This window comes from Peromyscus maniculatus, chromosome 5 (genome assembly GCF_049852395.1).
Source record: "Peromyscus maniculatus bairdii isolate BWxNUB_F1_BW_parent chromosome 5, HU_Pman_BW_mat_3.1, whole genome shotgun sequence".
Taxonomy (NCBI): Eukaryota; Metazoa; Chordata; class Mammalia; order Rodentia; family Cricetidae; genus Peromyscus; species Peromyscus maniculatus.
The window spans coordinates 25,214,633-25,286,721 of NC_134856.1; the positions used below are offsets into that span (position 1 = coordinate 25,214,633).

General features: G+C 43.0%; 1 protein-coding gene across 1 annotated transcript; it reads left to right on the plus strand.

Moving 5' to 3' along the window:
- Positions 1-6,287: 6,287 nt before the first annotated feature.
- On the plus strand, positions 6,288-38,234 carry Usp38 (ubiquitin specific peptidase 38). Its single transcript, XM_006971737.4, has 10 exons — positions 6,288-6,993; positions 8,389-8,524; positions 15,114-15,243; positions 17,534-17,635; positions 20,018-20,176; positions 22,419-22,612; positions 26,864-26,957; positions 29,632-29,738; positions 31,096-32,458; positions 35,377-38,234. Exons 1-10 carry the CDS (start codon positions 6,312-6,314, stop codon positions 35,536-35,538), a joined length of 3,129 nt encoding a protein of 1,042 aa, XP_006971799.1. The 5' UTR covers positions 6,288-6,311; the 3' UTR covers positions 35,539-38,234.
- The last annotated feature ends 33,855 nt before the right edge of the window (positions 38,235-72,089 follow it).

Genomic DNA, 72,089 nt, shown 5'->3' on the forward strand with positions numbered 1-72,089 from the left:
GAGAAAGAAGAAACACTCTCTATTTATTTTCTGCTTAGATCTGTAAAGTAGAACATGGCTATATGCAAAGAAAACAAATAGACAGGTCTCATTAATATTCATCATCTCTAGCTTCAAATAGGGCCCTAATACTGCCTAGGAATCATATGAACCACATCTAATTCCATTTTCATTTCTTTTAAAAATATTAATTCATTTATGGGGAGCGGGTAACACAGCACATGTGTTGGGGGGGGTCAAAAGACAACTTTTAGGAGTCAGTTCTCTTTCTACCATGTAGGTTCCAAGGACACTGGGTTTTTGAGACAAAGTCTCTTGTAGCTCAGGATGGACTCAAATGCACTCTGTAGCAGAGGATGACTCTGAACTCGAGGCCTCAAACCTCCCCGGTGTTGGGTTACAGTGTCTAACACCACATGTGGCTCACAACACAAATGTAAGGCCGGTTTGGGTCTCAGTCTGGCCTTTCCCTGAATTTTTTTTTTTTCTTCGAGACAGGGTTTCTCTATGTAGCTTTGCACCTTTCCTGGAACTCACTTGGTAGCCCAGGCTGGCCTTGAACTCACAGAGATCCGCCTGCCTCTGCCTCCCAAGTGCTGGGATTAAAGGCGTGTGCCACCACCGCCCGGCCTTTCCCTGAATTTTAAGATGTCTTCAATTTCTAGATCTTTCTAAGTGCGTTTCTTTCTCTACTATTCCACACAATGCACACACAAAAATCAAACAAAAAAACAGCTTTATTACAGTTATCCACAAAGAATACAAAACCTGTAGCATTACAGTTATGTCAATGATTGGCTTAATCTGTTTGCACTTATTTTCTGACTATAAGATACGGAAGAAGATCCTTAGGTTAATGTATTCGTCTTTTTGTGAGTAAGCATCACTCAGGGTGCTAAAAATTTCATATTTCTGAGCTCTACCCCAATTTAAAATTTAATTGACCTCTATTTCAGGTAATAGACTGATTTAAAATTGGCTGTTTTTCAGATAAGAGCAAGAATAGTCTGCAGTAGGGGAAACTGATTTCTGTTTTGTCCCTCATGGCTAACTCCCAAATCCATATGTTGACTTCCTCACTTCCCCTCTGTGTGATCATATTTGGAGATAGAAACCTTTAAAAGATAATTAAATGTGGCACTTATCTAATAAGACTGATGTTCTTTTGTGTTTCTTATTTTTGTTTTTATTAAGCCTTTTAATTTTGTTTAGCATATGAAATAGGTTCCATCATGACATTTTCACACACACACACACACACACACACACACACACACACACACACACATATATATATATATATATATATATATATATATAGAGAGAGAGAGAGAGAGAGAGAGAGAGAGAGAGAGAGAGAGAGAGAAAGAAAGAGTGCGAGCATATTTAACTCCCATGACCCTCCCTTGGCCCTATTCCTTTCCCCCTTCCTCCCCACAAACCATTGCACTTCTGCTTTCGTGTGTGTGTGTGTGTGTGTGTGTGTGTGTGTGTGTGTGTGTGTGTAAATAAAATCTCTTTGGACCCCTTCCTCTCCCCAGATAGTCCTTCTGTTCCTATGGACAAGAGAGAAAAGAGTGGGATGAGAAAGAGCTAGGAATTCTCCTTTCTCCTTGCACACAAAGAGAAGTGTTCATATGAAGACACAGCAAGATGACAGACAGAAAGAGGTCTGCTGGCAACCTGACTTTAAACTTCTAGCACCCAGAGCTGTGAAAGACTACATTTCAGTTGTTTAAGTCTTCCAGTGTGTGATACGTTGTCATGGCATCCCACGCAACCTAAGATAAGTCTGTCTACACTTCTTCACAATCAGCAATTCCTTATTACACAAGGGTACAGCCCAGACATGCTGGGATCTTTATTACACAGAACTCTTAACTCTTTTTTAGCTTAAGGATGAGTAGAAATAAGAACTTTTATTCTTGGTCACCATAACTTATCCATACATTGTTCTTCAGTTATATATAACTAGATAAGGGCGAAAATTCAGTTAGTTTATTATTTCTGCATAGTCATGTTTACATTTGCCTCTTGAAATATGATTTGGAAAGCTCCAGCACCACTGTTTCTAAATATTACACGCTGTGGTTGTTTGTTTGTTGGGGAGAATAATACAGGGTGCAGCAGAATCACCTAACCATAAGCTCTGACCTCTTACAAACTAAGGCTGGATATGAGAGTGGGAGGTCACTTGTCTTTTATTTTGAAGTTGATTACAGAGTTACAAATGCAGAGATCCTTAGAACCCTTCCTTTCATTCCCCCCAGTGTTATACATCTTACCTAAATATAGCACAATATAAAAATCAGGAAGTCGACACTGGCATGATGGATGTACGAATGCCATCTTATCCAGGTACAGAACCAGTCCATTAGTCAACTGTGTTCTACACTTTAGTCACGCCCATCCTCCCCTACCATCCCAAACCTTAACAACCACCCGTCTTTCATCTCTAAAAATATTTCCTGACAATACTATATAAAGGGACTTAGTGTATGACCTTGGAGACTCCCTCTTTAGCTTGGAATAATGCTCTTGACATCTGTCAAGTGGGTGTGCCTATCAATAGTCTGTTGCTTTTTCTTGTTAGTATTCTGTTTTGAATGAACCAGTTTATTTATCCAGTTTAACCATTCCATTGATTGCCATTATTGTTGACTATTACACATAAACTACTGTAAACATCTGTGTATGACTATTTTTATTTGAATATAAGTTCTCACTTCTCTGAAATAAATATAGTTCAACTACATGGTCATGTGATAATTACATGTTTAATTTTGAAAGATTTTTAAGTTACGCATTTATGTCTTATGGGAGTGCGTATGCACACTTCAGTGCAGGTGCACACTGAGGCCACAGGCACTGGTCTCTCCGGAGCTGGAATTACAAGCTTCTGTGAATGAACCAATGTGGGGACTTTGATCCAAATGCACTCTTAACTGCTGAGCCATCGCTCCAGCCAACATGTTTAATTTTAAGAAGTTGCCGAGTAAGATGGATGTGGGGAAGCATGCCTATAATTCTAGTACTTTAGAGTCTGAGGCAGAAAGACTACAAGTTGAAGCAAACCTGGGTTTACATAATGAGACCCTGTTTTAAAAAGAAAAAAACAAACTGCCAAATAATTTTCAGAGGAGCTAAACCATTTTGTATCAACACCAATAATATCTATTTTCTCTACATCCTTGCCAGAATTGTCACCAGTTTTAAAGTTCACTGTTCTAACAAGTATGTTTTGGTACTTCATGGTTTTACTTTGCATTGCTTTTGTGGCTAGTGATACTGAGTCTCTTTTCCTATACGTATTTGCCATCTGTATGCCTTTTTCAATTAAATGTTTCATGCACTTTGACCATTTTTAGCTGGATAACTTCTTTATATATTCTTTTTACAGTGTTTCACATAGCCTATATGGACTGACCTATATAAAAAAAGATAACACCAATCTCCTGATACTCCTGTATCTACCTCCCGAGTGTTGGTATTATAGGCATGTACCACCTTACCCAGTTTACCAAGTGCAAGGTCCAGGGCTTAATGCATGCTAGGCAAACAAGCACTGTGATCTCCAGACACCAGTGCTGTTCGTTTCCAGAACTGTTCATCTTTCTAAGTAAAAATGAATACCCTCTAAATACACACCCTATTTTTCTGTCTCTGTTAACTTGACTATTCTAGTTAGTGCACATACATGGGATCATACAGTATTTATTGTTTTGTGAGTAGGTCCTTCATTTAGGCTACTGTGTCCAGCGTTTGTTCATGTATCAAAATTTCATTCTTTTAAGGCTGAATAATGTTCCTTTGTATGCATGCATCACATCTTTCTTAACCACTCATTTCTTCATGAATAGTTTTCACCTGTAGAAAATTTTAAATAGTGACTCCAGGAATGCTGATATATTGTAGTCATTGTTTTTAATTCTTTGAGGTACGTGCCTAGAAGTGGAACTACTCTATGCTTAAATTCTTCATGACACAGTGCACAGTGGCAAAGACAGGTGAGCCCAACATTAGAGAGGTGGGAGGCAGGAGGAGTCAGTAAGTCAAGATACAAACACTCAACCAAGTCAGTCTTTCTGAGGGCAGCCTGGGACAGAAGCAACAACAAAAGCCACAATTACTTTCTTTGCTGTATTTGTTTTCAAATGTAGCAGGAAAGACAACCAGACATTTCTCTGTGGCTTTATCTTCTACCTACCTGAAAAAAAGGAGTTTGAAAGCCATCCTGGGTCTAGATCCAAACTCTTTTTTTCCCATCTCTTCCCACAAACTGAGTTCACCTTCACCCAGGTTCTAATGCCTCTCAATTGCTATTTTTAATATTATGAAAATGGATGTGTTAAATATATTGATGTGATCATGTTTGCAACTTAAGAAAAAAAGAAACATTCCAGCAAAATGGAAACAAGTCACCTTTTTCTTTTCCTATTGGACAATAAAAAAGTACATAATAATTGCCAACAATGTCTGGTTTCACAGCTATATTAAACAAGTTTGAAATAAGCTATAATTAGGCAACATTTTCCAAAGTAAAAGCCTGTGATTAAAGTTTTTGTTTGTTTCTGTACAAGGGGGTCAAATCCTGGACCTTGTTGGATACTTTTAGCACATGGTCACATGCCCAGGCCTAGAGTTTAAAATCGTTTTGAATCTTTGGGAGTTAACTCGAAAGGGCACATGTATGATGACCGCATCTGTCCTTCCTTGCCGTAAAAGATCTTTAGTGTAAACTTTATGGCATCATCAAGTTTTCGTTCCGAAACACTCTTATGCAGGCCCATACACGTACTTTCATTCTCAGCTTCACACTCCAGACTACTTGAGGCGCATCTTATACACTGTGCACAGGATACAAAAGCTGACGAACTGTATTTCTACCACAGCCTCGTTTCGAATCATCGCTCCATGTCTGAGCAATGGTTTCATGGGGAAAATCCAGTCACTTAGGCACTGGAGCATGTCTTGACCCAACAAGAAATCTTTTGAAAGATTTCTCAAAAAGTTTGTTTATTCTTATACTTTTCTCACTTCCTCACTTCTCGAGTTTCCAAAACTTTCTCAGACACAAGATTTTCAAATGAACACACTTCCTCGAATTTTCATAAGCACCGTGACCCAGACTGGGACAGGGTAAAAGGTTCCTCCATCTTGTCTCGGCGGGAGCCATCCTTGGTTTAAGCTTAAACCGCCACCACCACCCCCTTTTCTACCCACCGTGAAAAGTCCCGTACCCAGTCCTGTCCTAGAATCCCGGGGAAACGCCCCGGCTGACTGCAAGTTTGGGCTTCCGTCGAGCTGCTTGCTTACTTCCCCCTGCCAGCTGCAAACAAGACGTGGTGTAATGTACTGCGTTCTTTGCCTTTAAAAGCTCTCTATAAAGTGCGTTCGGCCGCTCCGTGACCAGTGCTTGTCTCCGGGCAGTCGCCAGCGGCCTAACAGACTCTCGATCCGGTCGTGCTCGGTGCTGTCCACGTCTCTAACCGGCAACACCGACAGGATCGAAGCAGGGCGACAAGAACCTGAGAGCAGCGAGGTTCCCTCGAGAGTGCCTGAGCGGCTGCTGCGGACGCCTGCCTGTGACGCGCCGCTCCTTCTCCAGTGACGCGGAAGCGACCGCCCGGCCCATTCAGTGCCGCGGCGCCTGCGCGTCAGGGAAAGGGGCGCGGCCTGCAGGGGAGGGGAGGAGCTAGATGGGGCGAGAGGCGGGGCTAGAGGGAAGTGGGTCAAATGTAGCGGAGGAGAAAAGACCGGAAGGAAGTGGGTGGGGCGAGGGCGGACCTATCTGGGATACCTCGGAGCCTCACTTCCTGTTTGCCGGTATTTCTGCTTCCGGGTCGGGGGTGTCGGCCGCCTGCAGCTCCTCTCGCTGGCTCTTCGCGGTGCTCTCAGTGACAGCGGCTCCGGACTCAAGCCGGGGCGGCTTTCTTCGGCCCACCCGCGGGAGCCTGGGCGCCCGCACCGTCCCGGGACGCGGAGGCGCTCCTCACCTTCCGGCTCAGCCTGGGGGCCTGCAGGGCCCCTGCGCCCGGATGCTGAGAGGGGCCGCGGGCCCGGCGAGGCTGCCGTGTGCGGGCCTCCGGCGCTGGAGGCGGACGGCGGGGACCCGCAGCCCTTAGGCGTCCCGGCTCGCATGGGCCCGCCCACCCGGTAGATGTGGCTGCGGAGGCGGCGGCGGCGGTGGCCGGACCTGCTGCTGCTGCTGCTGGGCTCCAAGTTCACCTGCGCCGCGGCGCTTTGCTGCCCCCCGGGGCCGCCGTCGCCCGCTCTTCCTCCCCTGGGCCTGGCCTCGCAGCGTGGCGACGATGGACAAGATCCTGGAGGGCCTGGTGAGTTCCTCGCACCCTCTGCCCCTCAAGCGGATGATTGTGCGGAAGGTGGTGGAATCCGCGGAGCACTGGCTCGACGAGGCACAGTGCGAGGCCATGTTTGACCTGACGACCCGCCTCATCCTGGAGGGCCCGGACCCTTTCCAGCGGCAAGTGGGCCACCAGGTGCTGGAGGCCTACGCGCGGTACCACCGGCCGGAGTTCGAGTCCTTCTTCAACAAGACCTTCGTGTTGGGCCTCCTTCAACAGGGCTACCACTCGCTGGACAGGAAGGACGTAGCCATCCTGGACTACATTCACAACGGCCTGAAGCTGATCATGAGCTGCCCGTCGGTGCTGGACCTCTTCAGCCTGCTGCAGGTGGAGGTGCTGCGAATGGTCTGTGAGAGGCCGGAGCCGCAGCTCTGTGCCCGACTGAGCGACCTTCTGACGGATTTCGTGCAGTGCGTCCCCAAAGGGAAACTGTCCATTACCTTCTGTCAACAGCTGGTTCGAACGATAGGTCATTTCCAGTGTGTGTCCACCCAGGAGAAGGAGCTGCGGGAGTATGTCTCCCAGGTGACAAAAGTGAGTAACTTACTGCAAAACATCTGGAAGGCTGAGCCCTCCACCCTGCTGCCTTCTCTGCAAGAAGTTTTTGCAAGCATCTCTTCCACAGGTAAGGGTCGTTATTTCAGGAAATTATGCCTTGGAAATCCAACAACGTGTTCCAAACACACTACACTTTCTGCCCGAAAACATTCTCTTTGGGGGGACTGGAAGGTAGGCAAGCATATTTTGAGTAAATTCTCCAGTAAGAGGCATTCGTGATGGAGAACAAATCTAAACACCCTTATCCAGAGTTTTATTCCACTTCACTGCCTTATTCAGAATCCTGTGTTGTAGCCAAAAGGTTGCAGATGCCTAAGTCCAAAGACCTTTGTCACTGAACAGGTCACTCAACTACGCAGCCTCTGCTCCAGTTTTGGAATGCTTACAGGCTGACAGCCATTATGAAAAGCTTCTAGTCATTACTGACTAATAGTCTCATGTGATGCTTACCATATTATTATTACTGTAGGTAACTTCACCTTGTTGAAGTTATTTTTGTTTTTCAGTGTTCTCATTTTTTTTTAAATCATGGGTGGTGCACAATCTATCAAAGTATTGTCATTTTCACCCCACAACAGTCTATGTGACAAGAGATCCAGGTAGCATGAAAACAGGAAGTATGACAAGGGCAGTATGACAGCTTAGGGAGATGCTTGTCTTGTCTTTATCAGGAACTGCATCCTTAGAAACTTGGGATGGTTTAAAGGACTAAGAAAACACTTTGACCTAAGGATTTTGTCTATGTGTCTGTCCTTGGAGGTGCTTTAAAATCTGTCAGTCAGACTGAACTAGTGAAGCTGTCCTCTTTTTATCTTAACCAGAAATGAAGATTGAGTTTTTAAAGCTCCTGTAATGTAAAGCATTTATTATATACCAAGTACATTATCTTCCCCTTCCTATAATTTTACTTGTAGTTTGTCATAGTTGTTAATTTCTTTTCCAAGTCTTTAAACTGTAGTATTGAAGCTGGCTGTCTTAATGCCTGACGGTCCATATAAACAAAGCTAGCCCCCTTCATCTTAATGTCTACTCAAGATTTTTTAAGTCTCTCTTAGAGTAATATATTGCCTACTATAATATTTCTTAATTATTTTAGAACCTCTGACATGGAAATTAGAATGATATCTGACTGGTTCTATATTTTTTCTGATTACTGCTTTTCAAAGCAGTATCTAAGCCCCCCAAAAAAGTAACATTAACAATGAAGTAGCTATTGACTAAACTTAACAATAGTTTTTATAATTCAGCACCGTTTTTATAGAATGAGTGATTATTGCTATTCACTCCTAACCTCTCTTTTCTATGATTTAATTTTTTCAATTTAGAGTCTACTCATGAGATATAGTATAACAACTTCTTCTAGCACCTTTACTACAAGTGTGTGTGTGTGGTTTTTTTCCCTTGAAGTACTACACTTTGAACCTCTTTGCTGTATTTGTCTATCTTTCTAACTAAAAACTAGATGCGTCCTTTGAGCCCTCAGTCGCCTTGGCAAGCCTTGTGCAGCACATTCCTCTGCAGATGATCACAGTCCTCATCAGGAGCCTGACCGCCGACCCGAACGTGAAAGATGCAAGTATGACCCACGCGCTCTGCAGGTTCGTGGATGTTTATACCAGACGATAAGTACAGGTCTGAGGAGAGACTCTTCTGGCTGAAATGGAAATCATGAAATAAATTTGTAGTTTCTCCAAATTAATTAGCATGACTTACCTCTTTATAGTCTCATCTGAACTTGTTTGCTTGGGTTGTTTTTCTAGATTCTTTATTCCTTAACTATTTCCTGGGTGGGGTGGTAGTTGTTAGCGTTATTTGGTTCTGTTCCTCTTAGCTAGGTAAGGATTTTATTTTCTCTTTCAACCGGACTCCATAGATGATACCTTTGCACTTGCCTCTTTGGATTTATTTTATTTTATGTGTGTGTTGCTTTTGTGTATGTATGTGTACCCACATGCATGCTTGGTGTCCGAAGAGGTCAGCTCCTACAACTGGAATTATGGATGGTTGTGAACCCACTAGGTTTGTGTTGGCAATTAAACCTGGATCCCCTGCAAGAGCAGCACGTGCTCTTAGCTGCTGAACCATTTCTCCAGCTCCTACCTTTGCCTCTTTGGAATTTGTTTTCTCCCTTATCCATAAATGGATGAATTTGGCCCGATACAGAATTCTGGTTTGATAGCTGTTTTCTTTTAACATTTTGAAATTAATAGCACACTGTTGTTGGGCATCTACTGTTGCTGGTGGAAGCTGTGGCTAGTCTGATTGTCAGGTGTTTCTGATAACATGTTTTTCTTCTTATCCTAAATGATCTGCAGTCTCGTGTCCCATGTCTAAATATAAATAGATTTGCCCTTTGCAACACCTTTATGCATTCATGCAAAGTGACTTGCTGAAGCTGGGCGGTGGTGACACACACCTTTAATCCCTGCACTCAGGAGGCAGAGGCAGGTGGATCTCTGTGAGTTTGAGGCCAGCCTACTACAGAGTGAGTTCCAGGAAAGGTGCAAAGCTACACAGAGAAATCCTGTCTCAAAAAGACAAACAAACAAACAAACAAACAAAACTCCCAAAAAAAAAAAACCAAAGTGACTTACTGAGCACTTAACAAAAGTGTCAGGCAGCGCTCAAAATACCCTGAGTAAATTGATAAAAATATATACTTTCATGAGCTTCCTTTATAGTCAGAGAGCCCAACAGTAATTAGCAATAATCCACGGATCCGGCACTTATCCTGATTTTAAAAATGTTAAAATGTGTAGTAATGGGTGCCGTCGTTAGACAGGCCTGGCTTTGTTGTCATACTGCTGAATAATTAAATTGATTTTGTTTTGGATTTAAATTTCATTTTAGAATATACAGTCAATAATTTAATATGTTAAATGATAATAAGTATTTATTGGGAAAGGTAGACAAGAAGAGGGGTAGGCTGTAAATAAGTGGTTTGCAGTTTTCAGTAAGATGGCTAAGGGAGGGTTCATTGAGGTGACTGTGTACTAAAGTAAAAGAGAAAGCCACGCCGTGGCTCTTAGAGGGACATACCAGCATAGACAGTATCTGACTTAGGTGGGCTCAGTCTATGATTTCTCAACTTGCTGATGGTGCCAAAACAAGCATTCAATAGAAGCCATGCTTCGGATTTTTAATTCTGCTTTCCTGGGCTAGAGTATGGAGTATGATACACTCTGGAAATGCTGGGCTGACACAGGGAGCCACAGCTCCGAGTCAGCTGCACAAGCAGGGTAGCACCCAGTAGTCTACATCGGACTGGGTTGCTAAATCAGGGTATTTGGTAGGTTGTTGTATGTAGTTAAGGCTTTACTCCTTACGATCTTTTCCACTTAGAAAAGGTTTCGAGCACTGTCCTAGTCAGAGAGGACCTGCCTTGTCCTAAAACCTGCTCGTTCTCCTCTGTGACGGTGCCCAGCCACGGTGCTTGTTCCAGCTGTCGAGTTCTGTGTTGTCATGACAGCAGTGGTTTCTGATTGAGCTAGAACTTTCTCCTGTTTCTTAGCTGCTTAATTTGTTTCTTGAGTTTTTCTAGCTTACATATTTAGCCTGGTTAAATGGGAGGTGAGAATTACAGTGGCTTCTGTCTCTGTCATGACAGTGACGTGAACTGAAGTATTTTATGTTGAGCACTCAGAAAGTGCCATGCTCACTAATGCTACTCTCTATAACACAGACTCACTCTAGCTTCTTTGTACTATTTAATTAATGGAACCAGTTAGTTCATCTGTGACTTGTGCTTCTGACTTCTCAGATCACAAATCTAGAAGCAAGTATAACTCCATTCTTTTTCTTACTCACTTTGATTAATATCACTAAGTCCTTTGAATTCTGTCTCTACCATTTGTGGAAATCAAACCTGTTTTGTTACAGTAGTCTTCTAGTTGGTCAGATGTAAATATAGTCCAAGAACATGGATAACATTCAAGTATGAAACAGGCCAGCAATCAGTGAAATGATGGTGATTGGGGTGCAGTGTAAGCAACTTCTGACAGAGAAAGATTGGCCTCAGCTCCAGGTGTCTGTTGATACAGAGAAACCCTAATCTGGTCTTGCCTCATCAGAATTTTCAAAAGAAGTCTGAAGTCAATTTGTCTGCATAAAATTTCCTATCTATAAAGCATTGGGTCAAGGAAGACTGAAGCTGGATGGGGTCCTCAAGATGCCTTGTAGAAGTGAAAGTTGGTTTAGTTTCCATAATTTATGATTAACTCTGTTTCGTTGCTTTTCACAATATTGCCTGTTTTTTAATGTTATGGTTTTAAAACTTTATTTCTTTGAGCTGTAGGAATAAATGCCCTTACTTGTAGACACTAGACTTCAAAGTATTAGATGGAAACAACGCAATCAGTGAAGGAAAGAAGGCTGAAATACAAAGGACTGCCACCATGAAGATTCAAGTATAAGCCAGAATTGCAGTGTCTGTTCCAGAGCATAGTGCAGACATGGCTAACACTGCTTGGTGATTGTTGACAGTTTCCTGATGACAGTTGACAGGTTTCCCGGCTTTTCCTTCCAATTTGGGGCAGACAGCAAATCTGACCACAGCGTTCTTGGTACCTAATGCCTTACTAGCTATAGAGTGCATGCTCAAATACCTGTCTCATGAATGACTTCTGTCTTAACCTATTTAGGCTGCTATTAAAAAAAAAAAAAAAAACCCTTAGACTGGTAATTTATAAACAACAAAAGTACATTTTTTACGGTCCTGATGGGTGAAAATTCTGAAATCAAGACCATGGACCCTTCCACATGTTCTTATGTGGTGGGAGGTGCAGGGGCACTCCCCTTGAGCATCTTTATCGGAGTACTCATCCAGTCTTAAGGGCCGTCTTTCATCATGGCTTTAGTGTCTCCCAAGGCCTCACTTCTCAACTTAGGCTTAGATTGAAAGATGCAGAGACTCAGACCATAGCAGGTGGAGACCATTTGAAGATGAGAAGCTAGAAGAGGACTCAAGGAGAAGGCTGATTGAATAAGTGATTAACAATAATCAAGAGCCATTGTCAGGTGGTCAATCCTCCTCCCTCCCTCCGGTCGGTCCTCTCCTAGACGGAGATGAAGTTCTGGCCCCTGTGCACTTGTCCTGCACTGGCAATGCCGCTGTCCACAGGACAGTGAGTCCACAGAGCCAAAGACGGGGCTCACACTACCTCATTTCATGTCATATTTCCACTTCTACAAAAATACAGAGCTGCTGCTGTTTTTAGCTTACTGGCATTAATTTTAATTTAACAGTATCTCAGATCTTTTATTTGGGGGGAAGAGGGGAACAGGTTGAGACTCTAGTCTAGCTCAGGCTGGCTTAGAATTCACCCTATGATCCAGGCTATCCTCCAATTTATGGCAGTTTTCCTGCCTTTGGCTCTTAAGTGCTGAGATTACAGATGAGCCACAGGCCCTGCTCATATCTTTCTATTTTAGATTGCTCTGGGTAGCTTTATATAGAACCTCCTCAGTACTCAGATTCCTCCACAGTATTCTGCATTGTTGGTACTACAGTGCATTTCTATTTCTTATTTATGTATTTATTTATTATATTTCTATTAATTTTATTTATCTTTACCTTATGGGTGGCCATTTACGTTGTTTGCAGTTCTACCATGTCATAAACATTGGGAGTGAGGGCTGCATACTGCTGACAAAGCCCAGGGCCTTGCCTTGCACATACCACTAAGGGATGTTCCCAGCATGAGGATACTCCTGTAGGTTTTATTGTTTTATGTTGCCTTTTTTTCCCTTTGAGACAGAGCCTTTTTTTTTTTTTAAGATTTATTTATTTGTTTATTATGTATACAGTGTTCTGTTTGCATGTATCCCTGCAGGCCAGAAGAGGGAGCCCGATCTCATTACAGATGGTTGTGAGTCACCATATGAGTGCTGGGAATTGAACTCGGGACCTCTGGAAGAATAGCCAGTGCTCTTAACCACTGAGCCATCTCTCCAGCCCCAAGACAGTCTTATTATGTTCCTTTTCTGACCTCTAACTTACAGAGATCTGCCTGCCTCTGCCTCCCAAGTGTTAGAATTAAAAGCGTGTGCCACCACACACATGTACCACCATATCTGATTTTTGAAGTGCTGGAGATCAAACCCAAGGTTTTGTGCATGATCAACCAATGAGCACTCTACCAGCTCAACCATGTACCTGCCCTCAGCTTGAATATACTCTACAGAAATGCATATGTCTCTTTCTTATTCTCTGTATAACAGCTACAGATTTTTCTGAAAAACAGCCCTGCAATAGTTGGATGATAAAAGAATAGCTAACAGCAACTAATTCAATGACTTGTAACCATTATTGTTGGAAGAAGCTAGAAAAAGAAGAAAATAAATAAAATTTATGTGAGGAATGAGGGGCACCCAGGTAACTGGCAGTTAGTATGCATTGTACTTGGGATCCACACTTCATACTTTTTAGAACATTTAAATCTGAAAAGCAAAAAAAAAACATCATTGTGCACTGCTATAAACCCAATACTTGGAAGCCTGAGACAAGAGGATTTCTACAAGTTTAAGGCCAGCTTGGGCAACAGAGTGAGACCCTGTCTTGTAAGCCAAAAGAAAAAGATTGATAATGATGGTATTCCAGTCTTAAGATAGATAGTTATATGATGTTAGTGTCAGTACTTTTGACTTGGTTAACATGGTCACAGTTTATATCCTCAGTATTTATATTTGACATTTTGTGCAATCAAGGTGTTTATTGCTGGACTAACAGGATGGCTCAGTGGGATGAATGTACTTGCTGCACAAGTCTAACAACCTCAGTTCATTCCTTAGAACCCACGCTTTGGCCTCCTTGTGTGTGTCAAGGCATGCATATACCCACACATGCGCACATATCCATACTCACACAACAATAATAAACTTTTTTAAAAGATGCTAATTGCTAGCCAGCTGGTGGTGACGGCGGCACACGCCTTTAGTCCTAGCACTCAGGAGACAGAGGCAGGTGGATCTCTGAATTCAAGGCCAGCCTGGTCTACAGAGCGAGTTCCAGGACAGGCTCCAGAGATACACAGAGGGAATGGAGAGATGGCTCAAAGGTTAAGAACACAGGCTGTTCTTCCAGAGTTCCTGAGTTCAATTTCCAGCACCCACATGGTGGCTCACAACCATCTGTAATGAGATTTGGCTCCCTCTTCTGGCCTGCAGGGATACATGCAAATAGAATACTGTATACATAATAAATAAATAAATAAATAAATAAATCTTTAAAAAAAAAAAAGGTACACAGAGAAACCCTGTCTCGAAAAACAAACAAACAAAAGATGCTAGTTGCTCTTTGGGTTTGTATTTAGTGGAGGATTACATTCATGATGAGTGTTTCCAGTGTTATTCATTTAATCTTCAGAATGACCCTATAAATAAGTAAATTTATAACCTATAAAGAAGTTAAGAAAGAGAAAATAAGGTATTTTGATTCTCCCAATTAATAAATTGTGAATTGAGATTTTAAACCATTTACACTTCAGAAACCTGAAGAGGTCTTTTTCTTTACTCTTTATTAGTATCTAATCCATCTAAGTAATTACTTCGTCGGGTTACATAAGCATATAGCCTGGCTGCTTTCCAAAGAGTTGTATTAGTCTTCAGTGTGCTATATATCTAGCTTTAGAAAGAGGTTCCATCAGAACCCATATTACTTTGTCTTTTTTCCACTGAACTGGCTCAATATTTAAGAAAGGAAATACACAATAATGGAAAATCAGGTCATTAGTCAGTGTTTTTTATGATTGGAAGTTTTCTTCTGTTGTCATTGTGTGTAGGATTTTGAAAGAGGTGGAGACACTTGCACCAGGATTCAGAATGTAACCTCTTTAATGGTATGTTTCACATTTCACTACTTAGCAAGAAGCAAAATCTTGGTTGATATTTATACATCTTAGTTCAGATGTCTGATTTTAAACTCCTCTTTTAACAGTTGAACAAGTTCTTGATATCCCATATAGCATCCCATTTGAAATTTTGTAGTTATGAGAAATGATCATTTATCATAAAGTCTTTTATGAGAATATATTGAATAAAGAAACTGTCAGCTTACAAGATTAGAAAGTGCTTGAAGACAGGCCACAGTTACACTTTGAGTCACAAAGTGAATGATTACCTATTGTAACTCTTGCTACTCCTGACTTTTGTTGTTAAATACTGATAATTGCGTCTTCTTTCACTTTTCAGAATGATTGACTGGCTGTCTTGGCCGTTGGCTCAGCATGTGGATACGTGGGTGATTGCTCTCCTGAAAGGACTAGCAGCTGTTCAGAAGTTTACTATTTTGATAGACGTTACTTTACTGAAAATAGAACTGGTGAGTAGAAGTGGATCAGCCCACTGGAGTGCATAGACTTCTGAATCTGTTCCCAGTTTGGGTGTTGCTTTAAGTAAGTTTTAGGAGGCAAAAGCCATTGCAGTGGAGGGATAGTCAGTTGAAATTAGTTTACTGTTTTCAGACATTTAATGTGAAAACACAGTCCACCTATTAGCTTTTTTGTTTGTTTTTCAGGTTTGTTTCTTTGTTGTTTATGGTTATGATGATACTTGTTTTTATCTTGTGCTTTTTGAGACTGTCTTACTTTGGAGGTCAGGATGACCTCCAGCTCACAGTCCTCCTGCCGTAGCCACACAAATAGAAAGCCTATAGGTATTTAGCACCATGCTTGACTCCCATGAGCTCTTAAGTCCAAGTCATCAAACTTGTAGCACTGTGCTTTACCTAACTTCCTTTGAGCCTCTGCTTCCTCTGTTACTAAACAGGACACAATTGGTCGCCACATTTTTTTTTTTTTTTTTTTTGGTGGGGTTTGGTTTTTCCACAGTGCTGGGGATCAAGGTTAGACAACTTCCACCCCTGATCCACATCCTAAGCCAAATCATTCCCTCATTAAAACACTCTCTTTACTTAATTCCAGGACATTGTGCTCTCATCTCTTGTCTTTTATTGGGGTATCGGTCTCCTTCTACATTTCTTTGACCCACTTTGTTCTCAGTCCATACTTACTGCAGCAAGTGTTCTATACCATGCAGTAATCATGGATGCTCTCCCTATAGCTTTAAATAAGGTGTCCAAATTATGCCTGAGAGATTTATGTTTTATTTCATTGTTTGCTCTTGAATTCCATATCCATTTTTGTCTGTTGGTCAGAAGAGACACTGTGACCAAGAAAAACTCTTATAAATGAAAGCACTTAATTGGGCCTTGCTTACAGTTTCAGAGGGTCAGTTCATGATCATCTTTGTTGGAAGCAGACAGGTATGACTCTCGAGCAGTAGCTGAGAGCTTTATATCCTAATAACAGGCAGAGAGGCGGGGGAGAAACACTGGGCTTGGCATGGGCTTTGAAACCTCAGAGCTCACCCCCAGTGGCACACCTCCAACAAGGCCACACCTCTTAATCCTTCCAGTTCTTCTCAAGCAGTCTCACTCCCTGGTGACTAAGCATTCAAATATATGAACCTTTGATGGCTGTCCTCATTCAAACCACCATTTATTCAAGTATCAAAATTCAACTCTTTTTCTTTTCTTTCCTTTTTTGAGGGGATGGGGGTGTTTTGAATTTTGTTTTTGTTTTCATAAAATATTTATTGCAGCAAGAGAAAGCTACAGTACATTCCAAAAACATAGGTACTAACTAACTCAACAAGTGAGTAGCCTGTCAGTTCTCAGAAATATTCAATTCAGATTATCTACAATCTTCTGATTTTTACTCCCAAACCTGCCCCTCTCCCTCTTGATAAATAGCTATCAAATAGCTTCCCCTCTCTTACGCCTTAGTCTTTGAAGCAACCCTTATATCTTTTTATTGCCTCAGCTACTGTCCTACAATTTCTAACTCTTTTTAAAATATACCCAGAGTCCTACTACCACATTTAACCAGTTACATCACTGTTACCTTGCTCCAAAGTTGTCATCTTCTCTTGTACTGTTGATTTCAGTGGCTTCCTTGCTTCTGCCTTTGGTTCCTTATAAATGTTGCACAAGGGCTCCATTTGCTGGCTTGCTTATCCCTTCTCCAGATGCTCTCACCTTCACTTCTCACTTGAGTGACATTGTCCTTTGTTGTCTGGCACACCAGTCTGGAGGACCTAGGGCCTTTGCAGTACTGTCTGCCCTCTTTATAAATGTTCTTGTCCTAAGTGTTTGTGAAGCTGATGTCCCTTCAGTTTACACTCAGATGTAACCTTTTTCCTGGGGCATTTTGAACACCTTCTATTAAATGACAGACTCCCTTGCTACCCAGTGTTTCCTGGTCCCTGTATTCTGCTTTGTATTTTTAGCGTGTATCGCTGTTACTACTTTTTGTCATCTTCTACATGTCCTCTAACCATAAGCCATGTATGACCTACAGTGCCTGGAGCAATGCCAAACAATTGTAGAGAGTTTTTTGTTTTTTGTTTTACTTAGAGTTTTGAGAATTGTTTAGATCATTAAATTCCCTTTGATTTCAGTCCTGTTATATTTCCGTTCTCTCCCCCAAAGTCTAATAATGTGCTATGACAGGGATTTCAAGGAAACGGGACATTCACAGAAAGGACTGTCAGCCCTAGGGAAGGGTTACTGCTTCTCCTGTCAGCTCTGAGGATGCTGTCTCGTTCTGCAGGTTTTTAATCGACTCTGGTTTCCTCTTGTGAGACCTGGTGCTCTTGCAGTTCTCTCTCATATGCTGCTCAGTTTTCAGCATTCTCCAGAGGCATTCCATTTGGTGAGTATGATAAAAGCTCTCTATAAAATACTTGTTAAAGGGCAGCTCACGTTGCATGTGTAACAGCGGAAAAACTGTAGGTTAGCTTTGTAGTAGTTCATGTAACTTTGTAAATTCTTAGCAAATTGAAGTTGTGGAATACCCTGGAAAAGAATATGTTTTCAGAGAGTTTTGTGTTTCACCTACACTGGCCCACGCATAGCCATTGCCAGCAACTGGAAGTCACTGCTGTACGCGAGCTGTTGCCGCAGGGTGCCTCTGCACGCCAACAGTGCAGCACCAGGGTGACGGAAACTGCTGGTGATGGCACCGGAAAGCACAAAGCAGCTGAGTCCTGGAGTTGGGGCCTTTCCCTCTTTCTCAGTCCACTAATGCCATCTGTAACAGCAGTCCCAATTCTCCCTGCCACCAGCTGCTCGCTGGCTCTGATTGGATTGCAGTTGTCGGTGACTGCAGATGACGAATGACAAAATGTTATTTGGGAATCTGTCCATTTCAGGAAACTTCACATGGTTATCTGCGTTCTCCAAGGTCTGATCACGTTTTACAAGAGTAGAAACTCAGCAGCAGCACACAGCACCTTAGGGATGTCAGTGCACAGGACAAGTCAGAAGTGCAGAATGATTTCACGCCGCCTGGCTGTGCTCAGCTGCGGGCCATAGCACCGTAGGCTCACATGGGCTGCCTCTTCCTCTGGGGAAACCTTGGCAATAAGTCATTTCGTTTGATGTTTTGGATAAGTGCTTTCTGTAGTCATTGTTCTCATTGTGGTGAAATTGATGGTTTATCAGCCAAATCTCAATTTGGGGCTAATTTACTAGGCATACAAACAAAATGCTCCAGAAGAGAAAACATTTGTTCCTGTCTTCTTTCAAAGTGCATTGGGAGTTGTTCTGCATACAGAACCCGAGACACCTTTAGTTTCAGAAGTATACATATAGAGTATCAGATTGTGATTAATAACTAGTTGAAAAAGTATTCTGTCCCAATAATAGTCATTTCTGTAAAATAAAATGTTTCATTTTGATTATAGTATCTTAAACCTTTTTCTTAAACCTTTTTCATTATATGAGTTGGCTTTTAGACTGATTTTAAATTAAAAGTCATTGTATTAGTTACCAGTATTAAATATTTTCAAGATTTTTATCAGTTATGAGCATTAAAATTTTTCAATTTACTTTTATTTCCAGTTTCTTAAAATAATAGATGTTTGATTGGCTTTATTTTTGGAGCAGCTGTTTTGTAAATGAGGATTTGGTCTAATCTAAGGTATCATTCCTGTGCTTATCAAACAATATAATCCTGATACCTGAGCACAACTTTGGTTACATATGTAAGTTATTTCAAAGACTTTCTTGAAGTACACATTGCTATGCAAAATGTATATATAATTTTTTTCAATTGAAAATTTTGAACTCACACTAGATGGAGCTCTTTCACTAATTCTAGTTTGGTTTTTTTAATGTTCTGTTAAATAATCTGGTTGGGTTGCGTGTGTAACTCAATAGTAGAGATCTTGCCTGGCATACACAAGGGTGAGGCTTGAGCCACAGTACCCCAAACAATTTTTTTAAAAACAAATGATCTAGTCAACAGAATAACCATAGCATTTTTCAGCTGATGGTATTTTTTCAATGCAACAATGACTGAAACTTCTTTATTACACTTAGTTTGTATTTTAGGTGGACTGTATGTGTACCATGGCATACATACAGGAGTCAAAGACAGTTTATGGGAGTTGGGTCTCTTGTTCTACCATGTGGGTCTGAAAATTGAACTCAGGTCCTCAGGCTTGTTAGTAAGCCCTTTACCTACAAAGGCCCTTTTAAAAAATTTATTTTATTTATAGTGGGGGGGGGGAGTTACAATGTATGTGTAGAAGTCAGGACAATTTAACAGTGAGTTCTCTCCTTATACCATGTAGGTTCCAGGGATTGAATTTAGGTTGTCAGGCTTGGTAACAGACACTTTACTGCTGAGCTGAAGGAGAAGCATATTAAATTAAATTACAGGAGCTGGAGAAGTGGTTCAGCAGTTAAAAGTGCTTTACCAGAGGACCCAAGTAGCTTATAACCACCTGTAACTCCAGCTCCAGGGAAATTCTACACCCTCTTCTGTCCTCTGTGGGCACCCACACACATGTGGCAGACATTCATACATATATACATAAATAAAAAATAAATTTTTAATGCAGTTACAATCATGTGACTTCAAAAACTAGGTTTACCTTGCTAGTCTAACAGTGTGTGACTTCTTTAAGAAAAATCATGACTAAATATGCAGAAAAGTGTGTGCTTATCATGTAACAGTTGCATTCTGTGTGTAGGCTGGAGAATGTGCTGTCAACTTGTGTGAGCAGAGTGCTTGTCTGTTTCTCTTCAGATTGTCCCTCATGTAGTTAACCTGGTTCACTCCTTCAAAAGTGATGGCCTGCCTTCCAGCACAGCCTTCTTAGTGCAGGTAACAGAGTTGGTGCACTGTATGATGTATCACTACTCCGGATTTCCAGATCTCTACGAACCTATTCTGGAGGCAGTAAAGGTATGAGAGCTTTGTACCAGTCCTGTGAGCTGCACGAATGTAATGGACAAATCTGGGGAAATGTATTCTTGTACAGTAATAAGCCGCTTTTAAGATGGTGGTTTCATTAATGCCAGGGCATAATCTCGAATTTGACACCACCGGTCTAAATCAGTAGGCACATCTCTTAGTTCTGTAGTGCTGTCAAGTAAAAGGTGTCACTCTGAGTTTATAAAAGCTGTTAAAGAGATTGGTTAGTGACAGTATGCTGCATCAGATGCATACAAACGTGGTTTCGCATCTCAGTATCAGAAATATTAAACAATTAAATCCATCTTGGAATCAAGGAAATACTTGACTGATTCCCTACCATTTTGGTTCTCTTTTGTGTTGTAGACTTCATGAATGTCTATATTTTTTATAATTGTTACTTAAATTATTTGCCTTGTTTTTCAAGTTCTTAAAAGGCAGGTTCTAAAAAGTGTTGATTCTGTCTGTGTTAAGGAATGGATGACTGGAAAATCAGAGTATAGTCAAAGAATTGGAGAACTTAATTCAGCCAGGCTTAATCAGAAGTTACTAATACCAATTCTAATCATGTTATGAATGTTGGAAATATAATATATAGGCCCCATTGCCTTACTACCATATGTGTAAGGGAAATTAAGAACATTGTTTTCATATCTATTCAGCTAATTCAGACTAAGAACACAAGGCTGTTAGGTCTATGGTGCTGATATGACACTGCCCTTTCAGAAGTAGATTACGTACAGAAGCATTTGCCATGGTCATTACTGTCTGTCCTCACTGCTGCCATTCTATTGACCGACACGCCTCAGTTTTCCAGTACTCTCGGCCCAAGGAAAGTATTTTCTACCAGCTGTCAGTAACCCCCCCAAAAAAGGGGGGCAGCTTAATTTGCTGTTTCAAAGTGTTAGTTTTCTGCGGTGTAAACACGCATTAGATGGTAATCTCAGTATAGAAAAACGAATCATTTAAGCCTAAGTGGATTTTCCAGTGTTCCTTATTGCCCATTGCTCTGCTTAGGCATGAAGTCATTTACACTTAAGTTTCTATTTCATTATTTCCTGCTTTACTAAGAAAGAAGACTGTATGTAGTAGTGATTTTCCTTTTTTATTCTTTTTTTATTTTTGTGGGGTTTTTTTTTTTGTTGTTTGTTTTTTAAGCAAGGTTTCTCTGTGTAGCCCTAGCTGTCCTGGAACTCACTGTGTAGACCAGGCTGGCCTCAAGCTCAGAGATCTGTCTACCTCGGCCTCTGGAGTACTGAGATTAAAGTATGAGCTACTGCTTTGCTGCAGTGGTGATTTTCTAGATAGCAAACATGAGGTTGAATTTTACTTTTCACAGTCCAAGGTCATGCTAACCTCATTTTTTATCCCTACTCTAGGCCATCATTTCTAAGGGTTAGTCCTGAGTAAGTAGTGAACCAGAATTTCAGTACAAATAATTGACATGTGATTGGAATTCCTGTCGACTTTAAAGTATTTTACGACAGCATGGTATCTCATGCCTGTCATCTGAGCACTTGGGATACTGAGGCAAGAGGACTGCTGTGAGTTCAAGGCCAGTCTAGTCACCGCTGTGAGTTCAAGGCTAGCTTGGGCTACAGATTCAGATTTTGTTCTCAAAAAAATAAAAGCCCCTCAAGATTTTAGGAGACATTTATTTCCCATATCTATTACTTTTCTGGTTGTGATGAAGTTAGTTAGTGTCAAGAAACCATAAAAAGGAGGAAGAATTCTTTTGATTCACAGTCTGAGGGCCTACTCCGTCCCTGTAGGAAGTCATGGTAGCAAGAGCAGCTCTTGGCTGTAAATCGAGAGCCGTCCACCCTGAGCAGAGCAGGAAGCAGAGAAAGGTGACTATCGGCACTCGGCTAGCTTTTTCTTTTTCTTTTTTGTTATTTAGTCCTGGGCCCCAGCCTATGGGATGGCACAGCCCACATTCAGGGTGAGTTTATCCCTCAGTTAATCCAGTCTAGAGACAACATCACATACATACCCAGAAGTGTACCTGATTAATTCCCCCCTTGTTTTTAATTCAGGCAAGTTGACAATTGAAATTAGCTATTACCTGTAGTATACAGGGCTGGCTGAATGTTGTCAGTAATACACAAAATGAGTGAGAACAAAGAAAGCTTAAATGTTGGGGGAAATCCTATTGTGTTAGCTTGTTTAATTTGAAAAAAATAACTTTTACTTTACTTTTAAACTTTTTGTTTTTCTTTTCTTTATGACCTAGGATTTTCCTAAACCCAGTGAAGAGAAGATTAAGTTGATTCTCAATCAAAGTGCCTGGACTTCTCAATCCAATGCTTTGGCATCTTGCTTGTCTAGACTTTCTGGAAAATCTGAAACTGGGAAAACTGGTCTTATTAACCTGGGAAACACATGTTACATGAACAGTGTTTTACAAGCATTGTTTATGGCTACAGAGTAAGTTTACCTGTGAGCTTTCTGAGTTTAACTAGAATTGAGTACATGCTGAGAAGGTGAGAAGCACCCCTCCCATGTAAGCAGCATAAATGTTAACATTGCCTGTAACAGGTCTTTTTCTGTCCTGACAGCCAGCTCCCAAATAATGACACAGAGACTTCTTATTAATTATGAAAGCTCGGCTATAGCTTAGGCTTTTTCCTAACTAGCTCTTAAAACTTAAATTAACCCATTTATATTGATCTACGTTCCATTACGTGGCATTACCTCTCTTCCATCTTTCATCTCTTGTTTCCTCTCCATTTCTCCTGGCATCTTGCGTGACTAGATTCCTCCTCCTCCTTTTCCTTTCTCTCCCTGGAAATCCCATCTATACCTCCTGCCTTACTGTTGGCTGTTGAACTTTATATTACACCAGTCACAGCAGTATGCCCTCACACAGTGTGCCCTCACACAGTGCACAAATACACCACAATAATTGTCATTCAGTTGTTTCATTCTGAAACTGCTCTTAATGTTTGGGAACAATTGAAATACCAGCATATAAATTCTGCCTGATTACATTGTACGTCATATTTACAGTGTCACTTTTTTTAAATCAGTCTGTCTTGATATTTTTATAATGTAATCAAGGGATTGACTGAGCCTACTCCAACGAGTTTACATGCCCTACAGTACTTGTGTGTTTCCCCTGTACCTTTGCTTCTAGTGTCCACTGTATTTTAATCCATGTGTCTTGAAGAGCCCCACACAGTGTTCTCTGGCCATAGGTACTTGCTGTTGATCATATCAACGGCTTCTTTTTTTTGTTAGGAGACTTAAGTTCTCCGTCAAGTTGCTGGCTACTGACCAGATGTATAAAAGAGGCATGCTCCTTAACATTCCTGTACTTACTTTCAAATCAGTTTTCTTTTGTAAGCAACAAATCCGAAATTAGTTTTTTAGCTGAGTGGCGTCCTTGTGCTAGAGATGCAGCTCAGGTAGAGTTGAGTGCCCGCCTCAAGTTCGTGAAGCAAGCCCGAGTGCGATCCCAGCACGTGGGAGGTGGGAGCAGGAGGAGCGTAAGTTCTTGGTGACCCTTGTCTATATGGTGTGTTCACGGCTAATCTGGACTACATGAGGCTCTATCTCAAAAAAATAAAAATAAAAAAATACTGTCCTTGAAGGTACAAAATTATGTTCAACTTTTCCTTTTTAAAAAATGAATTTTTCTCTTAGTACCCATAAAATTGAGTTGACCCCAAGATGGGCATTGTTAACACCCGCCTGGAGGCATCAGACTCTTAGATACAGTTTTGCTTTAGTTTTTGTGTTTGTCCCCCAATTATAAGAACCCGGGTGTTTGGGATTTCATTCAGTTTTGTTGTTGGCTGGTTTGTATTTGACAACTTTTGTTGTTGTTTTAAATAAAGGTGTACTCTTAGACACAGGTGGTATTAGATGTAAGACTGAAGAGTCCATGTTTCACCACCAGAGGTCACCTTGCCAGCCAGCTCATCTTGCATGATGCAAAGTATGGACTAAAAGCAACTGTAACTGGAAAGCATTGTGATGGCAAATAATTATATCTCAGAACAGGAAGATCTCTTGAGGAATACGTGAATTCTTTTTCATGGTTTTAAAAATCATATCATCAATAAAAACCAAGATGTAGACATTCTCAAAAATGTCAACTATGTGCATTGTTCCAGATTATTTTTCTACAATCATCTAATACAAAAGCAGTTACATATAATTAATATATGCGTACACACACGTGGAGAGAATCCTGTTGAAATTTTACTTGCTTTTAGCACTTAATAACTTTGCCATGTGAGACTACAAATCTGTTACTCTGAGTAAGTAGGACATGGTTTTTATTTATTTATTTTTGCTTTAAATTTATTTGTTAATGTGGGATGGGAACATACATGTATGCCATGATGCACCTGTAAAAGCCAGAAGAAAGCTCTGTGGAGTCAGCTCTCTCCTTCCATCTTTACATGGGTTCCAGGGCTAGAACTCAGATCTCCAGACTTGTGCGGCAAGTGCCTTCCCACTGAGCCATCTTGCCAGCCTGACATCCCCTTACCCATACTTTTGTTGAACATCAGATTATTTTACCCATAGCTAACATTTCTCTAACCATGTATAGAGATGAGGTTTTCTTTGACTAGGACCTGCCAAATTATTCTCCCTTAAACACTTTGTGTGTGTGTGTGTGTGTGTGTGTGTGTGTGTGTGTGTGTGTGTCTGTGTCTGTGTCTGTGTCTGTGTCTGTGTCTGTGTCTGTGTCTGTGTGAGGGCAGTGCTCACCCTGTAGACACATGTAGAGTCTGGATATCTCCTTAATTACTTTTGTACCTCATGGCCCTCGTGAAACCTGGGGCTCCCTGTTGCAGCTGGACTGGCTGGCCAGCAGACTCCCAGAATCCATCTGTCTTTGCCCCACAGTGTTAGGGTCATAGAGGAGAGGCACCTTACCCAGCTTTCACGTGAGTGGTGGAGATGTGAACTTAGGTCCTCACCTTACCCACTGGCCATCTCCCCAGCCAAATGTGACCTTATAAACCAGTATATGATTGTACCTGTGACCTTATACTTCTGACAGCACTTGATTTAATCAGTCTTAAATTTTTCACAATTTGTTTTGTGAAAACACATTCTTGTTTTCTTATTTTTAGAAAAGATAGAGTCTTGCCCAGCATGGCCTCAAACTCATGATCCTCCTGCCACAGCCCCCTGAGTTTTAGGGACTACATGTGCACCCTGCACACAGTTAGTCTTTGTGTTTTTATTTGAACATTGCTGACCTTGTAGAATTTTTCCCTCTTTACTTAGAGCAAAATGAAATGAATAAGCTGTTATTTTCTTCGTATATCTTTCTGTTAATTTTTTATTTCATGTCAGTTTATATAAATTCTGTATGATAATTCTGTGGTGCTTGCTTTCGTCTAGTCATGTTATTCAAATTTATAGAATTTTATATATTTTTGTTTTATATAGTCACATCTTTAATTTTTGTGTTGTCTAGATTTTAGGCTCACAAAAAAATAAATCCCTTTTTACTTGTAAGTGATTTTTTTTTTTTTTCTGATGTTTAACCAATTATTCCCATACTTTTTTTTGGAATAATTTGTCCCTTTTTTTTTTTTTTTTTTTTTTTCTTTTACACTCTTGTTTTATTTGTTTGAGTGGACTTCCCCTCTCCCTGTTTTTCCTCTAGTGCTGGCCTGGAACTCACTCTGTAGCCCAGACCAGCTTAAACTAGTATTTCCCCCTCTGCCTCCTAAGTGCTGGATTATAGGTATATGCTACCAGACCTGGCTTGCATTACACTCCCTTTTATGTTTAAGATTTGCTTTTATTTTAAAAAAAAAAAGGCCAGGCATAGTGGTGCACACCTTTAATCCCAGCATTCAGGAGACAGAGGCAGGGGGATCTCTGTGAGTTCAAGGTCGGCCTGGTCTACAAAGAAAATTCTAGGACAACCAGGGCTACACAGAGAAACCCTGTCTGGAAAACTGTCCCCCTGCTCCTACCCCCAAAAGGATTGACTTCTGTTTTTTGAGAGAGAGAAATTCAGGTGTCTACAGAGGCTGTAGTTACAGGTAGCTGTGAGCTGCCTGACATGGATACCAGGAACCAAACTCGGATCTTTGGCAAGTGCAGTAAAGTCTTTAACGACTGCGCCTTCTCTCCAGCCCCCATATGGCACTTCTTTCTCATTTGATTTTATCTATGTAGGTGTTTTGCCTGCGTGTCTGTCTGTGCCCCCACCTTAGTGCCTGGTGCTGTGGAGGCCAGAAAAGAGCCCCTGAAGCTAAAGTCCCAGGTGGTTCTGGGTGCTGGGAACGGAACCCAGGTCCTGTGGAAGAGCAGCCAGTGCTCTTAGCCCTGAGCCGCCCCTAGCAGCACTCCTACACTTTTTAAATCGCCCTCACTTTATGATGTTTTGATAGCAGTGTGGTTTTTACTCAGTGATTATTTTGAAATAATTTAAAAGTTCCTTTTATAAGTCAATGCTTTGATCTGTTTATATTTGCTGACCCAGAAAATAGAAACATGACAGCATATAGACCTAGTCATGTAGCAAGAACCCATCCATCTGTTGTACACACGTTACACGTATGGCATCACGTGTGTACTAGTAACTGTTAGGTGAAGGCCGCCCTGGAAGTCAGGTAACTGAGCATAATTCTCAAATCATTTCCTTTAGCTTTTTGTAAAAAGTGTATGTCTGTGTATATAACATATTTTGTTCTTTTTCAGTTTCAGAAGACAAGTGTTATCTTTAAATCTAAATGGGTGTAATTCCTTAATGAAAAAATTACAACATCTTTTTGCCTTTTTGGCTCATACACAAGTGAGTATCTGTGTGAATATGTACATATTAGCTCCATGATAAGATTCTTTAACCTAGGTATTATAATGGGTCTTTTGAACTGATGGAATTCTGTATCATGTCTTCCCTCGGGTCCTGCCTGAGCATCTCATCTCCCGCTTCCCATCCCTGTAGATGATTAGTATCATGATCAATATATTGTTCTAAAACCTACTGCACATAAAGTCTAATTTCCTGTCATTAAACAGTCTCCTTCATGAAGGAAGAATTTTCAAGCTAAGCTTAGTGACGAACACCTATGATCCCAGCACTCAAGAGGCTGAGGCAGGACTGCAGTGAGTCTAGGACCAGTCTGGGCTGTGTGTGTGCAGACCCTGTCTCAGAGGGAGAAGGGGAAGAGCTGCAAATGTGGTTGGGATTTCTTGTGGTTGGGTTTTTGTTTTGTTCTTTAGTTTACGGGGACTTGAATATATTGACATAATAATGAACAACTAAAGTGATTTTTGTGGTCTAGACTTTTTTTCTGGTTTTTCAAGACTAGATTTCTCTGTGTTGACCTTGAACTCATGTACATCCACCTGCCTCTACCTCCCAAGTGCTGGGACTAAAGGTATACACCAGCCACCAAGTCCAGCTTTTCTGTTTTCTTTTATGTACCTTTCATTGTAATTGCAGATCTTTATAAATTATTGTTCATCTCTTAAGTTCATGAATTAAAACTTTGTGGTGACCTTTTATATCCACAAATTAATTCAGGGAAGTCAACTTTAGCAGTGGCTAAAGGTCATGGAGTAGATTCACTGAACAGACATATTGGAGAGGTTGCTTCGCAGCCTATGCGAGACTCAAAGGGCGATCCTGCTTCCAAGGAACTTCTAGCTAAGGCTTGGCCATACATAGGAATTGTGTATGTCACTCATATGTGACATGAGCTATTGTTTTCTGGTTCATTCTAATGGCCTCACAGTATGATTATTATGATGACCTATTGTCAGGAAAGGGTCGTAGTTAAGAAGGGAATAATAATTGATAGAATTGAGTTATAGGAATGCCTTGTTTCCCATGTACAAGCTGAGGAATATTCAAGGATAATTGCTTTTCTGGACAGGATCTCATGTGACACAGGCTGGCCTCAAACTATGTAGCCAAGACTGGCTTTGAATTCCTAATCCTCCTGCCTTTGCCTCCCAAGTGCTGGGAATACAGATCAAATATAATTTTTTTCTAAGATTTATTATGTATACAGAAGAGGATGCCAGATCTCATTATAGATGGTTGTGAGCCACCATGTGGGTGTTGGGAATTAAACTCAGGACCTCTGGAAAAGCAGTCAGAGCTCTTAACCTCTGAGCCATCTCTCCAGCCCCCAAATATAATTTTTTTAAATGGAAAAAAATAAGAACAGGATTGAGAGGCAACAACCATGGCTTTAGAATTGGTAATACACTCAGATGTTTTCATCTGGGAGAAGTAGTTAACAAATTGACATCAGGACCCAGGGAAGTGGAAACTGCCTGCCAGCCAGGTGTAATCTCAGTATTCAGGAGATGGGGCAGGAGGATCAGAGAGACTGCAAAACAGTACTGAACCACAACTAAAAACAGAACCCTCTCCCCTCCTACTGTTTTCTAGTCATTTAGTAATTTAATCGTTAGTCTGTTTTGACTGTATACATAGACAAGTATGTGTATGTATGCAGACATGTCTACTTCACTTATTTATTAAATCAGAGCTATTAGGAAAGAAAACCTTAGGTTTCCCTGCCCTCAAGAAAAAGAGAAAAGTGGTGATGGTGATGCAGCCTTTAATCCCAGCACCCAGGAGGCAGAAGCAGGAGGATCTGTAATCTGTCTGCTGATTAAAACATGTATCCAGTTTGAAGTGAGAACGCACAGAAGTCTGGTCAATAGTTTATTTAGGGTGCGATGGAAAAATGAACTTAACTTGAAGTTGGCACCCAATTGGGATGCTGATCTTTCTCCCTTCACAATACCATAAAACAGCCCTAATATACATACAGTTTTCTTGCCGCAGTATTTAAAATATTGAGACTTCCAGATTGTAATCAGGGTCTTTTCATATGTCTGTGCAGTTCCTTTTTGTAAAAACATCTGGGATTTGAGCCTGGTGACCCTAGAGTCCATTTTAACTGCCTTTGTACTTCTGGGGGGGGGGGGGGCAGAGATTATCAAGTCCTAACCAAAATGCTCCCCTTCCACATGTGTGTATGGCTTACAACAGACAGAAATTTTCTGCCAAGTAGATATGGGTGGTTCCTGTTGCTCTATCCTACATACACACACACTCATTAGGGACTCAGACACATACACAATTACACACACAGTAAGGGACTCAAACACATACGTGTCATAGAGGGATGAATACCAGGGACGGTGTGTAAAGAGTGAGAGATATCTGAGACCTGATGTAATCACCCTGCTGTCCACTTGGCTGTTTAATCTAAGCAGGTCCCTCAGCTTTTCTAGGCATCAGTTTTCTGCAGAGTTCATTTGTGACTAAAGGTTGCTTAACATAAAGTTTTCTCTGCCTCTGAGTTACACCCAGGCCTGGCACGTTTCCCTAGAAATGTAGTGCAGTGGGCTTTTAAGAAATCGTTATTAGGCGTCATGTTACAGGTTCAGTTACTGGTGTGCTATAAGAATCACTTTCTTGCATTTTCCTTTCTGCTATCAAGAGGGAAGCGTACGCACCTCGGATATTTTTTGAGGCTTCCAGACCTCCGTGGTTTACTCCCAGATCACAACAAGACTGTTCTGAGTACCTCAGGTTTCTGCTGGACAGGTACAGAGTATTTTAAACTTCATTTCAACTGTATCTTCTCTTAGTTCTTTAGCTCCACTTAACACTGATTTTAGCTTTAGAGAACATTTTCAGAATTGATCTTCAAAATACCTTTGTGTTACTGCGTGTTTTTAAAGTTTGTTTCTAATTTGGTTTTTGTTTTGGATGCTTTCACTTTAAAGTACCTGTTATCAGACATAGTAGAAGATTCATAAAGAGACCCCCAAAAAATCTGTTGAGTCCTCCCTTTTTAAACTACATATCTGTGTGAGCTCAGCTTTTCTTCACATATTTCAAAAGCAGATATCAGGGTCGGGCAGTGGTGGTGAATGCCTTTAGTCCTAGCACTTGAGAGGCAGAGGCAGGCAGATCTCGGTGAGTTCGAGAACAGCCTGGTCTACAGAGCAAGTTCTAGGAGAGCCAAAAGCTACACAGAGAAACCTTGTCTTGGGGTGGAAAAAAAGCAGATATCAGTCAGAAAGGAAAGGATGCAGTCCAGGTGCCATTATCCAGCTGTCTTCTGTGAAGCCAGATGCTTAGAATACTTACAATGGGTGAAGCAGTGCCATTCATTTAAAAATGCTGCATATTAATATGTGATGGATTCATTTTTCAATATGTTGTTTTATATATTTTATTCTGTTTTATACAGTAAAGTAAGTCAGTGACTTTTCTGTTGCTTGATAAAATACCATGGCCAGAATCAACAAGAAGGGAAGGGGATTTGGGCTCGCAGTTGCAGGGAGCAGACAGTTTATCAGGGCAAAGGAGGCCTGGCAGCAGGAGTGTGAGGCCAGCCTGCAGATGGGAAGGAAGCAGAGAGAGCAGGAAGGAGGTGAGGCCAGGCTAGAAAGACTTGAGAGCCTCCCTCAGCAATGGACTCCAGCAAGGCTACACCTTCTAAATGTTCCATGACCTTCCGGAACAGCGCCAGCTAGGGACGCCGGTTTCAAAGGATTTGTTTTGTTGTTTTTTAATGAATATAAAAAGGCCCTGAGACCAAAATCTTTGAAGAGCCAATTTATAATTATGAGGGTCTTTGAGTACAGTCAGTGCTTTCTTGGTGCTAGGCTGCCAAGATCTCAAGCACATGGAGATGTGTGTAAGACAGCGCAGCAGCAGCGTGTGTCGTTGGCTGCAGTGTGACTTGAGCTGTAGACCAGCAGCGCAGAGGAAGGGAAGGTCAGTGTAGAGAATTTACAGTCCCCAGGGCTTTTCCCAGACTAACCTCCATACCCATGGTTAAAAGAGGAGAAAATGACTTTAAATTCAGCTGTTTACTTGATTAAATTAACGTTTCTCTAAGCCACCAAGATCTCAAAATATAAATAACATGGGATGATGTGCCCTCCCGCAGACTCCATGAAGAAGAAAAGATCTTGCGAGTTCAGTCCTCACACGAGCCTGCCGAAGGTCTGGACTGCGCTGACACTTCCTTACAAGAAGTGGCCAGTAAGGCAGCTGCAGTGACAAAGTCTCCTGGCACAAGTGACAGTGAGAAGACACTGATAGAGAAGATGTTTGGAGGGAAGCTACGCACTCACATCTGCTGCCTCAACTGCAGGAGCACCTCACAGAAGGTGGAGGCCTTCACAGACCTCTCCCTGGCCTTTTGTCCTACCCCTTCTGTGGAAGACTTGTCTTTTCAAGACCCAGCTTCGTTACCCAGTGTGCAAGATGATAGCCTAATGCAAACCAGCGTGGCTGACCCAGAGGAAGAGCCAGTAGTTTATAATCCAGCAACAGCTGCTTTCGTCTGTGACTCCATTGTGAATCAGAGAATGTTAGCCAGTCCTCCTGTTGAGTTTCACTGTGCAGAAAGCACTTCTGTCCCTAGTGAATCTGCGAAGATCCTCGTCAGTAAAGACGGACCTCAGAACCCAGGAGGTGAAGCCACACCTTCAGTTACTGACTTACTAAATTATTTTTTGGCTCCAGAGATCCTGACTGGGGACAACCAATACTATTGTGAAAACTGTGCCTCTCTCCAAAACGCTGAGAAAACTATGCAAATCACGGAGGAGCCTGAGTACCTTATCCTTACGCTCCTGAGGTTCTCGTATGACCAGAAGTACCATGTGAGAAGAAAAATTTTAGACAATGTGTCACTGCCGCTGGTTTTGGAGTTGCCAGTTAAAAGAACTGCTTCCTTCTCTTCCTTGTCAGAAAGTTGGTCTGTAGATGTTGACTTCACTGATATTAATGAGAACCTAGCTAAAAAACTAAAGCCTTCTGCAACTGAAGAAGCTTTCTGCCCCACATTAGTGCCCTACCTATTAAGTTCTGTTGTTGTGCACTCTGGGGTGTCCTCTGAAAGTGGACATTACTATTCTTATGCCAGAAACATCACAGGTACAGAGTCTTCATACCAGATGTGCCCCCAGTCTGGACGTCTGGCATTAGCACCCTCCCAGAGTTGTTTACTAGGGGGAGAAAGCCCCAGTGCGGTCATTGAACAGGACTTGGAAAATAAGGAAATGTCACAAGAGTGGTTTTTATTTAATGACAGCAGGGTGACATTTACTTCATTTCAGTCGGTCCAGAAAATCACAAGTAGGTTTCCAAAAGACACCGCTTACGTGCTGTTGTACAAAAGACAGAGCAGTGCTAATGGCCTGCGCAGTGACAGTCCGGCCAGTGGCGTCTGGGTCAATGGAGACCCACCACTGCAGAAAGAGCTGATGGACGCCATAACCAAGGACAACAAACTGTACTTACAGGTGAGTTGCAGGTCCAGGGGTCACTTCCGGACAGTGGTGACCAGTAGGAAGCTAATCTGTGCTCTCATTTTAAACTGGGCACATTTTCCAGGGATACTGAAGCTTAAGTCTGGATTTATATATTTCAACTCGCTGTAAATGTAGTACGAAAGGTGCCAATTATATGCAATGTAGAAGACTTTGTTTTTCACTACACAACTCTGCCTCAGTTGTTGATAGCTGCAAAAGATGTCATTTTAACTAGAAAAGATTGTACAATCGTGCCATACAGAAACAGAAAGTTAGTGGAATGTCAATGCCCTGCTTCCCCTGCTTCTCTCAGTTCCACCCGCAGGGAAAGCAGCTGCTAACTCTTCTTCCATTTTATTTATTGTGGGGAGTAGTGCACATGTGGAAGTCGGAGGACAACTTTGTAGAACCAATTCTCTCCTTCTCCCTCTCCATGGTCTGTTGAACTGACCCCAGGCCTGCACAGCAGCCACTCTGAGTCACACACCATCCCATACACCATCCCACACCATCCCACACACCATCCCACACCGTCCACACACCATCCCACACCGTCCCACACACCATCCACACACCATCCACAGCTAAGTCTGATGCTGATTCCTACAGGGTCTTTTTTATAGTATTTTAAGGAAAACATTGACATTCAGGTGAATCAGAGGAAGAACTAAAATGAACATGTGCAGGATGTTTGTTCTTCAAGTATCTGCCACAGAGCCAAGGGGTGGTAGAACAGTTACTGAGTAAAAGCTGTGGACCAGAAGTTCCACATGAGGTAAATTTATCTATGAATATATTGTTTTTCAAGAAACTATTTCCTTTAATGTTAATCAGAGTCCTCAAGTATTTGTTTGTCAGATTTTCCAACTTTGTGTCCACAAGAGCCAGCAGAGGCAAGGGGTGGTGGTGGTGCGTGTATGCCTGCAAGCCTAGCACTGCAGAACTGGAGGCAGGAGGATTGCAAGTTGGAGACTGACATGTGCCACATAAGGAAACCCTGTCCCACAAACAGACAAGGAAGGATCAGCAGTAATTTATAGATGAAATTACAGGAATAAGAAGTGGCTAGTTCAAGTAATTTTATGAGCTTCAATAGTAACTTTCAAATTCTCTGTTTTAAGGTCATAGAACCCATAAAATATTGGAACAGAAGAAATGAACCATTAATACTGATTTTTTTTTTTTTTTTTTTTTTTTTTTTTTTTTTTTTGGTTTTTCGAGACAGGGTTTCTCTGTGTAGCTTTGCGCCTTTCCTGGAACTCACTTGGTAGCCCAGGCTGGCCTCAAACTCACAGAGATCCGCCTGCCTCTGCCTCCCAAGTGCTGGGATTAAAGGCGTGCGCCACCACCGCCCGGCTTAATACTGATTTTTATGGGGAAATTTTTTCAGAGGCTTTCAAATTTACTGAATTATAAAATATCCAAAGGATGATATATGATACATTTTAAAGGGGTGTGGCAATGTTCTCTGGTGCTGCAAAATTAATTAACTTTACAAAATAATTAGAATTTTAGAACTGGACCGATTAGCATTAATAAATACCCACTCTCAGGGCTTAATATCCAGGTAAAGGAAATAGGATGTATCCATTCCTCGCTTCCTGACCTCGTGTCACTTATCACTGTCAATCACCACAGTGTTCCAAGGTTGGGGAGATGGAAGGAAGAGCTGAGGGCTGTCCCAAGGCCCATGTAGCCCCCCCCCCTTCTGAAGGAAACAGACTGATAGTGTTATAAGAGGTTTATCAGATGAGAAAATGGTTTTCAGGCTTGGACTGGCAAGCATGTTTTCTAGCCACAGCCACGTGCCGTCCAGATCCACGTGTTCTTCCGGCTTACCCAGTCTCTCTGGCTACATGGGGTTTGAGTGTGAGCAGCCATTCTTTTCACTGTTGTTTCAGAGTCCAGTTTTACACGCTGCCACGTGAATCTGCCATTACCTATTCACGGGTGCTCTTTGTAAGACTGGATAATGACCTCTTCTAAATTTTTTACTTTTTTTTTTTTTTTGAAAGAGTATATGTGTATACATGTGTGTTGTTCATATGTGGAAGTGAGAAACAGTTTGTGGAAGTCAGCACTTTATCAAGTGGGTTCCAGAGATATTCCTGTTGCCAGGCCAGCTCACCTTCCCAGTAGCTAATAATGTTCTAAGAGTATTAGTATTTATTAAGCACCTAACATGTACTTAGCACATAAGTATCTCTGATTCCCTGATAAGCATTCTGATACACTAGTGGGAGAGAGCTGTAAGTGCTCCTGTAAAAAGCTAGCTCCATTTTACTATGAGTGTTCCTTGAGGTCCGCCTGACTCGTTAACCTAAGGAAGCAGGAGGGACAGTTCAGGCATTAGTAGTGGTTTCTGACCTGTTGTACTCACACACTTCCAAAACGGAGGATAGCTGTTAAAGAATTCCATTCTTAAATGTATTAGAAGAGAGTTTGCAGGCCTTTCCCCTGCCTCTGTCGTTAAATGAATAGCAGCGGTGACTTTCAGGGGCTGTCACTCTACAGGCATGAGGAATTGACCCTTCTGCCTTGTTTCCTCCAAAGGTGGGTGTGTACTTCACTTGTGTACTTAAGTGATAACTACTTAGCAAAGATAAATGTCAGTTTTTAGTTTATCTCATTCATTTTTGGTTTTTCAAGACAGGTTTTCTCTGTGTAGCCCTGGCTGTCCTGGAACTCACTCTGTAGACCAGACTGGCCTAGAACTCAGGGATCCACCTGCCTCTGCCCCTCGAGTGCTGGGATTAGAGGCATGTGCCACTATGCCTGGCTTGATGTTAGTATTTTCAAATGAAGGATTCTTGGTAAAGACTAAGATGGTTTTAGAAGATTTGTATATGTGCTGTATTCATCCATTGTATTTAGCTTTTTATTTTCATAGACATTACTTTTAATTTTAGGAACAAGAATTGAATGCTCGAGCCCGGGCCCTACAGGCTGCATCTGCTTCATGTTCATTTCGGCCCAATGGATTTGACGACAATGATCCACCAGGAAGCTGTGGGCCGACTGGTGGAGGGGGCGGAGGAGGATTTAATACCGTTGGCAGACTCGTATTTTGACCCTGAGAGAACTGAAAATGCATCTGGTTGCAAAACATCCAATACTGTGGCTGTTAAAATGTCAGGCTGTGACCGATAGCACATCTATCTAACTTTTATTTTTCTTTTCATTAGACCCGAATACTTTAAGAAAACACACTTGGTGGTTGTTTTTATTTTCTTGAAATACAAAATGCATCATGGGAAAAAAAATCTACCTCTTAAATTTCCATTTGCATTTATGGTTAGACGTGCTTGACCAAAAATGTTGAGAGGAAAAAAGTGTACCTGGTCCCTAATTAAGCTGCATTAAATTTGGTAGAAGGATTTAAATGGTGTATTTTCAGTTTTACTGAACAAAAATAATCCATTTAGCATTCTTTATAAAAGAATTGATGCTAGAAGTTCAGTGAATATATATATAAACGTTGTTTTAAGAAAAATGGAAATCTTTGTTTCTGGTAGAATTGCCCCATTATGAAATTCAGGTCTTTGAAAACTGTAGGGATAACCAGTCTCTGGAGGCGATAACAGTTTAACCTTCAGCTGCCAGACTTGGGCCTCTGCTTCCACTGTCCTCGGTGTTGCTCTGAGTTTCAGGAACGGTGTCTTTTAAAGGATTATTTACACACACGTGGTGAGTGAATTCACAGAAGGTGCATGACCCTGAGAGGGCAGTGTTTTTAACCTAACTTTGTAGTCGTTCCGTTGTCCACGGACTTGAAAATCCTGTTTCAGGGAGTGTATCTCCTGTGTGTTTCAGAGGAGACGAGTCCTGTATGTGCCTTGCAGTACTGTGATTCAGAAATAGGTATCTTTGGCTGAAGGAAGTTTTCTAAAACAAAATGTTAGGAAATAAATTTTGTGCTAACATTAAAATTATAATTTTTTAAAGGTATTAGATTTTTTCAGAGGTAAAAGCTGATGGTTCTAAAGCAGTAAGTGTAATGATAAGTTTCTAACTCTTAGAAAAATTCTGAGGAAATGAAGTTAGTTTAAGTAAAAAATCTTCAATTGATTTGTTACTTAATCCTCAAAACATTAAACATTGATAACATTTTTAGAGTTGTAATTTGGGATTTTTTTCTTTGTTTGAGATACATGCCTTCCACAGTTTCTGCTTCATAAAATACTCAAAATGCCTCACCCCACCATCCCTGCTATCCTTTTTTGGTTCTGGGGTGTTTCTTGTTTGGGTGGAGGGGGGAGTTCTTTTTGTTTTTCTTTTGGCCAGGAAACTGGAAACATGTCAGTCCTCCTGGGTCTTGATTATACAGTATTCAAGCGTTGTCTCAAATACCGTTCTTCCTGGCTGTTTTACCACATCCATGACCATGTATTGTTCTGAAGATTGGTCACATATTTATTTTGAAAACACTTTAAGGAAATAATGTCCTTTGGTGACTTAAGTTTTATCTTTTTCCCAAGCTTTTGTGGCAGTGATTAAAAACAACTCCTCGTCTTCATTCTGCTGCCCCAACCTCAACCTGTTTCCAGTCACCAGAGGACTGAAAGCAGATGGTTAGCACTGGCTTCCTCTAGTCCTGCGAGTGATCTCCTGAGTCACCCCGTGTTCAGGCAGCCATAGGCTGAATGGTAACTTCTAACAGATTCTGTCAGTCGGAGCATTTGCCGAAATTGGATTAAAATTGGGTGAATGTGCTTCTGGAACTTCCACAAAGGCAGTAAGCCCCCAGTTTTACCTATGACTACCAAATATTTCAAGGATTTTATGTGTGTCAAAACATAATTGTAAATGAGAAAGTCTAAATTCTATTAATAATACTAGGATTATGCAAGTTTTAGTTGGATAACCAATACCAAAGTTGAGGGCTTTCTTTTAAGATGAGAAATGGCGCACACTAATGGTTTGCTGGATTTTATGTGTTTGCAAAGTGAGAAGCCCATTCGGCTGAACTTAATAAGGCGGCACCCTGAACTGCCCTGCCCCTCACCCTTTTGTTACTGCTGCCTCATGTACACTAACACCAGGCCTCTCTGTCTCCTGTACTCCATGTCCTTTCCATGCTCTTTGTAAATGTGGTTGAGTTCTCATGCTAAAAGACTGACCAGAGGACCATTGTTATTTCTATTCAGGTTAGTGCAAGACAGCTCAAATGAAATTGCCCATAGGCTTCTCTGTAAACCAAAACTTAAAGCTAGATGTGTAAGTCTGTGCCTCTGAAAGATATCTGTTGATACATTGTACAAGTTGGGATATTTTTCCACAAAGAAATACGCAAGAAGAAAATGCATATAGAGCATAGTCTTGCAAGCCCATTTAATATGTCCATAGTGGGTGCATGTGCAACTCTTGACTCCTGACACTTACCTAGCCAGTTGGCTCATTCCCCAAGCATCATCTTCCATTTGAATAGCCAGAACCCATCTGTACCTTAAGATGCCGCTAGAGTCCTTTGATGGAGAGACAAGAGTCCCTCGTTGTGTCTTAGAGGTCCTGGGATCCTTCTGATGGTTTTAAGCAGTCCATTTCATCACATCAGGGAAGAGAAAAAGTTAGTCTTAAATCCATAATAGCGGTCAGTCTATAAAGGTGCTTGCCACTGATCCTGAGGGCCTGACTTCAATATTCAGGATCCACATGGTGGAAAGAACCAATTTCTGCTAGCTCTCTTCTGACCTCCACACACGTGCCATAGCGCAAGCATACCCACCCACCCACATGTGCACACTAGAAATAAAAATGTGTGGTTTTCTTTGCTCGTTTATTCTTTTATAATGGTATTATCTACAAAAATATTTCTTTTCATGAACTACCCCTTTATTCCTGTCCCTCTATAAATGAAAATTGGAAGCTTATTCTGTGCCCATCACACTGTAAGGAAAAAAGTTGGTACAGTTTGTCCAGTTACGGGAAGTCACCACTTCGACGTTTATTTGCTCAAGGTATGTACATTACATAGTATACTCTATATATACTCTACATAAGCTCTAGAGCACTTTTTAAGGGAGTTTCAAAGGCAATGATACCATACACTTGTGTGTAGCATCTTAAGAATTCTATATGGTAGGGCTAGGGGCACAGTTCAGCTGGCAGAGTGCTTATCTGGCATTTGAAAATCCCTGGGTTGCATTTCGAGCACCCACCTGTAAACCAGCCTTAGTAACCTACATCTTTAATCTCAGCGGAGGCAAAGATGATCCTGTCTTTAAAAAAAAAAAAAAAAAAAAAAAAAAAAGCTGTGCTTTATTTCACTGTTTATAGTATTTTGTTTCTATTGAGTTTGGATTTCTGAAACTTCCTGAGGTGGAAAAGGTTAAGTTTATGTTTTATTTTAAAATACCCAAGAAGTGTTGACTGTTACTAAAACTTAAGTGGCATCATCTGGAAGAATAATACTAAATCTCAGATGATATCCTGTAACTGAGGTTTAAGTTCAGTACCAAGGAAGTCAGAATTAGAAGACATCCTACATGAAACAACAATAAGCTGGTCACATACTGAGCAAATTTGCCAAACTGTCTACTGCTTCGCTGTTGGGCTTTTTTCCCTTTTGCTCAGTTAATTTTTATAGAGTCCTTTTTTTTGGAAATGAATGAACCTCCAAATAAAAGAGTTTGGGTTTTTTTGCTTGTTTGTTTTGGATTCAAAGTAAACAGTGCTTTTAAAAAATAGCTTGTTAAACTGCAGCTTTCCCAGGCAAAGGTAAATTCCTATAGAAGTAACTTTCAAAGGAATGAGAATTAACATTTCTATAAACTCAACAGTCATTATGTAAAACTTTTAGTCCAGTGTTACATAACCTGTGTGGATTTAACATTAAAAATAGAATCTAAGAGTCAGCCAAGTGCACTGCCAGTCTTGTCAGTGTGTGTTAGAGTCTGCAGTTGTTTTCTTCTTGTGTGCTACACACCAACACACACACACACACACACACACACACACACACACACACACACACACACACACAATACCCCCACCCTCTCCAGTGACTGGGAGGAATGAAGCGTTCGGTTTCACTTGCTGGATTGTCAGGAGCTTTTGAGGGTTTTGCTTGTTGGTTTTGCTGCTTTGTTTTCCACATTACACCCTTGTTAAAACTACTTGGAAGCCCAGTGGAGAGTCGCACGCCTTTAATCCCAGCACTCAGGAGGCAGGGGCAGGTGGATCTCTGAGTTCAAGACAGCCTGGGCTACATAGAAAGACCCTGTCTCAAAACACAAATCAGCCAGGTGGTGGCAGTGGCACACGCCTTTAGTCCCAGCACTCAGCAAGCAGAAGTAGGAGCATTTCTGTGAGTTCCAGGACAGCCAGGGCTAGCTACACGGATGGTTTTGTCTGTCTCACAAACAAACAAAACAAATCACTTGGAAGGCTTTTTAGAAATAATCCATGTTCAGGCCTCATCCCAGACCAAGTAAATTATGTGAACACAGGACATCTGCATGTGAGGATGTGGTTTTAATGTGAATGCTGGTTGAGAGCTTGGGGCCAGAGGAGGGGTCTTCTTCCTGGGGCCTGCCCCCAGGAAAATTAACGTAACCTTAAGTGTTCATCGATGTGCTGTATAGTGGCAGACACTTGGTTTTTTTTGTTTTTTTTTTTTTTGGTTTTTTCGAGACAGGGTTTCTCTGTGTAGCTTTGCGCCTTTCCTGGGACTCACTTGGTAGCCCAGGCTGGCCTCGAACTCACAGAGATCCGCCTGGCTCTGCCTCCCGAGTGCTGGGATTAAAGGCGTGCGCCACCACCGCCCGGCAACACTTGGTTTTTAACACCAGCTCCATAGTGGGTTCATGCCCATAAACAACATCAGAATGAGGATTTTACCCACATCTTCAAAACTATAGTTGATACTCTAAAAGAACAGTGACAGAAGAAGAATAGAATTTTCCCAAACCACACATTAGTAAAGGCTCACAGTAAGTTTGAAAGGCTTCTAGTCTGCCTTGGCCTTTGTATACGTGGGTCTTGGTGCAGCATACTATCATCCTTAATTCCTCTGCTTTCAATAACTTTCCTGGTCCAGAAAGATTCTCTTAATTCTTTGTGTAGGTAATAGAACAAAGGCCAACACTTTTCAAAAAATAAGCTTTTAGGAAATTATAGTGATCAAAATTACCATTCAAGGTATCAGGAAAACATCTCTTTCACTCACACTCAGGTGAAAATCTATTAGATCTAAAAATTAATGGAAAGAAGGGAATATGAAAACCAGAAGTTTAAAAGAAATGTGAAGAAAAACACATGGAGAGAAATGGAAGCTAGCTAACTGAAGCCAAAGACTAGGAAGCACCCTGAGGCTGTCTTGTCACTTAGACGCAGTAGTAGAGGACGTCTTAAAGGAGCCAGAGAAGAGCAAACAGGACCAAGTGCAGCAAACTGTCCAGCGCTCCGGCCCCCTCTCCTGCCACCTTGTCATGAAGCTGCACTGAAGCCCTAGGCCCTGCTGGTTTACATACTGCCTTTGTTTGCACGCCACTCTGGCAGCCTGGGTGCTGTGGCAAAGCATCGGGAGCAGTTATCAGAGTACAGAAACTGTGACTCAGTAAAGACTAGAACTCAGCAAACAAGCTAGAAGGTAGGAGAGTGACATCTGCAAAATGGAGGAGGAAAAACTCCAGGGAAAGTGTCCAAAGAAATTTTCAAAGCGGACATAAAGTATTTTTTTAACTAAGCAAAGAATCTTACTAGTCTTTTTCCAAGTTTTATTCCCAAGTTTCGTCAGCTTCATTTGCCACAAAGAATAAGTTGTGTATAAGCAAAAACTAAAAAGAGCTGCTGTGTTCAGGGGGATTGGGCTTAAAAATATTAGAGATCTAGATTTTTATCAGATCCATAAAAGAATTTTAAAAAGCAGTCACGACATAAAATGGCAGCTCCTGTAACTTCTGCAAGTGGCACTTTTTTCAGAATTTGCCTCTGTTCAGTTTCCCTCCTTAGGAGCCTCATCAAAATTCACCAGATCTGGAACTTCATCATCATCATCCTCCTCTACAGCAGCCGCAAGTGGTGCTCTTCCATCCACAGAGTGGGCAAAACTTAAGCCAGTCTGCTCACTCTAGTCAGCCTGTCTGCCCCTAGCTGGTGTGAGATGCTGGAACTATTTCTAGTCAGCTGCTTTGTCTCAGCGTGCCCTGTAATGGGGAAGGTATTCGCTGCCAGAGACGCCTGAGCTTTAGGGCTGTTAAAATGGATCACCGTTCCTTGGTTTGTAAACATGCTCACCTCTTCAATGCCAGAGCTATTGTTCACCCCTAACTTCTTTAAGAACTGCAGGTTTTTGTCGTCTGCTGTGGCTGTTCTGTGACCCACCTTCCTTCTGTAAGTGGTTCCTTTCCTACCAATGCCATTTTATGTCATGACTGCTTTTTAAAATTCTTTTATGGATCTCATAAAAATCTAGATCTCTAATATTTTTAAGCCCAATCCCCCTGAACACAGCAGCTCTTTTTAGTTTTTGCTTATACACACACTTGGGCCTGCAGTTTGGAGTTTTTCCTTGTTCATGACTGTTTCTTTTATCTTGTCAAGTGGAAATGGACCCCTCGGGACTAGAGTTCTGACTCAGAGAGTCTCAGGCAGACCAGCCAAGATAAGGCGCACACACTCAGGGATGCAAGATGTCAGCTGAATTTTTTTTTAAGAAGTGCATGTTTTTAAGTGCATGTTTGATGACCAAACACTGAACAGGCAACATGAAGAAGGAGGGACTTGCTCTGACTCAGTTTGACGATGCAGATCATCATTGTGAAGGAGAAGGAATGAATGTGCAAACAGCTCTAGGTCAGTGGTTCTCAACCTTCCTAAAACTGTGACCCTTCTTTGTGTTGTGGTGACCCCCAACCATAAAATTATTTCGTTGCTACTTCATAACTGTGATTTTGCTACTGTTAAGAATTGTGCTGTGGATATGTGATATACCCCCTGGCGGGGTCACGACCCACAGGTTGATAACCGCAGCTCTAGGCTGATGGTAGAATAGAAGCTTGAGACTGCTTGCTCAGCTCTAGAGAGATCAGGAAGCAGAAACAACAGCGGTGGGGAAAGCCTATCAACTTTAAGCCACATACCTACTCGGTGACCCATTTCTTCTCCAGGCTATGCTCGGTGTGGCTCCATGACTTCCCAAAGGAGCACCACCACCTGGGGACCAAGTCTCAGACACATGAGCACTTTACATCCCAGCAATAGCTAGACAAAAGAACAGAGAGAACTCCCTTGTGTGGTGATACAACCTGGGAGGCCTTGGCGGGTTGGGCCAAGGTGCCCCGTGGATGAGGGAGACATACCAGGCAGATGTGGCACCCAGCAGCAGCAGCAAGGTGGAGCAGTGGAAAGTTACACCACACAGACGCATGTCCACGTGGACAGTTTATTGGGGAAGGGAGAATGGATTGGAGGGAAGGGGAGAGACAGAGGAGGTGCACACCTCGTGGGAATGGGGGGGCAGTGTTCTCTTAAAGGGGACATTACGGAAGATGACGTCAAGATGCTGGGTGGCTCCTAACACCTCGGATGTTTGTTCTTTGTGAAGGGAAGTTCTTCAAGACAATGGGAAGTGGTACCAGGTAGAAACATCCCTGCACAAAGAGCACTGGACATGGATTTGTCGCCTACACTCAGTTTACAAACTGTCCAGCAAAGAAGAGCTTTAGAAAGCCCAAACCAGCATCCACAAGCAGCCACTGGACATCATCCTACATCTGCTGTCTCAGAGATGTATGAACACGAACCAAACCAGGAGCTGGCAAATCACAACCCATCATTTATAGTTTTAAAAATCCGGGGCTGCAGTTAATGCTGCAGCTCACACATGATTGAGCCTGTATGATAATGAGTATTCAGAGACGGGTAATGCCTGGGGGCACTCACCAACCTAAGACAGAACACCTGTGTAGCCTGGGCAGGTGTCTCCATGACGGGTAAGGTGACCTGCTGACGTCCCACACAATCTAAGTTAGAAGCTCATTTTTTAGTAAAAGGGGAACCTGTAGGGTCCTGGCCCCTGTTTTGGGTAACTGTTGCCTTGCTTGTTGACCTTGACCTTGATATCCTCCCTATGCTAATTCCCTCCAGGGTTCCACCCTCCTGAATGCTTAAGGGAAGTTCCTAGTCTGTGTATCCTGCATAATGGGCGTTAACAGTTTAGATGCCAGATTGTAAAACTTCGGTAGCAACTTCTGCCCTCTGGGGTTCTCCCATTGTGCTGTAAGCCTGTATTTAAGACCTCCTCCCTCCTTCAATAAACGACATTCGGCATTAAAAAAAAAAAATCCAGGGCTGGAGAGATGGCTCAGCGGTTAAGAGCACTGGCTGCTCTTCCAGAGGTCCTGAGTTCAATTCCCAGCAACCACATAGTGGCTCACAACCATCTGTAATGAGATCTGGTGTCCTCTTCTGGCCTGCAGGGATATGTGCAGACAGTACACTGTATATATAATAAATACTTTACATGAAATATTTAGCTTACATAGACATTTTTAGAATTAGCTTACCATTAAAAAAAAGTTAAGTTTAAGAGGGTACCTTTTGGGAAGGAGTGGTCTGTAGTGTGTGGCAGTTGTGTTTTATAGTGAGTTCTTCATTTACTGTGGTGTGTTCCTCTTGGTACTTAGAATATTAGTGTCTGTCTTATGCTCTCAAAAGGCTTTACAGTTGTTCTTTTGTGATGAGCCTCCTGAGATATGACTAGAGGAAGGGAAGAATTTAAGGACTTGGAGGCTGAGTCAGGAAGACTGTGAGTTCCAATGCCAACCTGGGCTACCTAGCAAGCCCTGGTGAGAAGGGAGGGAGACAGAAAAGATGACAAGGGAAAAAAAGGAGGATGGAGGGAGGTCCATCCCCGTGGAGATGGGAATAGTTGTTTGCAATCTCTAAGTATCCATTGAAATGTAAATTAAATAAAATGTCAGTCCCTTGGGTACTCTAGCCACACCTTAAGAGGAGATGCTCTCATGAGCTGTGGCTCATGGCTACCCCCCTAAAGAACTCAACTCTAGATGGTATTGAAGAATTTTTTTTTAAAGATTTATTTATTTATTATGTATGCAGCAGGCCAGAAGAGGGCACCAGATCTCATTACAGATGGTTGTGAGCCACCATGTGGTTGCTGGGAATTTAACCTAGGGCCTCTAGAAGAGCAGTCAATGCTCTTAACCTCTGAGCCATCTCTCCAGCCCATGGTATTGAAGAATTTATCACCTTTTGTCATTTATACTTACTTCCTTTACCACCTTGTCTATCAGCAGGGCACTCTTAGACAATTAAATGCTTACATATTCTCTAATTATGAAATAAATGAAAAGGCCTAAGGAAAGTATTCTGGGTACCTGTCTTCCAGGAAATGTCCAGCTCACTTTAGAGAACAGGTCATCTATGAATGTCGATGGCTTCCCCATGGTTAACACAGCACACCAATGAAGTTACTTTTGCTGTTGGCAGCTTATTAGCCAATCTTTCCATGGCTGTAATAAAGGAATAACTCATAACATGTGCTTGACCCCAAGGGAACACCATGTCTTCCTCAGAAGTTTATTTAGTTTGGGGTCATACTCTTTCTTCCACTCCCTACCAAGGACCCTAGTTTATTGAGATGAACAGAATCAGAGGTGAGTGTTTTTCAGGATGTTGCCTTGTGGTTTATATGGTCTCAATATCAAAACAACAGAACGTTCCAGGGCAGGGCTCTGCGGCCATTTCATCTCTCTAGCACAGTGTGTGCTTGGCTAAACCCAGGACAATGTTTACAAATCATGCTCCTGTTGTATTTTTGACAACTCCTATTTCCAAAGAACTTCATTTTCAGGTGTGAAAGACAAGCTTGACCTCAACTTGGTAATGCTCGGAGCAATTTGTTCTCAAGCCATAGTCCAGAGTTAATGGGAAAAATATTGAAATCTAGACTCAGAACATGGAAAACTGACTTGTCACTGAAATTGTGATAGTACACCTCTGTAGGTCTCTGCTGAGCAATTTCTTTCCCTGGATAGTTTCTGCCCTCTATAGTTTGGGCTTCTATAACAGCAAAAGCAATTTCATAAGCAGATTAGCTAATAGACAATGTGTACTGCCTTCCTCACTATTGTTAGGATTCTGCCACTCCTCCAGCTGCATGACCACACATGTGCAGTTCAGTAGCTAAGCAAGGGGTCTTACGTCTTATGTCATCCATGTGCTGCACGATTATGTAATGCATGTGGTGCGGTCACACAAGCATGGTGTAGCTCCATAAACCCACATGCACATGTGCAGGGAAATCCTTAAAAAGCCGGTCACAGACTCCTCCCCTCTCTTCTCTTCTGCTCTCTCCTCCTCCCCCTCTGCACATGTGTTGCTGGAGGGCTTTTGTCCAGGCTCCACAAAGCCCCGCAGTCCCACAATCCACTTATAAAATAATCACTCAGACGCTTATATCACTTATAAACTGTATGGCCGTGGCAGGCTTCTTGCTAACTGTTCCTTTATCTTAAATTAACCCATTTTTATAAATCTATACCTTGCCACGTGGCTGGTGGCTTACCAGAGTCTCTACATGCTGCTTGTCCTGGCAGTGGCTGCAGTGTCTCTCCTCCTTCTTCCTGTTTCCCCAATTCTCCTCTCTCTTTGTCCCGCCTATACTTCCTGCCTGGTCACTGGCCATCAGTGTTTTATTTATACAGAGTGATATCCACAGCACTTCCCCTTTTTTTCTTTTTTTTTTTTAAAAAAGGAAGGTTTTAACTTTAACATGGTAAAATTACATACAACAAAACAATTACCAGACAAGAATTATAGTTACAATATTAAAGAAGATGTCCTATCTATCTTATATTTGTGAGTTTAAGGTTTTATATCTAACTTATCTTTTATCATAACTGAAGAAATTACAACTATCTAGTTTTCAACCACATCAAAGACCTGAGAAGGAACATAATGGTACCTGAGAAATGGTAGATGGATGCAAGCAACTTTTGGGAATCTTGCAAAAGTAGACCAAGACAACTGGCAGCCTGGACAGTCACCTAATTTTTCTCAGCATTGTTGGTGCATTTAAATTGGCTACAGGCCGAGAGTATCTGACAGACCATTTTTAGAAGCAGGAAGGAATTCTGAAAGACCATCTTACCCTGTCTTGTCAGAGTACAGTGGTCGCTTTCCTTGTGTCCCGCTTGTCCAGGAAGGACAGCATTGTATTCGTACTGTCAGCCGTCAAGGCAAGGGCAGTTCTTTGCCCAGTAGGCCATTTTGTGCCAAAAAGACAAACTTCCAAATGGAAATGTCTTAGAAGCCCAACATTCTCTCTCAGGATCAATTGGTGCAGCCAGGAGAAATTGTGTCTCACGTCAACAGAATTTTAAGTTATTTAAATGCCATATTCTCTAGGTCTATGAAGTGTTTGAAGATTACCTATCTATCTGAAATATATCTATGTATACCTAGAAGACTTAACTAACATGGCTACAGATATGATTATCATAGATGACTAATTATTAATCTATTTTTAATTATCCATTACAATTTTAAATGAGTTACATAAACATAATACCTCAAACAAGAATAGAAATATATATATACAGTATAACAAAATTAACTTCAAGTTTGTATCAATAAACTAAAATTTATACCAATGTAAAACATTTTAAACAAGTTGTTCTTTAAAAGTAGGTTCATTAATCTACCCTTTTATCTTATCATCTCTATATCCTCCTATATATCTATATCATATCCCCTTTTCTTTTTTAGAAAGAGATCACATTTATAATCAACCTGTTTTAAATAAAAATATTGGTTTTTCTCTGTCCCACACCAGAGGGCTCTTCTGATTTGGGACACAAGAATCTCTTAACCATTTTTTTAAAGCAATATGTCTGGGTTTAGAGGGGGAGTGAGCCAATTCCACCTCTAAAGCCAGCTTGGTATATTCGGGAATTTGGGCGTAGCATCTCTTACTACTTCCTGCTGGAGGGGGGCGCTGTATCTTATGGGGACGCAAAGAAAATTTTAGGCCTATGGGGTAGTTCGTGAGGCTGTATTGTGTGAACCAATTGACTTGAAACCGCTCTGGATGTTGGATCATCTGGGCCATGGTGTCATCGGAGACCTTTCAGGGGTTCTTGGCTGGTGAAACCTGATGTATCTTAATCTGGAACAAATCCACAGCCTCTGGCTTTCTGTGGAAACAAAAGCAGAACCTCTTTTCCAAAGTAACATATCCTTATATCTAAATTTTGAAGTCAAGGTACCTTTAAAATTTACATTTTGGCATAAGTGAACAGCTTTTACAATTAAATGTTTTTCTTCAGTTACGAATATCAAAGACAACATAATCCAGATTTTATGTGTGATAGCCATCTTTATGTGGCTTTTTATCTTTACTTTTTTTTAAACACTTTATTTTTAGATACTATTTGTTTATATAATGGTATATATATTTTTCTTTTAAGCCTATGTACATTTTTACATGCATTATAAACTATTTCATCTGAAACAGTCTTACTGCGAACTTATTGCTTGAAACTGTAGCCTTTTAAGCCTGAAACGGCACCGCACCGTGGCTGCTGGCTCCGCCCACTTCAGCTTCCCAACATGGCGGTGGTACGTTTTCCGCCAGCTCTGGGAGCCATCAATTCTCAGAAATAGTGGGTCTATGTTTCTTATCAAAGCAGGGTGTAGCCCAGAAACCTCTTTTTTTTTTTTTTTTTAACAATAGTAAAGACTAAATCTACCACACAGCTTAATGTGCCGCTGGCAGACGCCTCATTCCCGCCATACTGCCGGTCAAACCTCACACGCCAGGAACCCGCCAGTGTTCAAACCTGCGTTTTGCGGCGTCTAGCTGCCCGTATGAGACATGAAGCAGGAACCTGGTTTTGACTCTTTTTAGAATTGGTTATTAAATATTCTCAGGTTTAAGGTGGAAACTCGAGCCGTTGGGCGCCATTTGTTGCTGGAGGGCTTTTGTCCAGGCTCCACAAAGCCCCGCAGTCCCACAATCCACTTATAAAATAATCACTCAGACGCTTATATCACTTATAAACTGTATGGCCGTGGCAGGCTTCTTGCTAACTGTTCCTTTATCTTAAATTAACCCATTTTTATAAATCTATACCTTGCCACGTGGCTGGTGGCTTACCAGAGTCTCTACATGCTGCTTGTCCTGGCAGTGGCTGCAGTGTCTCTCCTCCTTCTTCCTGTTTCCCCAATTCTCCTCTCTCTTTGTCCCGCCTATACTTCCTGCCTGGTCACTGGCCATCAGTGTTTTATTTATACAGAGTGATATCCACAGCACACATGTCTTCCACAGGCTTGGCCACTCTCTTCTGTCCCCCGACTCCTAATAAAGCTCTGATACTGGGGTTTGCCGTGCCTTGTGACCTTTCTCACATGGCAACAGCACTGCTTACTATTTAAAACCAACACTGGTGCTGTGACGAAGCAGGCTCTCCCAGCGCTCTGCGTCCAGGACCCTGTACCAAGGTTTACTGGATCTACTACTGCCCGCTTTTTCATTTGCCCAGCCTCCAGGACTGCACAACACACTGGCTACCTAGACTGGTGAGTTTTCCCTTTCTGATCCCTCGCATTTCCCACGACTGTAGCCTGAGATATATTTCTCCCACGTCGGACCCCGAGGGGTCCTCAGGCTGTACCACGACTTGTTCTCTCTTGACAAAGTATTGAATGTTGTCTAGACTCCCAGGGAGTCCTCTGGTACGCATGACCCCCAGCCCTTGCCCCTCCCTTGACGGAGGGTGGGGTAAGTGGTGCTGTTAATTTATGCTGGTCCACAGATTACTTACCCTCGGGGACACCAGGATGGGAGTCCTGGATCCCATTTGTTATTTTAATTTTTATTTTTATTTTCTCTTGGCTGCAGTCATGGGACATAAAGGCTTCCTCCTCTTGGTCCCACTCCTCCTCTGAAAAATATCTTAAATATCCCTGGGATACCCATAAATATGGCCATGTAATGGCTGCTTGGACCCCGATATTCCATGGGAATTATCTAACTTCTGCCAGCGAACAGGCAAATGAAAAGTTACCTTATCCCCATGCTTTTACCTAAGCTCTGAACCCTCCCTTTCTGAGTCTCTCTCTCTCCTGCCCATGTACAACCTGAACCCGAGGAATCTCTGACTCCAAAGAACCTCCACCTATCTGACCTCCACTCTGCTCTCTGGTATCAGGCAGACCGTTCTAACTGCCCAACTCTGGCTCCCACATTCACTCTTATTGTCACCATTCCCAGCTGCCCTGAGAAGCACAGACGGGTCTGGAAGCAGGCTAGGATGCATGAAAATTAGTTTACAATCAGGACCCATATTGGGATCATAATAATCTGAATGGCTCTCTAGCCAGAGATCAGTTTACAGCCTGCCTCCTGGCGGGTTTTCCTAAAGCTGTCTTCAAACTATCAAACTATAAAAAATAAATAAATAAATAAATAAATAAATAAATAAATAAATAAACTAATTCAAGATACAGAATAAAATCTATCTCTTGTCTCCCAGAACTTACTGACACCAGGGCTATGCTTAAGCATCTGGAGAGAAGTCTCCTGACCCCAAAGGTGGAAATTTCAGCTGTGGCATTTAAGGTACCATGGGAGAGATGAGAAAGCCCATGAACAGAATTGCCAAATGCTGGCACACGCTATCTGAGCAGCTGCTGCATAGGGGCTTCTAGGTCCCTGTTTTAAATGTGTGCTAAAAAAGGCCACGTGGGCTTGTGCGTGCCCTGTCCCTCAGGCCATCAACTGAGCCTTGTTCAAAAAGGCACCTAGAGCCGGGCGTTGGTGGCGCACGCCTTTAATCCCAGCACTCGGGAGGCGGAGGCAGGCGGATCTCTGTGAGTTCGAGGCCAGCCTGGGCTACCAAGTGAGCTCCAGGAAAGGCGCAAAGCTACACAGAGAAACCCTGTCTTGAAAAACCAAAAAAAAAAAAAAAAAAAAAAAGGCACCTAGAAAGATGCTGGTCAGCTGACTGCCCCCGTGCACCCCGTGGCATGGGGACACCAAACAAAGACCTCCAGCAGACCTCCTAGGCTTGGCCACAGGCTCACAGAGAACCCAGGATGCAACATGGGGGTGATCCATTTCCTTCCTGTTGGACACCAAGCCATTTACTCAGTCGTGAGGGAGTTTTGGGGTCCCACCTCTCCTCATTTCCCCATTGCTGAGGTACAGGGACAACCTTATGCATCTCACCAGACCCCACCACTTACTTGTACTTTCAGGGGTACCTAATGGGAGGAGATTTTCCAGCTAAGGTAGGAGCTTTCATTTCATTTGCTCCCTCCATGTGCCTCACTCCAGCCCGGTCAGCAGCGCTTCTCAGGCACAGTGACACAGACAGGGCCCTGCTCTCTCTGTTCCAGAGGACATCAGGATCTGCTGCCTTGTCACCAATTCTAGAAGAATGAGGTTTCACCCCACAAGCTTTTCTCTTCCTGGTATCCTCTTCTAATTAACTACTCAGCTAGTTGTTACAGGACCACCATAGATCTGGAGCCAGGGATCATCAAGTGTATACCCAGGTGGGAAGGAACAGTAACAGTTAAAAGGTATTTACACCCCCAGACCAAAAAGGGTCTGGCCTCTGCAAAAACAGACTTTAATATAACAATCTATTACTGTTAGCTCTCATCAGTTGATCACCTGTGTCTCCTGGATGCTAAACTAATAAAAGAAACAGAAAGGAAACAGGTGCCTTAAAATAATCTGTCTCTACTCTCTTCAAAATGAAACACAACTAAGAGAACTGAAATGATTTAAAAAAGAAAAAAAAAGCTTTGAACAATGCCCCGTCATGATTCTGTATGTAGAGCATATGTGTTTTCTGAATGTGAGTTTAATAATTTGATAATTTGATTTACTGATCCATAGCATATTTGTGTTGATGAAAGGAAGGAGTCCAAAATGACAATGGAGAGCCTGCACTGGCAAAGGCCACAGGGACAGCCAGCCTGGTCTAGAGGACAGCAGTATTAGTACATTTGGTAATGACTCTGTGCCATCCAAAAAGCTAAAATTGCATACACAGTATGTAATGCCTGTATAAAAGTGATTTAAACAGTTTTAAAAGTTTGGTTTTAGGTGATGTAAGCATCAGCTTGCTCAAACATTTTATTCATGTTGGATGCATTTTGCAGTGATTGCTATTACCGTCATGCTTTAAAGTCTGGGTGTTTACTTGGGCTGCAGTCTGCTGTCCTCCTTCGTGGAAGGTGTGCTTTATAAAATGTACTTGACGAGTGACATGCCCGAGACTCAGTCCTTTCTGAGCAGCTCGCCACTGAGAATCCAGTTATTGCTGCTCAGGCTCAGCTACACCTTGGGCATAGTCTTGAATTCTTTGTACATTTTGGGGGCTTCATCTATTTTCATGGAAGAGAACTTAATGTCTTTAAACTTCTGTTTGCGATTGTATTAGATTCAAATCAATTCATATGTACAAAAGTTATACTATATAATTGTAGGCCATTACCCAAATAACCTACCAGGCTTTCCATCTACTAAGTAAATTAAACAGTATTAAAAAAAATAATCTGTCTCTGATAAAGCTTATCTCAGGTAAAAATTAAAAACATGTTCCAAATCTCTCTGTGTCTCTCTGTCTCTGTCTCTGTCTCTCTCTCTCTCTCTCTCTTCACTAACACTAACCAATATAAACAGAGTACTAAACACTACAATGTCATGTCATGGTTACCAGTCCAAGACTTTAATTTTCTCATGGCTGCTTCTTAATATGTTCAAAATTTTTCTGAGCTCCAGAGAATCCACCTGGACAGCACCTTATCAGACAATTCCCAAAGCAACAGATGATCCCAGGACAGCCAGCTACCTCAGAAGCTCCCTTCCCTAATCCCCCAAGAGTCAACCAACACCCACCAAGTCAGCTGGAAGCAGTTTTTCCAGGAGAAATGATGCCCCTATTCCTGTTCACCTGCTTTTTATAATAAGCAAAAAGTCTGGAGTGTTAGGATTCTGCCACTCCTCCAGCTGCATGACCACACATGAGCAACTCAGCTGCTAAGTAAGGGGTCTTACGTCTTACATCATCTGTGCACTGCGTGACTGCATAATGAGCGCAGCATGGTCACACAATCTGTGCATGCATGGAGCAGCTCAGTAAGCACACATGCACATGTGCAGGGAAATCCTTAAAAAGTTGGTCACAGTCTCCTCCCCTTTCTTCTCTTCTGCTCTCTCCTCCTCCTCCCTCTGCACGTGTCTTCCACAGACCTGGTCACTCTCCTCTGTCCCTCCCACCTCCTCCTAATAAAGCTCTGATACTGGGGTTTGTCATACCTTGTGACCTTTCTCACATGGTAACAGCGCCGCTTATTATTAAAAACCAACTATAGCTAAGATGAGCACAACAGTAATAATAGGAAAATATGAAACTTGCCTCTCTGGCCAGTGAAATGACTCAGTAAATAAAGGTCACAAAGTCTGACAGCCCAGGTTCAATCGCTGGGACTCACATAGTGGGAGGAGAGGACTGACTCCTGAGAGTTGTCCGCTGACCTCCACACCCATATCATGGCATGGCCACACACATGCACACACACCGTGATTAATTAGTCTAACAAAATTTTAAAACTTGTCTCCCAGCTTGCACCATCTTCTCTCAAACCTCAGCAAAATCATAAGGAAAGTTTCTAAGCTGAGCTTGGACTCTTGTCTTGAAAATTGATTGTCAGGATAATCTACTTTGTCGTCACTGAGGACAGTGGCTGTCCGTCAATAGATCAGCAGTTGTCTGCTTTCATTGGAATGTAATATTAAACCACCATAGTTAGGCATAGACAACCTAAGTATACAACAAGCTAAGTGTGTGTTAAATACTTGTGACAAAATAGGAGATCAGCTATAATCTGGCCAGCTATCTTCCCAGATCAACTGCTGAGTCATAATGAGTGCTTTGAATGATTCCTGCAACTGTTTTCCAGGCAACTCAGCATTAGTTAACACCTGGAGGATTGATTCTGAAAAAAGAGTATGTGTGGTGTTGCCACAGAGGATCTCCATTGGATATTGCTGAATAATTTCTTTGCCTGGATAATGTTTATCCTTTGGGCTTTTAGTAAGAGCAGAAGCAGTTTCACAACTAGATTGGCCAGTAACTAGACAAAAGTATATTACTTTCTTCACCCATAGTTAAGAACACAAAATTGATGATGATGGTGATAACATGATCATCTTGGCTGAGTCTGGTGATAATTCTCATGACTCACATTACTCACTGACCTACTCTCACAGAAATTTAACAGCTTATAAGCAAAGAGTAGCATGCTTACACATTCCCAAACATACCCACACGTACGTGAGCATCACTCTAACTTTCATGCCCATCAGTAATGTTTAAGAGAGGTTTTAGTAGTTTCATTGGTCCTGTTGTGATGGTGGTTGGTTCTGGTGATGGAACTCAGAGCCTCCCATGTGCTCGGTGAGCACCCTACCAGTGAGCCACACCCTTGGCCCTCCTTAAAATGCCATCAATCACTCTAACAGATAGGCACCATTATCCCTGTTTTACAGTCCATATGGAACAGAATAATCAACCTGCCCTGAGTGCAACACTCTGAGAGCTGACAGAGAAAGCAACCACCTGGAGGGACAGCACAAATGCACCAGGTCTGCTTACGAAACCTCCTTGCTCTGTCTCCTGCCCCTTTCAGGTCAGTGGCGTGGAATATCTCTGCACAGACTTGACTCTCACACAGCTCCTCTTCTGCATCTCTCCCCATGCCCGTCTGCGTCCTGCTTCCGAAAACAGCACTAGAGTCTATTTGAAATTTTTCCTCAATAATAATGCCTCAGTGTAGGTCACATATTCCTAGAGATGACCTTCCTACTGTGTGGCATCTTTAAAAGCAAAAGTCCAAAACAGACTCCCCAAACCACATGTGCTAAAGACACTTAAGACACTGTTGCTGCAGGACATGGAGGAAACAGCAGACATGACGGTGGCTTACGGTACCTGACTGGATTGAGAGGTACCTAGAAAAGAATAAAGCATTCCTCCAGGTGTGCCTGTGAGGATGTTCCCAGAAATAATTGGCATGTGATCAATGAGTGTGGAAGACCCACTCTGAACATGGATGGTGTGGCCTGAGGAACTGAATGGATCCCAAAGCAGAACAATGGTTTGTTTCTTATTTCCATGTCACTGTGACCAAGTATCTGACAGCAGCAACTTGGGGTGAGGGGGTGTTAACCCACAAACAGCCATGCCACAATTGCATCAGGAGGCACATCTTGTCTGGAACATCAGTATTGTAGCTTGCAGGGTCTGCAGCTGGGTAAGGCTGGTGGTGAACTTTCACCCCCAGTAACCTGTAGAGCGCCTCTGCTGCTCTGAATGCTAGCCAACAGGGAGCACACTTCTAGCTCAGTCCCGTCTTGTTTTCTCTATGCCCTGAGCATGTGATGTCTTCAGCAAAAGGGGCTTGTCATTTGGTTCTAGGAGGTGGCCAAGAGCAATATCAACAGCCTTTATTGTTCTGGCAGTCTCTGAGAGCTTCCTGGCCACAGCTGCCTCCAGGATTTTCATTTAAAACCATCTATGACTTCCGAGAGCATCATTGTCCACCTATGCAGGGGACCTCCATTCAGACTCTTCTAATTATACTTTCGTTAGCTTATGAAGCACTGGACTTCTACATAGCTTCCATCTACATTCTAGGATTCGGCTGGCCCTCCCCACAGTCCTTCCCTTTCCCATTCTCTCTCTTCCCATCTCCGTTCAACTTTACCAGTTCACGTGTTCCCTTCCACTTCCATATCACTTGCTACACAACATTTTAGATTTTAACTGATACATAAAAGCATGAAAAGTATGCAAATCAGTGGGGTTCTGTGTATTATTCTGAAACATGTACACTTAAGTTCAAGTACCTACCACCTATTTCACCCTAGAATTATTCTGAAAACATCCTAGACACCACTTAGTCATTAAATATCTCTACGTCTGTTGCTATAAGGTTTGAACAGGATGGCCTCCATAGTCTTGTGTATCTGAACACTTGGTCATCAGTGAGTGGCTTTGGGGGGAGGCTTAGGACCTTGCGGGAGTTAGTGTGTCACTGGGGGCAAGACTTGAGGTTCAAAAAAGACGTGCCATTTGGAGTTTTCTCTCTCTGCTTCCTGTTTGAGGATCAAAATGTGAGTTCCCGGCAATTCCTGCTATGAGCAGCAATCCAGAGAAACTTCCAGACTCGACCACTCTGTGGACTGAAAGAAAGATTTATTGGGGATCAAACTGCCAGTGCCATTGGGGGGCAGCAGAGAGAAGAGCAAAGGACAGAAAAGCAAGCACATTTTCAAGGCAGCAGGGTGGGGATCTGAGCTGGTACTGGTTGTTCGGATTGGCTGAGAACGAGGTGCCCTTGCCCAAGGTAGTTGACCTTTGGGGGAAGGTTAAGGGAGGTTCCTTGTAAGCAGGAACCCTCCATAGGCAACCAACTGTTCTGGTAAACAGAAACCCATCTTTAGGCCTGTTTACCCAATAACAACCCTTCTGTTTACCTGGCCAAAGTCCTTCTGTTTAGGACAATGTCACCTGCACTGCCATGGGGGGTAGAGGTGTCTGTACCTAACCCGTGCCACCACCCTAGGTGTTTGTCACACTCTCCCACTATAGTGGTGTAGACCCTCCAGAACCACAAGTCCCAAATAACCCTGCCTTCTAAAGTCACCGCGGTCATGGTGCTTTTGTGTGTGTGCAGAGGCTCAAGGCCACGGCAGCACCTTTTGGTGGAGCTGTGAGCACAAGCCCTGGCCTGATCGCTTGTCAGGAGGCACTCGTTGGTAGACAGCCAAGAAGAGAACTAAGTTCGTCTTGGCCTAGAGGCAGAAGGATGGCTGAAATTAAGTAGGAGAGAAGTTGTCCAAAGAGTTTACCTGCAAAAAAACGAATCAGGCATTTGGCTTTCTGTCCAGGGTTTGCCTATGTGGGGAGAAGGTGAGTCATCACCCAGAAATGGTCTGTGTGTCCAGCAAGGACAGGGTGACCCTCACCTCACAGTCTGGTGGCCTAGCCAAGTCCCCAAAGCAGCTGCTTCTTCTGAGCTATTCCGCGGCACACACAGGATCATAGTTGTAGTGATCATAGTTGTAGTGTGTGTGGAAGATCAGTCATGGGAACAAACTGAGTTGTAAATTACGTCACCTTCAGATTTCATTTTGTAAATCAGTATTTAAACACTAAGTGATTATGAAAAGACATCAATACTTCCTTAACATCATCAGCTTTTCAGGCAGTATCCTGATTTCTCCAACTGCCTTGCCATGTGTTCCCTTTCCCCGGTGGTCTGTTTCAAGAACCGAACACTGTCTGTACACTGTAACTGATGGAGACGCTGCCTCAGAGTTCTCAGTTAACGGCTTTGCTCTCCGTCCTTCTCTCCTATTTTCCTTGTGAATCCTGTTGTCGTTGTTAAAGGAACCATTTTTGTTGTATAATTTCTCAAAGAACACTTCCCTGTAGAGCAGCAGTTCTTAACCTGTGGGTTGCAACCCCTTTAAGGGTCTCCCACATATCAGACATTTACATTATGATTCATAACAATAGCAAAATTACATTTATGAAGTAGCATTGAAATAATTTTATGGTTGGGGTCACCACAACATGAGGAGCGGCATTCGGTCGCGGTGTTAGGAAGGTTGAGAGCCACTGCCACAGAAGCTCTCTGGACGACGCTGCACAGATACCAAGCCAGGAGAGAGGCACTAGCTTTACACCATAAAGAAAGGCTTCGTGATAGAAAGGCCTGCCACAAGCCTTGCACAAAATACAAATGGGTTAAAAAAAAAAACTTACATGGTGCCCCAATTTATATGTATAATTCTTGTGGCTTTGTTTCCATTAAAAATTAATTTTAAAAAAGTTGTATAGAATTATACATCCACGTAGTCATAAAGTTGACGCTTGCAGATGAGTGTGTGTTTAAAGAAAGTCACTTCTGTTCCTCTCCCCACGCAGCTCCCTGAGAGGAGGTAACTCACCGTCTAGGCCTGTTCCGTGGCACTGCGGGCTGGGGAGGTAACTCACGGTCTAGGCCTGTTCCATGGTACTGCGGGCTGAGGAGGTAACTCACGGTCTAGGCCTATTCCGTGGCACTGTGGACTAGGGAGGTAACTCACCGTCTAGGCCTGTTCCGTGGCACTGCGGGCTGAGGAGGTAACTCACGGTCTAGGCCTGTTCCATGGTACTGCGGGCTGAGGAGGTAACTCACCGTCTAGGCCTGTTCTGTGCCACTGCGGACTAGGGAGGTAACTCACCATCTAGGCCTGTTCCGTGGCACTGTGGACTAGGGAGGTAACTCACCATCTAGGCCTGTTCCGTGGCACTGCGGGCTGGAGAGGTAACTCAGGTTGTAGAGCCTGCCTGGCATGTATGAGGCCCAGGATCCCATCCCAGCACTGTATAAACTGAGCACAGCAGTGCATATCTGTAATCCTAGCACAGGCAGGGGTATCAGAAGTTCAGGGTCATCCTCAGCTACAAAGTGAGTTTGAGTCCAACTTGGACTCCATGAGACCTTGTCTCAAAAAAAAAAAAAAAAAAAAAAAAAAAAAAAAAAAAAAAAGTATCCTCGAGCACATTGTGACTTCTGTCTACATTCTGAATAATTTTAAGTGTATGATGTACCTGTAAGTTTCTCTGGTTCTGCCCCAGCCCCACAGTCCCACAGCCGCTTATAAAATAATCACTCAGAGGCTTAATATTATTTGCAAATTATATGGCCTATGGCTCAGGCTTCTTGCTATCGAGCTCTTATAACTTAACTCAACCCATATCTATTATCTGTGTATCGCCATGTGTTCCGTGGCTTTACCCGCGCCCCATTCCATGTTGTTCTTTGGTTGGCGGTTTGGCGTCTCCCCCACTCTCCCTTCTCTCACTGTCTCTCTTGGATTTTCCCGCCTGGCTCCACCCTGCCCGGCCACAGGCCAATGCAGCTGAAGGAAGGCCCCCAAAGCATCACTGCTCTTCCTAGTGAACCCGAACAACGGAGAGGCGCCGGGGCGACCCTCCCCTGAGGAGGAGTCACACCTAGGCTTGGGTATGTTTTACTTTCTGTGACTCTCCCCTGAGGAGCCTCAATGTATCCCCGAGCCAGGACACAGAAATCCGGGGACTTAAGGAAGTGGAAAACAGGATCAGTTGACAGCCTGAGCCAAGCCAAAGCTCGTCTCCGCCCTCTCCAAAAGATTATTTAATAAGTGCTAAGGCAAATTTAACTCTGCAAATGTGTTTCAAAAGGCTGCAAGTTGACTGCGGAAGGGAAACTGAGCCACAGCACAAGTTTGAAGTGCTATGTGAAATTGCAGTAACTGCCCATTAACTAAAAATGTTTACTCGTCCCATCTCAACTGCCCTTGCTTTCCCAATAGAGCTGGAATATGCAGGCCAGGGCTGCTCACTGCCCTCCTGCCCACCCCCACTGCAGCCTGGACCATCTCCAGCCAGGCCTTTCCACAGCGGAAGTCTTTCCAGTCTTCCTCTATTTAGGTAAATACAGCATAGGGTGTTAATAGATAGTCTGGGTGAGAATGGGAATTAACATAGAGTGGCAGTGTGCGTGTGGAGGTTGGAGGCATCACCACTGAATTATATAATATATAAAAAATATATAATATAAAATATATATGTGTGTGTGTGTGTGTGTGTGTGTGTGTGTGTGTGTGTGTGTGTAATCCTCAGCTGTGCTTCAGCTTGCAAAAGAACCGGGAAGAGAAAGGCAGCTTCCACTACACTCCTGGGTTCCCTGGCCACACTACAAATTAAATTCACATAAAACCAAATTTACAAGAGAAAAATAAACAAAGTGAAAGGCTCAGTAAGGGTCAGGTTAAAGCTTGTTGCTTCTGCAGCATCCTGCCTGCCTGCACCAGAGGAAGGAGTGGTGGGCTGCCGGGAGGGGACAGTCGGGACAGTTGCTCCCAGGCAGGGGCTGAAGGGGCCCCTGCTATGCAGATAAAGCCTTCAAGCAGGGAAGTTGTTCAGAGCAGCTCCCGGAAGAGGAGGTGGCAGTCCATCTGAGTATGGTGTCAGCCTCCAGTTTCTCCCTCCTGGTACCCTAGGTGATGAGGGTCCCAGGAGGGAGTTCAAGATAACTTTTTTAGAGGGTCAGTCTCCAGGCAGGCGGGAGAGGCTCAGAGGAAGCTGCTGCCTGGACCCTGCCCACTGACTTTCAAAGGAACCCATGAACTGAAGGGTCTGAGGTGGCAGCGCCCAACTCCTTCAACAATTTTTTTTTTCAGTTTTTTTTTTTTTTTTTTTTTTTTTTAGTTTTTTCGAGACAGGGTTTCTCTGTATAGCCCTGGCTGCTGTCCTGGAGCTCACTTTGTAGACCAGGATGGCCTTGAACTCACAAAGTTCGGCTGGCCTCTGCCTCCTGAGTGCTGGGATTAAAGGCGTGCACAACCACTGCCTGGCTATCAACATTTTAATAGATTCAAACACTTAGTCATTAGGGAATGGCACTACTTGAGAAGGATTGGGAGGTGTGGCCTTGTTGGAGGAAGTGTGTCACGGGGTTTCAAAAGCCCAAGCCAGGCCCAGTGGCTCTATCTTCCTGCTGCCTGCTGATCCAGATGTAGAACTCTCAATTTCTCCAGCACCGTGTCTGCCTGCGTGCCACCATGCTCCCCGCCATCATTACAGTGAACCAAACCTCTGATTCTGTGAGCCACCCCAATTAAATACTCTCATTGTAAGAGCCATAGTCATGGCATCTCTTCACAGTAATAGAACACTAAGACCATTATTATTATTATTACTATTGTTATATTTGATTGTTTTTTGTTCTTGGTTTTTTTTTGTTGTTGTTTTTTTTTTTAAACAGGGTTTCCTGGCTGTCCTGGAACTCACTATATAGACCAAGGTGACCTTGAACTCAAAGAGATCCACCTGCCTTTGCCTCTGCCTCCCAAGTGCTGGGATTAAAGGTATACACAGTCACACCCAGCTTCCTTTAACATTTTAAATTGGGGGGAATTAGCTCTTGACATCTTCCTTTTTGGGTTGATTTAAGACAACTTATTATTTAATAGTCAACTCCTGATACTTTATTTCCTTATATTTTTTAAAACATTTTCCACCTTTGAGACAGGGTTTCTTGTAGCTCAGGCTGACCTCGAATTAGCTATGTAGTTGAGGATGGCCTTGAACTCTTGAACCTCCCAACTCCACCTCCACAGTGCTCCAGATCTTTGCCACCACAACTGGCTTTCAAAACATGTTATTATTATTATTATTATTATTATTATTATTATTATTATTATCAATTACTATTATTTGTGTGTGATGTCTATATGAAGTGTTCACATGCCATGATGCCCATGTAAAGTTCAGAGAACAAATTTATACAATTCTCTCCTATCTTTGCATGGGTTCTGGGGATTAAACTCAGATCATCATGCTTTTGTGGCAAGCTCTTTTACTACTGAGCTATGTTGCTGGCCCCACATCTGGGTTTTTTGATAACTGTCTTAGTTAGAGTTCCTATTGCTGTGAAGAGACATCATGACCATGGCAACTCTTATAAAAGAAAAAAAACATTTAATTGGAGCTTGCTTACAGTTCAGAGGTTTAGTCCATTATCATCATGGTGGGAAGCATGGCAGCATGCAGACATGGTGCTGGAGAAGGAGCTGAGAGTCCTACATCTGGATCTGCAGGCAACAAGAAGTGAACTGTGGGCTGGACATGCCTGGAGCATATATGAGACCTCAAAGTCCATCCCCTCAGTGACACATTTCCTCCAACAAGGCCACACCTCCTAATAATGCCATTTCCTACTGGACAAGTGTTCAAACCACCACAATAACTGATTTAAAAATTTTTCCCATAACAATATGGTGATTCCTTAAAAAAATAAAAACAGCTGTGACTATTGGCTCCAGCTTGCCCCATTTGTGGGTAGATATCCAAAGAGTAAATCAGCTTATCAAAGAGATACTTATTTGTCCAGGTCTGTTGTCTTTCTACTCATAAAAGCAAAAAAATGTGGAATCAACCTCAGTCCACAGCTGCATAAAGAAAATGTGCCATACATACACACGGAACATGGTTCAGCAACAGAAAAGAACACGCGTGTTGAAACAGCACACTGTACTGCAGAAATATGCACAACTATTACATATTAAATTTTTGAAGTTTAAGAAGATAGTATCCAGACATGGTGGCACATGGTTGCAATCCTAGTACTTGGGAGGAGGAAGCAAGAAGATAAGGAGTTTAAAGCCAACCTCGGCTACTTAGCAAGTTTGAGGCCAGCCTGGGCAAATGAGACCCTGCCTCAAACAAGAGTTTAAGGTAATAGTAGTGTTAGCCAACCTGACTCGATCATTGGACACACATATGGAATTGTCACACAACACTCTAGAAACAATTTAAATATTTGGGGAGAACCAAGATGGCTGAGGGAGGAAAGCACCAAGTCTGATGGTCTAATTTGAATCCCCAGAGCCACGTGATAGAGAGAGAAAGCCAGCTCCCACAGTTGTTCTCTCCTTCTTCTATATGTTCTCTCTCTCTCTCTCTCTCTCTCTCTCTCTCTCTCTCTCTCACACACACACACACACACACACACACACACACTCATACATGTAAAAGAAATGCCTAAAAATTAAGAATAATTTTTTAAAGTGTTTCAGAGGGAGAGCACACCTCTGCAAGCCTGATGTTCTGAGTTCAAATCCCCAGCACCAGTGTAAGAAGCCTGCTGTTACTTCTCATGTGCTGTAGCCCCAATACTCAAAGGAAGAAGGACTCTTTTGGCCTCTGTGAGTATGTGTGTGTGCATGTACCCAAACATACATGTGCACCTACACCATACATATACACAGAAAAGTATTTTTAAAGATAAAGATATGTTTCTAAAAGATTGAGGAATACAGATGTGTAACTTTTATGTTACACCTAGGAAGCTGGAGAGAAGACTCAACAGTTAAGAAATCCAAGCGGCTCTTCCAGGACCAGTGTTCAGTTCCCAGCTCCAGGTGGGATGGCTCCCATTCCCATAATTCCAGCTCCAGATCCAACACCCTCTTCTGGATTCCACAGACACCCGCACACAGCATGGCCATACACACATACATACACATATATACCAAGACCTAAAATAAACCTTGTTTTAAAAACTCTGAAGTTAAAACAGAAATGGAATAAGTGCTTCACTTTAAGTGATAAAAAATTAAATTTAAAAGTCCTCTTCACAAATGGGAACATGGGGGATCAGAATGGTCAATTTGAGGGAGAGAAAGAGAGGGAGAGCAATGAAAGAGATCTCTTGATAAAGGGAGACATTATAGGGTTAGGAAGAAACCTGGTGCTAAGAAAATTCCCAGGAGTCCACAAGGATGACCCCAGCTTAGACTACTAGCAATAGTGGAGAGGGTGCCTGATCTGGCCTTCTCCTGTAATCAGATTGGTGACTACCCTGACTGTCATCATAGAACCTCCATCCAGTAACTGATGGAAGCAGATGCAGAGAGTCACAGCCAAGCATTGAGCCGAGCTCTAGGAATCCTATTGAAGAGAGGGAGGAGGGATAATATAAGGGAGGGGGGAGGCACGTGTCAAGATCATGCCAAAGAAACCCACAGAGAGAGACCTGACCAGAGCTCATGGACCAAGAGCTAGGGAGCCTGCATGGGACCAACCTAGGCCCTCTGCATGTAGGTGACAGTTGTGTAGCTTGGTCTGTTGAGGCTCCTAGAAGTGGAACCAGGATCTGTCCCTGGAGCATGAGCTGGCTTTCTGGAACCTGCTCCTTATGGTGGGATGCCTCCCTCAGCCTTGATGCAGTAGGGAGGAACTTGGTCCTGCCTCAACTTGATGTGTCAAGCATTGTTGACTCCCATGGGAGGCCTTACCCTTTCTGAGGAGTGGATGGGGGGTGTAGAAAAGAGGCGGGAGGGAGGGGAAATTCTGTTTGCAATGTAAAATTTAAAAGAAGGAAGAAAGAGTCCTCCCCACAACATTGTTTACATGTGCATTTGTGTGCTTATAGCTGAATATGTGTGGTTTTGACTATCTGTGGTTTTGGACAGTTCTGTGCACAGTTCTGTGTGTTTACATGTGCATTTGTGTGCTTATAGCTGAATATGTGTGGTTTTGACTATCTGTGGTTTTGGACAGTTCTGTGCACAGTTCTGTGTGTTCACAGTGCACTGTAGATGTACCCCACTCTGACCCCCCAGTCTCGGGGTCCCCTCCCTCTTCCAAGCCTCTCATTTGCATGTCATTGTCGTGCAGGTGGCCACCTCAGCCGTATGCTACATTCTTGATTTTCTTCACACATCCTTCATAAGTTTCTGTTCCTTCCTCTGCATACTTCAGTCTGTCCTCCATGCCGCTGACCAGGGACCTACCCACGGTAAATACACCTAATTCACTAAGCTGACTGCTTTCTGTTTCTGTTTGGAATAGAGAATGAGAATGGAGGCATACGTTTCTCATCTTTGGGGGAGAGTCGTGTTGTAGCAGTGAAGTCAGGTTCTCTGGGTTACATTTTAATTGCAGCTTCTTCTGAATAGAGCCAAGTGCCAGCTGCCTCTCTGTCCCTCGGGTTCAGCCTGACCAGGGCTGTCCCTGGCATTCTCATTCCCCTTCTGGCCCAGACCAGCAACAGCTCTCACGCCACACCTAATCCCGGCCCTGGCAACCTCAGCACTGCTTAACCGAAGGCAGGAAATAGAGGCCGAGGGGTTCTCTCGGGAGCCTCGGACTCTCCTCAGCCAGGGCCAGCCATGGTCTCTGGTTTCCATGTGGTCATTTTTGGGCCAGGTGTACAGTGACTGGTTCAACGTCTTTCGTTGATAAAGAGAAGAGAGATGTTTCTATGTGGCATTTAAGTGAACATTTCTCCCTGTCAATTACTAAGACGTTCAACACAGATACTTGGTGAGATGTTTCTATCATTTACCTATAACTATGTTGCTTATTATTTTGGAATATTTATCTCCATTAAGAATGTCTATAACATTATTCTTTGCAAAGGAAATGTATCAAAATTAGTCACAAACAATGAATCTATCCAACCTAGAAATCGCTCAGAGGTGTTGCATGGACAAAGACAAGAAGGGCACCTGCATGGAAATGTGTCTGGGCATATATACAGGGTAAGAAATCATTCCGATCATTTATGTCTAAAAACCAGTGTGAGCAGGATTACAAACCACAGGCAAAAAGGGACTTGACAGATGGCGTTAGAAACGTGACCGTCCCTTAGAACAGCTTGCCAAGACTTGGAGAAACACTGTGCTGAACTGCTGCTAATGTAGAGAAAGTTGGGATTTCCACACAGGAAGGCACTGTCTCCATCCTTCTGTGGCATCAGGTAGTGGGGAAACAAAGGGTCGCACTATAGTAAGCACCCCAGGAAGCTGAGGTTCAAAGGGGGGCCTTGTGCTCTCTGCTTCTTCTCGGTGTGGAGAAACAACTTCCTTTTCCTCTTCCCATTCTACACCTTTGTCCTCTCCTCCCCCTTTCATGTCTTTCTTCTCCACGTGGCTTCCTCCCTCTTTCTAATATTTTTTTTAAATGTGATCCAGCTAAAGAACCCAGGCTGGACTCAAACCTGAAATCTAGGATTACCGCTGTGTACCACCACACTCAGTTTAGAAAGTCAGTTTTCCTTCTGGAAATGAAATCCAGACTCTTACTGTCCCACCAAGAGAAATTGGGTTAGCAGAGGAGGACCATGACAGAAACAGTCTATTCCGTCAGTGAGGTGGGAAGACTCAGCAGGATTTTTGTGGAACCTCTCTCTACTGAGTTCCATGGTGGCTGGGACACTTCACAGTCCCATCAGCAGCCTATAAAGGTTTTCTTTTGTTTAAAAAATTCAGCAAGTAAGTAGTGTAGACCTACTGTGTGCAGGCCAGCATAACATCACCGAGTCAGTGAGCTCTGGCGTGAAAAGGAAATCATGGTGTGAGACAGATGAGAAGAGCCTGGGAGAGCAGACAGGAGCGAGACAGTTTCTCCAAAAGTCCAGCAGATAGGTGAAGGAAAACCTGAGTGCAATTTATGCATCATGGGGCTCAGCCAACCTCCTTTTGTAGATTTGTCATGCTTGCTAAAATTCTCCCGTTCAAGACTCTGTATTATCATCACAGGCACACTCAGAGAGCAGGGCGGCTGTCACCTGTCTCATTGCCAGGACAAAATACCTCACAAAAGCAGCTGGGTTTGGGGGGGGGGGGTTGGTGAAGGCAGAAGGGTCATGTTGGCTCACAGTTTGGGGTGCAATCTGTCATATGGAGAAGGCACGGGAGCAGGTTAGGAGACAGCGGTCACAGTGTGTCTCATGCTGTCAGGGGCACGGAGAGGAGGGTGTCGGGACTCAGCTCGCTCGCTTTTGTATTCAGACTGGGACTCCACCCCACAGGGAGGTGCCACCCAGGCTTAGGGTGTCTCTTTAGTTGAATAGTTCTTGAAGCATCCTCGTAGACATGCCCAGAGATATGTTTCCATGGTGATTCTAAGTCTTGTCAAATTGACCATGAATATTAATCATTACTAGTTGGATGGACTGTCCTGATTGCTGTGATGTTGCCCCCGGAATGGACAAAACTGGTGAGCAGTTTTCCCATGGACCTTTTCTCTTTTTAATTTATTTGTTTATTTATTATGTATACAGTGTTCTGCCTGCATGTATCCCTTCAGGCCAGAAGAGGGAGCCAGATCTCATTACAGATGGTTGTGAGCTGCCATGTGGTTGCTGGGAATTGAACTCAGGACTTCTGAAGAACAGCCAGTGCTCTTAACCTCTGAGCCATCTCTCCAACCCCCCATGGACCTCTTAATTAAAGAGTTTTTATATATATATATTTTTTTATCTTCAAGTGTGTGCTGTGATGTATATGTTCATGTGTACAAAAAAATATGAGTTCACGTGTGCCATGCATGTTAAGGTCAGAAGCCAACCTCAGGTATCCATGCTCATCTTGCCTTTGGGTTGACAGTGTCTTGTTCACTGGCTGTGTACACCGCTTAGCTGGGCCACCAGCTCCCGAGGGCTCTCCATCTTCTCTTCCTGCCTCACTGTAGGAGAGCTGGGGTTACCAACATGTGTCACATGCCCAACAATGCATGGGTTCTGGGGATCTAAACCCAGGCCCTTCCTCTTCTCTACTTTACCCGCTGAGCCGTCTCCCCAGCTCATCAGTGAGTTTTTGATAAAGCTTTAACCCTGAGAGGGCGGGTTGTGCCATGAGCAGATAAGACGCAGCAATTCTTGGGTGAGATGGGTGTTCTCGGGACAGCTAGCAGAGAAGGAAAGAACGTTCGGTGGGCCCTAAGACAAGACAGTCATGAGCAGTGGCGAGGAGAGCAGCATGTGACAAACCGTCACTAGAATTTAGCAGAGCAGGAAAGGGTCACTATAGACTAGTTGCCGTGGTTTCCTGTGTCCACTCAACAGTCCACATTTCTGTTATCTGCAGGGAGAGAATGGCGTAATCTTGGTATAGAGAATAGAATAATAGTTCACTGGTTCAAAACAACAGAAAACAAGAGAATAGTTTCCATCAGCCCTCCCAACGTGAGGCTCCTGGCTGACGCCTCCTGGGTGGTGAGGGGGCGGCAGCAGCTCACCTGCCCCTGGCCTCACTCATCTTCTCGGGAGGGCTTCTCTGACCACCCAGGCCGGGAGCTCTGTTCTGCTTGGGAGGGAATGCCTCTGGGAACCAGTCCGTGGCCGCCTACATGGAGAGAAGAGCCCGCCCTCTCTCCTCTATCTAACCGCTTTCCTTAGGTTTGGGGGCTGCTGAGAAGCTACCGGGGGAACAGGGCTCTTACTTTGATTTTTAATCTAAGAAAAATATTCTTTTATCTTCCCCTGCATTCTTATGGGGCTTTTCCTCTGGAAATGCAATAGGAATTCAGGCCCACAAATGGCCAGAGTCCACACCCCTTCTCTTGTGTTAGTAACTGTATCAGAGGCTCAGCCAAGAGCAACATGGCAGCAGCCAGGCCAGAGGAGTGAAGGGGGTGTGGTGGTGTCTTAGGATGCCTAAGGTTCCTCCCCGGGACTCCTGGCTGCAGGTGAAAGTGGGTACCCAGAGAACAAAAATGCACTGAGAACTAGACAAAGCCCAGAGACCCTTTCAATGTTACAGGAAGGAGAGGAAGAAGGAGGGAGAGTATTTATTTATTTATTTATTTAGTTAGTTAGTTAGTTAGTTAGTTAGTTAGTTAGTTACTTAGTTAGTTAGTTATCGGAGCTGAGGACCAAACCCAGGGCCTTGCCCTTGCTAGGCAAGTGCTCTACCACTGAGCTAAATTGCCAACCCGCGAGTATTTATTTTAAACAAAACTAAAGAAGTTGGCATGAGGAAGCTGTGTTTAGGATTGCTGACATGTTCTAATATATTCTCAATATAGAGGAGAGACTGTGTGTAAGAGGATAATATTTCTTTTCTCAACACATTCATTTCCCCTCAGTCCAGGGAATGATTTGCTTGCATTTAGATTTTTCCTCCTTATATAACACGGATGACAGGTAAGGCTGGATGGAATCCTTCCCTTTTATTAGTCTCTCTGTGATCACCCTGAGTGATCACGGCCACAGGTGAAGGAGGGCTGGCATCAAAAGGCTGAAGCCTGCAGCCTGAGCAAATCTGTGCGGTTATGTGACTAGAAGATCATTTCTGCACAAAACTACTGGTAGGTGAAAAGTAAGAACGTCTCGATGGCCGTCAGTTCATCATGCACTAGTTTTCATTAAAGTCTGTCGTGCCAAGTGGATAAACACACCAGCACAAGCCCAACTCTCCCCAAAATGAAAAGGAACCTGTGAGGCTTGAAGGTGGCTAGGTTGCTTCGAAATCATCAGAATGAAACGTGGGAACCAAAGTTCTCTCTCTCTCTCTCTCTCTCTCTCTCTCTCTCTCTCTCTCTCGCTCTCGCTCTCGCTCTCGCTCTCTCGCTCTCTCGCTCTCTCGCTCTCTCGCTCTCTCTCCTTGCTATTGGATTTACAGGACCATCCAGAAATTATAGGAAAAATAAATCAAAAAATCTGAATTTCAGCAGGTAATGTTTTTGAAAACTGAAATTTTTGTTTGTTTGTTTTCTTGCTTTTTGTTTTGCTTTTCAGATGTTCACCACATAGCCCCGGCTAGCCCTGAACTCATGATCCTCAGACTCAAGCTCCAGAAGAAGCATTGTAGGCACGAAACCAGGACAGCCATCAAAACCTGGTTTTTGTAAACTCCTAACATAAACCTCACACTGACACCATTTTCAGATTGAGCTGCTGGAGTAGAGCATTCTATAACATTCCTGTGACTTGCCCAGATTCACAGAACTGTGAGGGTCTCCAACAGTCTCTTCTCAGACATCAGAAGTCTTTCTGGGGCTGGAGAGACACCTCAGAGGTTCCTGAGTTTGGTTCCCAGCATCCATGTCAAGTGGTTTGCAAGCACCTAGAATTCCAGTTCCAGGGGAATCCAATGTTCTCTTCTGGCCCCTGCACTGGCAACTGGTCACGTGCATATACCCAGACACAGACACAGAGACAAACACAGACACTAAACACAAATAAAAATAAATCTTTTTTTTTTCAAAGAAGATAAAGCATTTCTGATTTGTCTGATTATTACCCTCAAAACAACACCGATGGCTGGAGAGACGGCATAGTCTGGGAAGTGTTTGCCTTATAAGAATGAGACCCGAGCTGAAACCCTAGAACCCACGTTAAAGATAAGCCAGGCATGCTAACATGCATGCTTACAATCCCTGCACCGGGATTGACTGGCCAGCAACCTGGCCTACTTGGCCAGCTTCAGGACAGTGAGATCCTGTCTCAAAAAATATGGGGGGAGCCTCAGTAAGTAAGAGTGCTTTCCTGAGCCTGAGCTCAAATTCCAAGAACCCACATAAAAAGCTGGCATGACAGTGAGTGACTGTAGCCCCAGCAATGGGGGAGGGGGTGGTCACAGGGATGGGGGCAGCGGTGAAGACAGATGGATCCTGGGAGCTTGTTAGGCAGCCAGCCAAACCAATGAGGTTCCTGTTCAGTGAAACACTCTCTCAAGGCAATAAGTCAGAAAGGGAATGGTAGAGAAGAACCTGGCATCCTCTGCATCGTAGCATGGATGTGAACATCCACACTCATGTGTACATAACACACACACATACATGTGACACAAACCACACACACACACTGAATTCCACAGTCTTTTTTATTGTTTCCAGACCTTTCAGATCTATATTTCAGTCATGATACATATCATTTATTTTGCTTTAAAAAAAAAAACAACTATATCATTGGACTCAGGTGGCACACACCTTTAATCCCAGCACTCAGGAGGCAGAAGCAAGCAGATCTCTGTGAGTTCAAGGCCAACCTGGTCCTCAAAGAAAGTTCCAGGACAGCTAGGGCTACACAGTGAAACCATATCTCAAAAAAGCATAGTGAGAGTGAGAGAGAAAAAGTATTGTTTGCTATTAATATTGGGTTAATTTCCCTGATTTCCTCCTATGTTGAAAAGAAAAATCTTTCAAATATGTTGTAAAAGACCTCTATAATAATGTTATTTGAGGTTCACAAAACAGAACTTTACTCCAGTTATCCAAAGAGGAAAAAGAACACATTTAAAAGTATATTGATGAGCTGAGTGGTGGCGCACACCTTTAATCCCAACAGTCGGGAGGCAGAGGCAAGCAGATCTCTGAGTTCCAGGCCAGCCTGAGTCTACAAAGCAAGTTCCAGGACAGCCAGAGCTCCACAGAGAAACCCTGTCTCCAAACAAAACAAAACAGAAAGAGTCCACCATCGTCACAACAGGAAGCATGGCAGCAGGCAGACATGGAGTCTGGAACAGCAAGCTGAGAGTTCACATCTTCAGCAGCAAGGAGGGAGCCAACAAAACCGGGCAGAGCATGAGTCTTGGAGCTCTCCAAGCCGGACTCTCGGTGACGTACTCCCTCCAGTGAGGACTCATGTCCGAAACCTACCCCAACAGTAGCCAACTTGTGTAATGCAAAGTACAACGCAGAGCTTCTGGAGGCTATTCCCATTCATACTACCACACGATCGTAACAAAACTTGTTCTCTCTCCTCTTGCTTTTTCTATCTCTGTCTCTCTCTGTGTGTCTCTTGCTCTCTCAGTTTCTCTCTGTGTCTCTCTCTCTCTCACTCTCAATCTCTCTCTCTGTCTCTCTCTCTCTCTCTCTCTCTCTCACACACACACACACACACACACACACAAGATAGGAGAGTAGAAAGAGGACTAGAAATGGAGGAGAGGGTCAGGAGGAGGTAGCAGGGGCGAATATGATCAGAACACATCATACTCAGGTATGGAAATGGAGAAAACCAACCCCAAGGCCGTGTCTGTCCCTGAACAGTGTCCCAAGAACTAGGCTCACTCCATCCTTTCATTTAAGCAGCTCAGTGGGTCAGCCATTCTTCAGCTGTCTCATGGACACAGAATGGCTGCCTTAGCCTTAGATGCTGCACTCCACTGGAAGACAGGAAGCAGGGATGGAGAGATGGGGGCGGGGGGGGGGGGGGTGGTGGTGAAGGAACACTTCCCGTTATGCTTTCATTTGTTAAGGAACAATCGTATTTTCCAGAAGTCGACAAGCTTCCTCTCACGTTTTCTTCAGAAGGACTAAGCTTACCGTTACTGTCCCATAGTCCCTCATTACTGTTAGCTAGACACAGGCCACAGCCCTGTGACCGTCCCTAGACGGGGAGCTGAGGCTGCTTCCGAAGCATTTCCACCGATACCAGGGTTCTGATCGTGACGATGAATCAAAGTAGAAGGTGAGTCTCTCCTAGCAGCTACAGTATGTGTCATACATGGGACCCAGCATTCAAGGAATGCTGATTCTGCTGTATTTCTGCTTGTTGTTGCTATATTGGGTGGTTTTTCGGTTTTGTTTTTGTTTTTTGAAACAGAGTCACAAGCAGCCTAAACTTGGCCTCCTGACTCCAGTTCCCAGGAGCTGAGATCACAGGTGTGTGCCACCATCCCAGTCTAATTATGAGTTTTCGTGGGCAGGAAATTCACATTTTCTTCTTCTTAGGTTAACAGTCCAAATGTGTAAAAGAAAGAAATTTTTTGGCCTTTCTCCTGAGGAGAATCCCTAAACAGAACTCTGGCTGCAATGGGCTGTCTTTCTAATCTACAGGATGTTTCTGCTAGGAAAAGGGACTGTCAGTCCTCAGTGGGGACTGAGGGGGCAAGAGGCTTCAGCAGGTAAAGAAGGCGCTTGTCACAGGTGCATGATGACGGGCATTTGATCCCCGGAATCCATGTGACGGTAAAAGGAGAGACTTGAAATCCATAAAGTCATCCGCTGATCTCTGCATGTACGCCAGGACAGGTGTGCTCCAACACACACACACACACACACACACACACACACACACACACACACACACCACACACGCGCACACACACACACACACACACACACACACACACACACCACACACGCGCACACACACACACACACACACAACACACACACACACAACACACACACACACACACACACACACACACACACACACACACACACACACACACCAGTAATAATAAAGCCTTAAGAACAGTAGTGGGTGTTGCCCCAAGGCAGAGAATAGACATCACATGTGT

Coding starts and splice junctions, on each gene's coding strand:
- Usp38 (XM_006971737.4), top strand. CDS start 6,312: ATGGACAAGATCCTGGAGGGCCTGGTGAGTTCCTCGCACCCTCTGCCC. Junction 29,739..31,095: donor CTCAGGTTTCTGCTGGACAG/GTACAGAGTATT, acceptor GCCCTCCCGCAG/ACTCCATGAAGAAGAAAAGA. Junction 32,459..35,376: donor ACAACAAACTGTACTTACAG/GTGAGTTGCAGG, acceptor TTTTAATTTTAG/GAACAAGAATTGAATGCTCG.